Here is a 72089-nt window from a genome sequence, read left to right as displayed (position 1 = left end):
TTTTACCGCACTTTCTAAGGGAAACTGGTTCGTATACACGTTACGCATGGGGAAAACCATGAAAACGCCCATGCAGCCAGTCCGTTCGCGGGATTCGAACCTCGGACCGAACTACCAGTGTTCAGCGACTTTACCGCTCGGCCGCTGGTGGGCCATATTTTTCTGATATGACACTACACATTTGCCATCTGTATGTTCTGTTACTTTTAATTCAGCTGGGCAATATGCATTTATTTTATTGCTATCAAGGATTTTTAAGTGACGCAAACCTTTACTTTCTGATATAAAATTTCCTGAACAGTGGCATTACACCATGTATATTAAATATGCTTACTCCATAAGAAATTTTGACTTCGTATTATTTTCAATTTCTGCCTTCTATGCCAAAAAATCATCAAATGAATTAAATTCCAGCTCAGTATGATTCAAATCAATATCATGAACATTATTGAAATGAAATATTATTTCTCGCTTTTCAAAATTAGCATAACATACAGGACACACATAATTACCTGTTAGAAGTATGAATTTTATTTTGATGATATTTCCAATTTTTTAGGTCACTAAATTTCAGATAGCAGTCCTCACATTTGTAGCTTGGTGATCGACCACTTTTTATAGAATAAATAATGTAATATTATTAGAGTGTAATGTGTTGGTATGGCGTTTCAAACTGCATTTATTTTGGTACGTTTTTAAGCAATCAGAGCATACAAAATTATTCTCAGCCACACTAAAATTATTTGCACAATCAACCATACTATTAGAACTTAGTTTTCAGAGACTCAATTAATGTAGTATTATTGTAATGAAATTTATATGCATGGCGTTTCAAATTGTATCTATAGTTGAAAGTTTTAAGCAATCACAGCAAACAAAATTACTCTCAGCTATACTAAAATCATTTGCACAATGAACCATATCACTCCCAACACAATCAGAATTATCAGACATACCACAATTGGAATTATCGCACACAGTTATTCCTTCCTGATTTTGATTCGATTTAGAATCAAAAACACCTTCTGAGGAAACAGAAGTATTTGGCCCTGAAATGGGCAGTTTTTCTTGATTTTGTGCAGAAGATATAATAATCGAAGCAAAATAAAAAAAGAGAACTGTATCAGCGATCACACGCTACCACAGCAGTCAAAGAGCAGAGTAAATAACAGTAAATACGAGGCGCCTTCAGGAAAATGACGACATGCGCAGTAACCTGCGCAGATGTTCAGGGAGGAACCAGGAGGAAACTAGCGTCTGAGGGGCTAGACGCTTGTGGAAATAGTAGACAAAACAAACCGTCAACAATGACGAAACCCATCTCTCAGCACCACGTGTAGTTTCAGCGGAAGATTCATATATTCCATGAACGTTTATTAAAGATTTTAAAATATTTTATTTTGTAATAATCTGTTAAAGAATGATTTATATTTGTAGTGTTCCTAACTACAGAGGTAATTATCCAAATATTGAAAAAGTCCACTTGTTTTCACTTGCAGAAAAGCAATATCTTTTTATTTGTCTTCATCTCAAATCAAGTTCAATGGGCATAAAGTGGTTACATGCCATTCACCAGCAGAATTTAACCCCATCGAAACATTCTAAGGTATGTGGTATAAATTTTTTAAACTGTATGTATTTTTTTAATTCAAAAGGATATTCTAATTTGTGCATATAAAAAATATGTGTTTCTCGATTTTCTGATAATTAGATATTATTGTTGCATGCTTGGCATTGATTAAACTTCTATAATGTTATTTTTAATTCAATAAACAATACTACATGAATTGAAAAATAACACAGTAGTTAATCATTAATGCAAAAGCATTTAATTACGTGTGTAATGAAATGTATCGCGATATTAATTAAAGTATAACATTTAAGTTAAAAATAGGTGAGAACTTCATAAACCTTTCTAATGAATAACCATCAGAATGATAAGTATATATACTGGAAATCTAGTGTATCGCCTAGAAACATGCATTTCCATTAAAACTATTTGTAAGATTTTCTTGTGAATCTAGAGTGGTAGTCAGTATTGAATTTTTCATCCTTTTTAGGTTTGTGGGAAGTCACACACTGAAAGAGCAATCAAGGATTTTGATGAGAAAAAAAAGAACTTCTTAAGAAATTAATTTGATTCCTTCAAGGCTTCGAAAGGATGCAGTGCATTTACAACTGCTTGGCTGCCCAAAATATTTGTCAGGTAAATCTTCAACTTTTAGAGAAAGTACTGATAATAGGAGAGTTTGAATTGATAGAAACAATTTATTACTCCCATGTGCTGCAAGTCTAACCCCTAAGGAAATTTATGACTAGAAAAAATATTTTTACTCCCTTTCTTAATCATTCTCATCCATAAAATCTAAGAACATGCCTGATGTTTCAACTTTTTTTTTTTTTTTTTTAGATTTTTGGGCTAATCTTTGGAATATGGTAACAGGTACTTTGGCGACATTTTGGTAAGGCGATAAAGGTTACTAGCTGGGACTTTAGCAGTGTACATGGATAAAGTCAAGAGTGTGCACAATACCATTTTTGTGCAATTCTGGGATTTTTTTAAAGTGAAAATAGGTCGACGTGTACATGGGTACCGTGTATGTGCAATTCTTAAAAACGCGGGAAGCAGTTTGCGATTCTGCACTTTCTCCCAATTTCGCACCTAATCTTCGGCATGATTAAGCACTTGTTCCATAAAAGTTCTAGCATAAGTGTAATTCGGCTAGCAGATTGTTGGAAAAAAAAAATGTTGAGTAAAAAAAAAAAAATGCCGGTACTTTTCCGTTTTGCCGGCGCAAATCTCGCCAAGCAGATTTTATTAGCAACAACACATAATATACACATAAATAATGTTAACAAATGTTAGTTCCAAGAAATTTTTATTTTGAAGGCATAAACATTTTAATGTCATTTAAAATTTTGTAAAAAGACACTAATTTAAGAATTTACTATGCTTTCATGGTACTACATCCTGATTTGCCATTTCATATCACATGACCCCAAGTGCTCACGTAAACTACGCTACAAAAATCTAATTCTGTCAGTAATTATCTACATTAATTTCAGTGTAAATCTTAATCTGGATTACAAATTTAATGCAAGAATTATTTCAATTTGTACGAATAGCTTACTCATAAATTATGTGAAACCACATTGCTTTACTTGAATAGTGCATTCTCATTAGAATTGATGAATTTAATCCTCAACTTTGCCTTTTCTATATTTTCGGCTTCGGGTAAGCGGTGTGATTGCATCCTATATGACTTCATCACTGTGAATGGCCTTAGGGCATAAAATTGAACTATCTGGTAAAATTTCTATGTAACTGTATGCCAGTATTGAAAGAAACAATCAATCTGATATGAAATGGCTGCGATTTGTTTTGAAAATGAGGCGTAAAAGGTTACCAGCAAGGAAATTCTGTTTGGCGTCAGTTGTACCATTTTTGGCGACTTTATCGTTTGCGCCGGCAAAATGGAAAAGTACCAAAATGCTTTTACTTCGTGAAAAGAAAATGGCGTCCAAACAAAAACTAGCAGGTTGCTGTAGCAGGGTTGGTCGCCAAAAAATCGCCAAGTTACCATAATCCAAAGATTAACCATTTTCGTATTGAATATTTTTAAACCACTGAAAGACAACTGTTGATAATAATGATGGTGATAAACAGAGAAAAGTGTAAGTCATTGTATAAGAACTCAAATCTTATTTGTAGAAAGGAACACATGTGTTATTCATCACATATACAGTCAAAAGTCGTTAATCCGGACTCGTCGGGACTTCAGCGATTCCAGGTTATCGATTTTTCCGGATTATAGATCATCATTTCAAATCTTGTAAGATGGCATGCAGAAATTCTAAAATTAAAAATATGAAACCTTAATTTATGAAATAAAGAACAATTATACTCTAAAGAGTATCAAAATTTACAAAAAAAAAAAAAAAAAAAAAAAAAGCTTAATATTTATTTGTTTACTTTATTAAACATTTCTTTCAATGTAAGTTGTTTTAAGTTGCTTCGTTTTATGTGATAATACTTTCTCTTTAATTCTATAAACAGACACAATTTCTTTTTCAGTTACAAAGTCCCGCTGTTCAAGTCCCGTTAATTGTTGTGCCGAGATTACCGACTAACTTGTCAATCGAAATTTTTTCGTTTTCACAAACCTCTCTGTCACATTCTTCATGTCTTTATCCATTTTTTGCACCAATTCCACTTTTTGTTTGATGGACATCGAAACATACTTTCGTTTTGTACGATCCTTTGGGAGCTCCAGAATCTGAAATTCTATTTGACATAATCGAAAGTTCAAGTTTACTTTTATAAAATTGCTCTTACAGTCTGCAAAAAATAATAAGCCGGATCCAATTCGAAGATTAAGGAACAACGCAATCATCAACATTAACTGAAATAGATAATTAGATAATTTTAGATTATACCATCCGTTATACATAAAACGCACACGCGAAAACGTATTCTGTGCTTGCGCACACGCATATGCACAGTGGTAAATGGTCTTACGCGCACGCGTAAACGCCTATGCGCATGTGTCAACGCGGAGCATGCGCAGAAAGTTTTTGGCTTTGAGGTCCGGATTATAGATCATTCCGGATTATGGGTGTCCGAATTAACGACTTTTGACTGTATATGCTTTCTTCATTATTTTATATCCAATTACTCCCCATGCTTATGTATTTTTTAGAAGTTCATGAAACATCATTATCCCACATCCAAGAACAATTTAATACTAACCCCATTAAAGAGCAGTCTGATTCAAAAAGTAAATGACTTGAATTCAGAAGATTTTATTGACATTAATTTTGGGCATTACAAATATTAAATTTGGATGGAATACGTTCAAAACCATACGTAGATTATAAGGGAGGAAAAGTTATTGCTATGGCATATAACAGTGAAGGTGTTGCAAAATCAGCATATGCATTTATGATACAAAGTTGATTCACATCATTTAAAGTACCTATAGTGCCCATTAATAGAATCCAAGCTGAAGACCTTTTTACGGTTTTAAAGAAAACAGTAATTGGTTTACATACCAACTACTAGATGGTATATTAACACAGTTTAAAGTTGTGTGTGTATTAAGTGATAATAATGCTATAAGGAGAAAGGCAGTATCTTTTTATTTGTCTTCATCCCAGTTAAGTATTATTTATCAATTTTGGATGGGGAAGGTGCTTAACTGGGATATCAATGCTTAACAACAATAAAGGTGTTTTTTTTTTTTTATTCTGTTCATATTTAAAAGTATGAGAAAACTGGTTAACTAAATTGTGAATGAGCCTTTTATTACCTTGGTTTAGATGATTGATGTTATTGTTGCCCTTTCTGCTGTTGGTAAGGAGAACCAAGTTTCAAATTGTGCCAGTAGTGATGTTTTCACAAAACTGATTTATAACTGGGAAAATATTTTCATAACGCCTTTGAAAGGTCAGAGGTTAAATGACCCATTGTAAATGCCCATATTACATAATAATTCTGGCTAAAGTGCAGAATCGCCCACTTATTTGGCATTGTGTTTGGCACTTTTTACGAGATTGATAAATGCACCAATTGGTATCCAAGTCGATTTTGCCGTTCTGGAAGGCGAATTTCAGAGCATTTTCGTGCATGTCCAGTATGTATTTTTAATTGAGAATTTCTTTTGAGCATGAAATTTGGAACATTTTTGTGCATGCTCAGTATATATTTTAGAATTTCTGATTGGTGTAGACAATAATAGATGGTAGAGGTGCAGTTATTTTAAACAATAATTCAAGAACATTTCGAGAATTCGTTATTTTTCGTTCTTCGGCTGAGCAGATTGGATTACTCCTTTTCAGGTAAGTGAAAGTATTTTTATTTTTCAATGCTTTGTAACAATTTTAAGTGTTTGAAACTTACTGTGCTTTTGAAATGATTTTTAGTTTTTAAAATTATATTTTTGTAAGGACTGGATTTTCATATTTTAAAATTTTTTGGAATTGAAAGTACCGTATTTATGCGAATCTAATGCGCATCCCCATTTTAAAACTTTAAATAATTAAAAAATTGTTCGTCGGCGAATGTAATGCGCATCAATGATATGAGGAATTTATTGAATCTTATTTTATACAACAATGGATTTGTATATAAACTATCAATTAATGGTATGATAATTTTATTTAAATTTAGATACCATATTTTATACAACAATGGATTTATACATAAAGTAGCAGAACATAGAATTAACCTATTAGTGGGCTATTGTTGTGAAACAATCATTGTTAATTAGCACTGCCGTATATACGGTACCTATCGTAAAATATGAACATGAAATAAATCGTAACATTTCTATCTAGCTAACAGTTTCTACAATCAGTGATTAATAGTAAACGTCTTTATTCACTAATGTTTTCATCACTGGAATCCTCGCAGCTCTTTTCGTCAGAAGCAGATTCATTTCTTCTTTCCTCATCATCGTCATGGTCATCCTCGGTGTTCCAGAGCACGTCATTGTCACTGCCATTCAATGAATTTGAACAGCATTTCTTGAAAGATTTCACAATCATTGGTGCTTCGATGCTTTTCCAGGCAGCAGAAACCCAGTGTGCAACAATGTGCGGTGCAGCACGCTTAATTTTTCCTGTCGGGGTCAATACACGGTTTGGCTCACAAAATCTGAAAGTACCCCTTAAAAGGTTTATTTATACTAACGTCCAGGGGTTGTAACACAGATGTAATCCCTCCAGGAATGATAACAAGATCACTGCCTAGGCTGTGCATCTTCTTTTTTACGTCGTCGGTGAGATGACCACGAAATGCGTCCAGACAAAGCATTGATGGTGGATTAGAGAGCCCACCGGGACGGCGTTTGCATACATTTCGGAGCCAATCAAGCATTAATGATTCTGTCATCCACCCCTTCTCTTGGTTTCGAATCAGGACATCATCTGGAACAGCTTTTCATTCTTAGGGGTTTTAGGGCATGTTTTCCGTTTGAAGATTAAGAAAGGGGGAAGTTTGCACCCGTCTGCTGTTATTGCCAGCATCACTGTTACGCGTTGTTTTTCACATCCCGAAGTTTTGATGATAACTTCCTTAGTCCCCTTATATACGTAATGGTGCAGTTACGAGGCATATCAAACCAAATTGCCGTCTCGTCAGTGTTGCCAATTTACCCCATTGAAAAATTCTTTTCCTTCCGAAGTGTGATGACATACCCCTGAAATGTTAGTAGTTTTCCCTCAAAATCTGCAGGAAGCTTTTGGCATATTGTTGTACGGCATCTTAGAGATAAACCCATCCGCTTCATAAACCGAGCCACCCATCCACGGCTAGCCTTAAACTCTTGTTTCGGTATTCCAAGAACTTCAGCCTCCTCTTTTGCTTTATTTGTTATGGTGTCACTAGTCACAGGTTGTCCATTCTTCCTCCTTTCACGTGCAAATTCCAAAATTTTTTCTTCAATTTTAGGGTGTCTTCCTTTGCGAGGGCCAGTGAATTTCTTTCTACTAGCTTTAGTTGCAAACAGTGCCAATTTCTGTTGCCGCCATAAGCGAACATTGCTCTCAGCTACGTTGAACTCTGTCCCTGTCTTTCTATTGCCATTTTTTTTTCAGCATAAAGAATTACTTTACGTTTGAAAGTAGCGTCATATGACATTCTTCTCTGTTTGCCCTCCATTTCGTGACTGCGTACTCTGCAGTTTGTATCCTCTATGCAATAATGTGTCAACGATAAATGTAACGGTAAACGTAGTCGAGAAATTTGGTTGACGTCATCGGCAAACTTTGCACTCGAATCTAATGCGCACCCCAATTTTGAATACTACATTTGGCCAAAAACGATGCGCATTAGATTCGCGTAAATACGGTATTAATTTTTCAGTGTTTTGTAAGGATTTTATGTTCTTTAAACTTAATATGTTTTTGAAAGGATTTCCAGTTTTAAAAATTTTGCACTTATTTGTTTGGTGTTTTTTACAAGGGTAAGAAGAATGGGATTTTTGTCAATTTTTTTTTTACTTTTTAAGTGAAAATAGGTCAATGTATACATGGATAAAGTCAAGAAAGTGTGCAATGCCATTTTTGTGCAATTCTGGCATTTTTTTTTAACTGAAAATAGGTCGATGTGTACATGAATAAAGTCAAGGGAGTGTGCAATGCCAATTTTGTGCAATTCTGGGATTTTTTTTAAGTGAAAATAGGTCGATGCGTACATGGATACCGAGTTTATGCTATTCTTAAAAGCGCATCAAGCAGTGGGATATTCTGCACTTCCCCAATTTTTTTATAGGTGAATGAATGTATTTTAATTCTTCAGTGTTTTTAATGATTTTAAGTTTTTGAAGCTTACTATGTTTTCTTAACCATGTTTGTTTTTTAAAGTTATTAAGCTGTTTTTAAAGGATTTTCAGGTTTCAAAATTTTGCTTCAACTTTTATTTTATATTTATTTTAATTGCTCACCATTGTGAATGTCGTGCCTTGCGTAGTGTCTTCTGGAAGGGTTGCAAATCCAGGAGACAAGACGGGAGAGCGCGCTAAGTTGGCGATTTTGAAAAATGTGCCGAGCAGTGGACAATTCTGCACTTTCCCCATAATTCTTTGAAAAATAGATTTATACAATCGAAAGTCTTTAATCCGGACTCGTCGGGACTTCGGAGATTCCAGATTATCGATTTTTCTGGATTATAGGTCATCAGTTTAAATCTGGTAAGATGGCATCCAGAAATTATAAAATTAAAAATATTAAATCATGATTTATGAAATAAAGAGCAATTATGATTTAAAGGGTATCAATATTTACAAAAAAAAGCTTAATATTTATTTGTTTACTTTATTAAACATTTCTTTCAATGCGCGCATGCGTAAAGCATACATTACGCATAGTCGAAATTAGAAAATTGCAACCAGAAAACTATTTGATGTGTACTCGTGATATTTATAATGACGAGGAATTTGATTTAAATCATATCAAAGACGGAATAACTCGAGATGAAATAATACATTTATTGAATTATAAGCTGAATAAAATAAAAACATCTGCTTTGAAGATAAGGATAGTGCTGACAGATCAACTTCCAGTTCATTGTGCGCCGCGACGTCCCCCCCTCCCGCCTCAGAGCAGCATGAAATTGATAAACAGATTTCGGAATGGTTAGATAAACAAAGGATATGCCTTCATCCATTTTTAGCAGTAATTCCACTTTTTGTTTAATGGACTTCGAAACATACATTCGCTTTGTAGATCCTTTACATATTAGTAAATATATATCGGAAATTCTATTTGACATAATCAAAAGTTGAAGCTTACTTTTATAAAAATGCTCTAACAGTCTGCAAAAAATAATAAGCCGGATCCAATTCGAAGATTAAGGAACAACGCAATCTGCAACATTAACTGAAATAGATTAGATAATTTTAGCTTAGCTTATACCGTCCGTTGTACATTAAATGTGCATGCGTAAAAGTATTACGCGCGTGCGTTGACGCATGCGCAGAAAGTTTGTAGCTTTGAGGTCCAGATTATAGATCATTTCGGATTATGCGTGTCCGGATTAACGACTTTTAACTGTATTATGTTTAGATGTTTGGAAAGCTAACACTTCCACAACAGGGGTGCATATAAGCATTCTGTACCGTGCCACATTCATAGGAAAAAAAAACCCATCCTGGTGATTGGATATAACTTCTGATGGCATCGGTAAAAATATATTTACGGGTACCCCTTGGTGAAAATTGGCGGTACATGGATACCGAGTTTGTGGAATTCTTTGACATTATTCACGTACACATCAACCTATTTTCACTTAAAGAAACATCAAAGAATTGCACAAACTTGGCATTGCGCACTCCCTTTGTCCATGTACACATCGATCTATAGTCACTTAAAAAAGTCAAAGTAGCAGCCAACAAAAAATATAGGTTAGAGTAGAGAAAAGGGTGCCCCTTGTATTATAGCGAAGTTTTTTCATTTATCGTGAAGTTGTTATTTCATTTATGGTAGCCTGAGTAGTTGAGTGTTATGGTAATTATGAGTGCTATTATGATGTAATCGGTTGCATGATTGTGGTAAATTCGTAAGGGCTTGTGGCGTGTGTGTGTTGGTTAGGAAGTACATTGCTTGTTTTGTGGTTTAGACCGTAAAATGGCTGGATGTGGTAAGATTAATTTGAAGATTCTGTACAATTTGGAAAAAAAGGAGAAAAGAGCAACACTTGACTGGTGTGTAAATGAAGGTTTACTTAGTAGCCATTATTAGGTGTCCTGTTTGTAGGAAGGAAATACATACAGTTGAACGTCGCTGCAGAGGATATTTTTTACTCTTATTTTGTGAATTTATGTGGCGACACCAGTATACAGGTTCTAGTTCAGATAATTTTAGGAAGTTTTTGGATGCGGTTAAGTAATTTGTATGACTGAAGACTTGTTAATTCTTAAATAAGGTTAGTGGATATTTCCTTTGTGTAGTGCTAAGATGAATTTCCAGTTTTATCTTGTTTCATTGTTTGATTTAAAATGTAGTTTATTAAGATAATATATTTTTTTGTTGGCTGCTCCTTTGACTTAAGTGAATATAGTTCGATGTGTGTATGGATAAAGGGAGTGGTCAAAGCCTAGTTTGTGCATTCTCTAATTTTTTTTTTAAAGTGAAAATAGGTCGATGTGTACATGGATACCGAGTTTGTGCAATTCTTTGTCTTTTTATTTTGGCTTTGTGTAGCGCTGATTTTTAAGTCAAAGAATTGCACAAACTTGGTATACGTGTACCGCCAAAAATCACTAAGTTTCGCCAAGGAAATTTCCCTTTCTTCAGTCAAACAAAATTCCTAAGCAGCATCTAAAAACTTAATAAAATTGTGTGAACTAGAATACTGGCAAATACTGGCTGGAATTTTACTGGCAATGCCACATAAATTCACAAAAATAAGAGTTGAAAATATCCTCTAATGTTCTACCATACGCATTTTCTTCCTACAAACAGGACGCTTACAATGTCTTCTAAGTAAACCTTCATTTATACACCAGTCAATTAATGCTCTTTTTCCCTTTCATTTCAAATCGTACAAAAACTTCAAATTAATCTTATCACATTCAACTATTCTACCGTCTAAACCAGCGGTTCTCAACCTTTTGACTAAACGTACCATCTAAACAAAAACTGAAAACCTTTAGTACCACCACCACTCTTGAACAAAGCTCAGATCACATAAATTTATAAGTGTTAGAAAAAAAACTCAATCAAGATGTTGGAGATATAATTTTTTAATTTAATAGTTAAAAATACTTTGCTTCTTTGCATCCCACCTATTTTTCTCTTGCATACCACCGGTTGAAAACCCCTGGTCTAAACTACAAAACAAGCAATGTACTTCCTAACCAATACATACCACAAGCCCTTACAAATATTTTCATGTAATTCAAAATTTCCCGCAAATACGCAGCTGATTATGTCATAATAGGGTTTCCATAACATTCAACTACTTGGGTTACCATAAATAAAACAACAACTTTGTGATAATACAAGGCGCACCCTTCAATCAACTCTCCCCATGGCATCATTTCCTCTATGCTTGGGAATGCTGTGACTTTGCGTGGGCTCAAAAGTACACCTTTATACATTCATAGACATTTTGATAGCAACAGCGAACAAATAATATGATGTGTGTTGTATTTTTGTTCCCATGAGATTACACTTAGTATGGCATTGTAGTGTGGTGAATTTAATGTAAAAAATGTAGTGCTCTTTTTTTTTTCATAGAGAGCAAAATCATAATTTCTTCTAGTGTGCTAATGCCATAAATTTGTATTATTAGGTGCAGAGGGCTTTAATAGATATATTCTTAATTGAACCCTTTCAGTCCTAATGGGCACATAAATCCCAGAGATTAGATTTAATACTCTAGTGGGTAAAAAAAACCTGCTTTTAAACTGGTTTTTACGTTTGCAGTGTTTTTAAGGAATTAGGGAACAAATATCACTAAAGAAACTGGGCAACACTTTTAGACTGCAGATGGCACACTAATGTTTTTGAGCACGGTGATTACTCAAGTTTTGATTTGTCTATTTTTTAAAAATTTTATACACTGCTGGCCACTGTAAATGCAACACCCTGAAGGAAGCATACAAGTAACATGAAATTTACAACATGTATTAGCGGAAGTGTTATATGCAAATGATTAGAATTTCAGCGCAGACGCACATCACACGCGCCTGTGGCGCCACTTCAAAGCTCTATTTAAGGCTTGGAGATTTCGACGATTTCAAGTTCGGCAGTTGTGTTTTTCTTGTGATTTAAAAAAAAAAAAAAAAGATCAATTATGCCTTGTAGTAAACAGCGATCATCGTTTGATCAAGTATCCGATTTCGACAGAGGAAGGATAGTGGCCTACAGAGAGTGCGGATTATCCTTCAGGGAAATCGGCAATCGTGTTGGACGAAACCAAACAACTGTAATGCGGATATGTGGTTGTTGGATGCAGGAGGGTACGACAGACCGACGTGTTTCATCACATCCACCTCAGTGCACCACTTCACGTGATGACAGGAACATTGTGCGCATGGCAGTGACGGAACACTCGGTCACATCATGAACTATAGGACAGCACATTCAGTCTGTAACTCATCGTCCAGTGTACTATTCGGCGCCGTTTACAGCAGAGTGGTCTGTCCGCAAGACATCCATTGCTTCATCTATCCTTGACGCAGAACCACAGATGTCTCCGCTGCCAACGGTGCGATGAAAGAAGGATGTGAATGGCAGAAAGGAATAAAATTGTCTTTACCGACGAGTCGCGCTTCTGTCTGCAAAACCACGATGGTCGGATTCGAGTCTGGAGACATGGTCGAGAGAGGATGCTGAACAGCTGGGCTGTGCACCATCACACTGGACCTGCACCGGGTATTATGGTATGGGGCAGTATTGGATATCACTCCAGCACTCCTCTAGTACGCATTGCCGGCACTTTAAACAGCCAGCGCTACATCTCCGGGGTGTTGGAGCCAGTTGTCCTTCCTTACCTTCAGGGCTTGCCCACAGCCATATTTCAACAGGTTAATGCGCGACCACATGTGGCACGCATTGTCCAAGGGTTCTTCGTCAATCGCCAGATTGAATTGCTTCCCTGGCCGACTCGCTGTCCGGATCTTTTGCCGATAGAAAACATGTGTTCCATGGTTGCTGAACGATTGACCCAGATTATATCCCAAGCTGCCACACCAGTTCAACTTTGGCAACTTGTGGAAGCTGCTTAATCTGCTGTACTCCAAGAACACATCCAAAGTCTCTTTGAATCAATGCCGAGACGTGTGGCAGCGGTGATCTCCAACAATGGCAGCTACTCTGGCTACTGATTTTGGAAGAAACCACACTTCACAGAAGTCTATAAATTTAATCATTTGATACTTGGTCAACATGTTATGTACTAAATAAATTTTGTTGTGATATCTCTTGTCTTTCTTGGTGTTGCAATTTGGGTGGACAGCAGTGTAGTAAGTACAATTGTATTTAAGACAAACTTAGTATTAAATAGTTCTATTGTTCTTATTAAGTAGTAATTTAACATTTTTAATGTCAGATTTAAGAAATTTTGAATAAATGCTTTTTGTAGGATATATTGTCCCAATCTTATTTACCAGTGGGTTAATATGTCCCACCAGTGATCAAATTACTACATGCTGATATATTATGTTTCTGTTTATATGAAACATATATGAAATTTTCTGTTGTATATAAATTAGTGCATGCGACAGAGTTTATGTTTTGTATTATTCATATTATATATTACCGTAAATTTTAGTTTTGTTTTCTGAGAAAGGGTAATATCTTAGACAATTGGAACAATTAGTTCCAGTTTACAATATGATTGGGACATATTGTCCCAGGAGATTTCCAGGAAACGGAAAAAGTTAAGAACTTTAAACTCGTATTACACTTCTTTTAGTATGTCATTATAGTTAAATAATTTACATGTTATTGAGACTTTTAAACTGTACATATGCTACTAATAATAGCTGTTTTAAATTTATTTGCTTGTACTAATGTGTATGATTATTGTTTGATGAGAAATAAGAGCATTATTATTACTGAACCTCATAATTTGATAAATTGCGTCCCAAATATACATTGCTGTTCAGTTTGCTGAAAATTTACATAATTTTTTATAAATAATGATTAAAGGAAATTGTGTGCATTGTTTTTAAAATGTTTAAATATTAAGCTATGCAGATTATATATTTTATAAATGAAAGCCATTTTTATGTTGTGTTTTTTGCAAATAAAATTTGATCTAATTATTATTAATTGTGTGTAAAAACTAGAATGTATTAAATAAAATATTATTAAAATTGTGTGTATTGTTATTAAAATTTTTTAATATCAAGCAGCATAGATTATAAATTAAAGATATATTATGTGATTCTGAAACATTCAAAAATTTTAAATGTAATTTTGTAGTAACATTTTTTGGTATTTTTCCGTTTTGCTGGACAGGCGATAAAATCATCCATAATGGTACAACTGATACCAAACGGAATATTCTCGCTGGTAACTTTTTACGCCTCATTTTCAAAATAATTCGCAGCCATTTCTTATCATATTGATTGCTTCTTTCAATACTGGCATGCAATTACATAGAATTTTTACCAGATAGTTTAATTTTATGCCCTAAGGCGGTAATTCAGTCAATTAGGATGCAATCACACCGCTCACCCAAAGGTGAGAATATAGAAAAGGCAAAGTTAAGGGTTAAATTCATCAATTTAAATGAGAATGCACTGGCGAAGTAAAGCACTGTTGTTTTACATAATTTCTGAGTAAGCTATTCATACGAATTGAAATAATTCTTGCATTTAAACATGTGTTCCAAATTAAGATTTAACTAGAAATTAATGTAGATAATTACTGAGAGAATTAGATTTTTGTAGTGTAATTTACGTGAGATGAGATCACTTGGGGTCACGTGATATGAACCAGTAAATCAAGATGTTGAACAATGAAAGCATAGTAAATTCTTAATTTGATGTCTTTTTACAAATTTATTGTGTTTATTTATTGGCTTTTTATAAAATTTTAAATGATATTAAAATGAAAAAAAAATAAATAAAAAATTCTTAGAATTAACATTTGTTATTATTTTTTATGTTATACTGTATGTTATGCTGTCGCCAATAAAGTCTGCTTGGAGAGATTTGCGCTGGTGAAGCGGAAAAGTACCCTTTTTTTTAGTGTATGATAAGATTAATTTGCGGGGGTGTGTGTGTGGAATAATTGATTATTTTTTAATTAACCTAATTGTGAACTCATCTTGAGTCAAATATTCATTCATGTCAAAACTGAATTAATTATGTTACACTTACATCTAGTTACTACAGTCAAAAGTCGTTAATTCGGACACTCATAATCCGGAATTATCTATAATCCGGACCTCAAAGCTACAAACTTTCTGCGCATAGGCGTTTACACGTGCACGTAAGACCTTTACGGCTGCGAATATGCATGTGCACATGCGCATAAAGACGGAGTACATCGAGATGAAATACTACATTCAGTAAGGAATTATAAGCCAAATTAAATTAAAAACATCTTCCCTGAAGATAAGGATAGTGCTGACAGATCAACTTCCAGTTCATTGCGTGCTGCGACATCCCCCCCCCCCCCCCGTCGCAGAGCAGCGTGAAATTGATAAACAGATTTCGGAATGGTTAGATAAACAAAGGATATGCCTTCATCCATTTTTTGCAGTAATTCCACTTTTTGTTTAATGGACTTTGAAACATACTTTCACTTTGTAGATCCTATACATATTAGTAAATATATATCGGAAATTCTATTTGACATAATCGAAAGTTCAAGCTTACTTTTATAAAAATGCTTTAACAGTCTGCAAAAAATAATAAGCCGGATCCAATTTCAAGATTAAGGAACAACACAATCTGCAACATTAACTGAATTAGATAATTTTAGCTTAGCTTATACCATCCGTTATACATTAAACGCGCATGCGTAAACGTATTTTGCGCATGCGCACATGCGTATTCGCAGCCATAAAAGTCTTACGCGCATGCGTCAATAAGATGCATGCGCAGAAAGTTTGTAGCTTTGAGGTCCGTATTATAGATCATTCCGGATTATGGGTGTCCGAATTAACGACTTTTGACTGTATAAATATAACTACCTAAGATATTTTATACCAGTAGATGATTTTGTGTAGGGAATATTATGAAGATTATTTCTGTAAAAAAAATATTTGCCTTCAACAATCATTTTGTTTATAATAATCTCATATTTTAAGCAAAATTTTCGACCGGGTATTTTTGCTGAAAATATTTAACGAAAGAATCGCCATCTTTATGAGTGATCTATTTTTAGTGAAGGTCACCGTTTATCAGAATATTACATCAGTCAGATGTTTATATTTGTGTTGGGAAGGAAGGGAAAACAGGTGTTGCGTTGACGCAACGTCAGCAAGAAACGGGTAGTCAATCTCCTTTTTCACTCATTCCTTTCGATGTTCTGATTCATGTTCTGGTTGTTTAAAAATGCCTAGAACGAGGTATCTTACATTAGAAGAAGCCCTTCAAAGATTTTTTTGATGAAGAAACAGATTATGATAATGTTAATAATGACCAGAATGAAACTGATGTTGTTGTTCCCCCAGAAATTGCAGAGGCTAGTGACGAAGAAGAAAGGAATGGCAGTGTTTTAAATAATGATAATGATATTTTACCAAATGATACTGCTGGGGAAGTTGAAATTCACGTAAGAAGTAAGTTTCAGCCTTCTAAAAAAATTTATAGTCATACTAAAAAGTTTAAAAATCAGAAGACTGAAATCTTGAAGTGGATAAAAAAGGAACTGTTAGTTATGTCTCAGGAAGAACATGAAGAAAGAGATGGAAGAGAAATTATAAAAGACAAAACACAAGGTAAAACTAGTGCACAGATTTTCGATTTTCTTTTTGTTTTAGACATTTACTCTCTTCTCGTTGAACAGACAAATATATATGAGAAGATTTATTGGAATATTATTGCTTACAGGATATTCTTTACCTCAAGAAGAAATGCATTGGTCTTTTGATAAGGACATTTCTGTTCCTGTTGTACAAAAATTGATATCACGTTTGCAGTACAGGAATATGAAGCAGAATTTGCATTTGACAATAGTCAAATAGACAATACTGATAAATTATATGACATGAGACCGTATCTAAACTTACTAAATATCACCACTTTTTACTACTGGAAATATAAAGTCTCTTTTAGATTTCAGACGCGAGAATGCATTATTCCTTTTGCAAACTCCTACTGAAAGTGTAGAATTAGCCAGAAATAGATCAGCAACAGGAAGACCTAGTAAATTCAGCATTCAGAAACCATTGCATGGAGATGCTAGACATTTTATCGTAAAGTCCAATGATAACAAAAGACTTTGTTGTAAAGAATACTATAGCCAGACTGTTTATAGATGCAAAGTATGTAATGTAGCTTTACATCATGATTGTCATCAAGCTTTTCATGCTTGAATCTTTCAAATGAAATAAACTGCATTTGTAAAAGAAATACAATGTATGTTTTAATATTAAATTAATTACAAGTAAAGTGATTTGTAGATTTATAAAGCGTTGTACAGCTAAAAAGTAATCCTGCGCTCCACTCAAAAGAAACATCACATGAGTACAATCCTACTTGCTAAATATCCATAGTCTTATTCTGCTGACGTTGCACGAACGCAACGCTCATTTTTTCCACAGGTAAGAGCATTTTTTTCATTTTCAATGTAAATTTATGTTATAAATGCTTAATTTAATATTTGTTATTATTTTCATGAGAAAAGAAACATTCCTTGTAGTTTTGGCGGTTAATGGGTTAATATCTGCTTTTGTGACATCACATTGTGATGTTTATGTAATGCAATGTTGATGTAAAGTCACATTAGGACATTGATGTGAAGTTACACTGTATGTTGATGCATAACATTCACATGCACTGCGACATTCGAGTAATGCCACATTGAGATTTTAATATAACGCCATGCAGTGACATGAATGTAACATAATAAAGTGCTAAACCATAATAAATGTAATATCACTGAAGTCACTCAACACAGGATAAAATTCAATAGATGTCACTCAACACAGGATAAAATTCTAAATAATTAGTGTGATATCTCAGTACTCCTGTTTTAGAGAAGAGATAACTACGACAATGTTTTAGTGATCTAGTTAGAAATTATACTCTTCAAAGTAATTATTTGAATTGTATCTCACCCTATCAAGGTTATATAACTGTAATCCATTCATGTTTATTACATATCTGTAGAAACTACAGTAAATGCAGTACAGTAGAAGTCCAAAAATCCACCTAGCCTGGGACCAGAGGTTGTGCGGATTTTAGGATTTTGCGGATTTCAAGGCAGAAAAGATAAATCATAATATTCAGACTCAAAGTGCAAAATAAATAAGGCGTGTTAGATTCATTTAATTAAATCATTATATACATTATTGCAATAACGTATTATAAGCATTAAGTTATTATTACATATATAAATTGATTATATTATTCATTTTATTATATGTACACAGCATCGAGGTTTGCCGATTTCACCTAATGCAAAGATTTCCGGTGTTAAAATTTCTGTAAACTGTTGCTGTAAAATTTCAACAGCTTTTCTTTATTTTTCCGTATATCATACACAATCGTGTCACAATTCCATACGATTCTGCTATAAACCGAGGAGTAGCACCTGCCTCCATCTTTTGCAGAATTTGCACTTTTTGTATTACTGTCAATGCAACATGTTTATGTTTTTCAATGTTGCAAGCAGCAAAATAATGAGTGCATTTCTTATCTGTAATTGTATTGAAAAGGGCTGAAATTTAAAATATTCTTAATTTATCAACAAAATTTCCGGATTAAAAAAAATGGCAGCACTAAATTATCTCGTGAAATAACAAAGCTCAGAAAATACGTGAATCATGAACTTGAAAGAAGAGTTGAGTGAATCATCTGCTTTTTCACCTCGATGCAGATTAGAGGGAAAAAAACTTTTATCATTATGTCAATAATTTGGTATTTCCATTATGACTCATTATTATTTGGTAAGTATTTTTCTTCGATATTTTGTACTCAATGTTGTGGTTTCCGGAACCTATAAACTGAATGCAAAAGTGATCAGTTCATTTTCTAAGCATATTGCATATCAAATATGTTTTAGTATTATCTGTCCAGAAGCTACATGATTTTGCTTTCATTCTTTAGAATTTAATATTTAAAACACTTCATATTTTTCCATAATTTCTAAATTGTGTTAAAAATGAGTTCTTACTATAGCTTATTAAAAACTTAACCATATTTCTTAATTTAACACCTTTATTTATAATAAATATATTTCTTATAATAATAACTATTTCTTAATTTAATACCCCCTCTTTCTAAACAGAAATATTTCAAAAAGAAAATTCTATTTGGCTTGGAATATTTTTTTCATTGTTTATCTTTTAATATTGTTTTCTCTTCTCCATTTCTGTCATCCTTTTCTACCAGAAAGAGCTAAATTATTTTGATAAGTAGATGAAAGAAAAACCGTTTTATATTTATAGGACATTTACCTATTTGAATACTTTATTATATAAAAATATTTCATTTTTTATTAAAAGCTTTTGTATATCAACACAATCATAGTTCGCAAATTAGTTAAGTACAACCTTAGTTTTCAAATTAGCAATTTGTTGCTGTAATACTAAACGAATAGTTATGGGTACACAAATCAGTAGGTCAAAAACATCGAAACTAAATTACAGAAAATATTTAGTTATGTTAGTTGTACAAAACATGCATTTTCTTTCACCATTATTTCTCCATTGAAAAACTACATTTTTGTGAGATTTTTAAGCTATAAATTGAAAATAACTCTCTTACATTGCAGAGCTTCAGTGTATTTAAATAATTGTATTAAGTAAAAATGTTGTATAATTTCTTTCATTAGATGATTAATATGAATCGCTTACTTTAAATAGTTCTGCATTTCCTAATTACATTTTTTGGTTCTCTTAACAATTAGAGTTTAAATTTAATACTATTTTACACAGTTTATTATGCTAAAGCATTTCAAATTTGCATGAATTAATAATTATTGATACCAAAGGCAAATTACAGAAAATCTGTATTACTCACTTCTGAGAATATACACTATATTATAACCTTCGTAGCAGTACTTAAATAATGTTAGTAGCTCATAAAGTAAACTGAATGAAACTCAGTTATTAATGTGGTAAACTTCATAAATTCCTTAATTTAATCAACACATACGGGATTAACACATATTGTATACTGGCATGAATGATAGCGTTAATAATTAATTTATAATAATTGAAGTAAAATTTTAAAATTATTATTAAGAATGAAGTGATTAGCATCGAAAAAAATACCAGAGATGCATGAACTTTATAGAAGCACAAGAAAAGTCAATAAATATTCTTTGCTGTCTATAAATTTCGGCAAACATAGAATGAAATCAGAATTATGTTATAACTTCGACATATGGAATTATTTTTATATGATTTTACAAAACAAAGATGAGGATTTGGAAAATATGTTTTGAGGCAACATGAGATACACGCATTCTTGCTATCCTTCTCGTTTAACATAAACATGATTCAGTTTATTGATTTGATTTAAATAATATGAAGATATTATATTTTACAATGTATACATTTAAAAAGCTGTTAATTGTTATTATTTTGTTAAATGAATTTATAACACAGAGCAGTACTGCTTTTGGAAGAGTCAGGCACTTGCCAGCAATGGGGCACAAATGAGGATTTGGAAGGTAATAAAAATATTTAGAAGAAGCAGTTTTGAGATTAGTTTCAAATATTAAAATCTGATGGCATGACTCTGATGCTGTACTTTCTTTAAAGTTTTCATTTGATTTTCTGTATTAAAATCGGAAAGGATTTCAAACTCTTAAGTGTCAAATAGGCATCAATACGAATTTTAGTATTAATCATATTGTTTTATTAGTATACTGGAATTAAAGAAACATTTCCCTTAGTATACTTTTAAATGAAAAAGATTATATGATTTCTTTATATTCATTTTTTTAATTTACTTTTAGCACAATAAATATCAAAACAGATTCTTTCATTTTAGAATCAATGCAACTAAAAATTAATTTGTTGTTTACTTTATTTTAAATGGAAATTGGCAGTATTTATGAAAATAAAAGTAATTCCACTACTTAATTTTGTAGGAATAAATTTACAACTTTTGTTAAAATTAAAAATTAACGAAAATATGAAACTCCTATTACATTAAAAGAAATATTTGTTTGTCCTACATTAATAGGCAGTGCAGTTATACAGAATTTTCAGATCCTTCAATTGACTCTCCAGGAATTGCTTTCTGCTATAAACAGATTTCCAAAGGAAATTTATTTGTATTTTAAATGCTGCAAAACACTGAAGTCTGTCCTAATGAAAAGAATCCCATGGAGTTACATTTTCCTTTAAAATCGGTTTTCTTCCTCTGGGTGGTGGCAAAGACTAAGGTGACCAGACTTCCCGATTTAGGCGGGACAGACCGGATTTCAGACTTTGTGTCCTGAGTTCCCTCGCTTATCACGCCGGGACACCTATTTGATCCGCTTTTCTGCAAAACAGACTCTTAACGTCAATTAACTTGAATTTTCTTTTAAATGCATTGCAACAGAATGGTGTGACAAAAAATGTTGGTCGTTTCTGCACAGACAACTCTAACACGAATTTCGGGGGATTAAAAAGAAGAGGTAGAAACAGCGTTTTTGCAATATTACAAGATGCCGTCGGGAGGAAATTGCTAAATATTGGTTGTGCTGCTCATATCGTCCACAACACAATCCAAACAGCAGGAGATTGCTTGCAAATTGATGTGGAAGCAGTTATTATGAAACATTATTATTACAGTCAAAAGTCGTTAATTCGGACACCCATAATCCGGAATGATCTATAATCCGGACCTCAAAGCTACAAACTTTCTGCGCATGCATCGCATTGACACATGCACGTAAGACCTTTATGGCTGCGAATATGCATGTGCAAAATACGTTTACGAATGCGTGTTTAATGTGTAACGGACGGTATAAGCTAAGCTAAAATTATCTAATTCAGTTAATGTTGCAGATTGCGTTGTTCCTTAATCTTCGAATTGGATCCGGCTTATTATTTTTTGCAGACTGTTAGAGCATTTTTATAAAAGTAAGCTTGAACTTTCGATTATGTCAAATAGAATTTCCGATATATATTTACTAATATGTAAAGATCTACAAAACGAAAGTATGTTTCGAAGTCCATTAAACAAAAAGTGGAATTACTGCAAAATATGGATGAAGGCATATCCTTTGTTTATCTAACCATTCCGAAATCTGTTTATCAATTTCACGCTGCTCTGCGGTGGGGGGGGATGTCGCGGCACGCAATGAACTGGAAGTTGATCTGTCAGCACTCTTCTTATCTTCAGGGCAGATGTTTTTATTTTATTTGGCTTATAATTCCTTACTAAATGTAGTATTTCATCTCGATGTACTTCGTCTTTGATATGATTTAAATCAAATTCCTCGTCATTATAATTCGCTTCCGATAGCGAAGAAAGTGACACAGAGTTTATTGAAAACGAAACAATTTCAATTGACAAATTAGTCGGTATTCTCGACACAGCAATTATAGGACTTGAACAGCGGAACTTTGTAACTGAACAAGAAATTATGTCTGTTTATAGAATTAAAGAGAAAGTATTATCACATAAAAAACGAAGCAACTTAAACAACAACTTACAAATAAAGAAATGTTTAATAAAATAAACAAATAAATATTAAGTTTTTTTTTTTGGTAAATTTTGATACCCTTTAGATCATAACTGTTCTTTATTTCATAAAGTATGGTTTCATACTTTTAATTTTATAATTTCTGCATGCCATATTACCAGATTTAAACTGAAAATCGATAATCCGGAATCGCCGAAGTCCCGACGAGTCCGGATTAACGACTTTTGACTGTATTTCTATATCTACTCTGTTTGTGTTGAGTCATTCAAAGAATTTTGCGACTTTGTCTGTGTAGAGTACCAGCGCATTTGGGTAAACTAGATGGTTATCACTCATGCCTGCAGTAGAGAGAGTTTCAAAATTGTTTTCTGCACTGAAATCCTATTTCTTGTAGGAATGGAAGTGCCCAACCCTATTCCGAAACTTTTTTGAGAATCCCTGTGCTGAATTGTGGCTCTATTTCGTATATAATATCGCTGTGGTGTTTCAAGCAGCAATTCTGCACATAGAAGCGCAGACTGTAACAGCATTGGAAGTATCTTCTGAACTGGATGATTTAACACATAAATGCCCTGAGCAAAGCACAAAAAACCTTTTTGCCAAATGAAGTACGTATGCTGATTACCCAATTAGAAGAGGAAGGATTGGCGAGAAAAAATGTCATTATAAGAACCAATTGTAAATTTTTACGACAACTGTAATGGATATCTGAAAAAGAGGGCTGATCAATTCGAAGATCCAAGTGCATTTAAGAAGCCAACGTCGTGGAAAAAAGTACAAGAGAGCGTGCAACTTTTTGGGTGAAAGATTCGATTGACATCGATGATAACTAGTTATTTGACAAAGTAAGCTATATTAGGCGATTTACTTTACCGCAAAAGATTGCAGATTGGAATTGTCAGAAAACTAGTCTGGACTGTCAATGGGTTAAAATTTTTCGCCATTTCAAAGATAAAAACGGGCCATGTGCGCAAATCCAGAAAATTATGGAGTTTTATTGTGTCTTCCAGGGACAAATGCTGCCAGTGAATGAGTTTTCTCGTGTATGAATATCATATGGACAACTGAAAAGACGCAGTTAAAACTGTAAACACTACAAGCAATGTTAATGGTGACATGCAATTTTGAGTTTGACAGATCCTGTAGTTCCTGTGATGAAGTCTATGAAAGACTTCTACAAGAGCCAAAACTTCTTAGAAGTATTCATTCGTCAATGAAATAAGTTTACGGAGCAACTTCACAGGATGATCCTTCTAGGTCAGCGGCTGATGAGGAACGCCCATCGTCCGTGTTGAATTAATACACTTGCCGCGTCATGTGCTGGATGGTAACTTTCAAGCAGTAAGGTAGGTAGGAAGTTACAAACTTTTATTTGATTGCTTTTTTTTTTTTTTTTTTAATTCTTTGTTCACTCTTACTGAAAGCGCATGAGTTGTCTCAGTCCAGATCCCAAAATCCATGATTGTTGACTTAATAATTGATTCATTCTGAGATATGGATAAATTCTATTTTTTTCTTTCAATAGTAGGGTCTGTTTAACACACACGCTAATTCGCAAATGATGGGTAATTCTTTACAGGACAATGTGACTTCACTAAAAATTTTGCACTCTGTATTTTCCCCTTCAAAGGGGGCTTCGCCCTCTCCCACTACCCAAATTTGGATCCTAGCGTCCCGCTTTGCCCTCCGGAAAATCTGGTCACCTTACAAAGACTTTTTTAATGAATCAATGTTTTATGCTATGCAAATTTTCAAGTTATCACAATGAAATTTTTAAATTTCTTTGTGAAAGATTCCTTTCTTAATTTTTTAAGCTTTTTAAATATAATTCCGGAAATTAATATCTTTTCATTGTCTGTTTCAGCAAGTGATACATTAAAGCAAAACTAGATGTGATTAAGTTAGGTAATTAAACTAGATGTAATTTTTAAATTTCTAATAACAAAATAAGGAATCGTGTTTGCAGAAGTGAAATACATTAATTTAAAATGCAATTATTGTTTCAAATAAAGTTTATCTATTTAAAATGTGTCTTAAATAGACATTTCTATTTATATTAATTTTTGTTACATATATTAAATTTTCTCTAATGGATAAAATTCTGTTAAAATACAGTTTGAAATTTAGTTTCATTTATAAAAGGAAGTAACTTGTACTTTTGGAGAGAACATTTTGACTTCCTTCATATATAAGTAATGATGAAATGTAATTAATTTCCTTATTTTTTATTTTGTTATTGTTTAAATAATTTATGTATCTATTTAAAAAATTAATACTATAATTATACTCTCTCAAGTACGAAATGCTTTTACGTAGTTGGTTTTCATGTTTTTCTTAATAGTAAAGTGAATACGAGCTGATTTCCCTTACAAAGTCCTCTGGAAAGGCAGCCCTGTATGTTTTGTCATGTTTAATTAATCTAACCTACAAAATATTTTTCTTTAACTAAATCTCTTAATAAGGAAATTGGGTTACTTTAATAACACAACTTAAATATATTACAGTCAAAAGTCGTTAATCCGAACTCGTCGGGACTTCGGCGATTCCGGATTATCGATTTTTCCGGATTATAGATCATCAGTTTAAATCTCGTAAGATAGCATGCAGAAATTCTAAAATTAAAAATATGAAACCGTAATTTATGAAAAAGAGAACAATTATGATCTAAAGGGTATCAAAATTTGCAAAAAGAAAAAGCTTAATATTTATTTGTTTACTTTATTAAACATTTCTTTCAATGTAAGTTGTTTAAGTTTTGCTTCGTTTCATGTGATAATACTTTCTCTTTAATTCTATTAAACAGACATAATTTCTTGTTCAGTTACAAAGTTCCGCTGTTCAAGTCCTATAATTGCTGTGTCGAGAACACCGACTAATTTGTCAATCGAAATTTTTTCGTTTTCAATAACCTCTGTCACTTTTCTTCGCTATCGGAAGCGAATTATAATGACGAGGAACTTGTTTTAAATCATATCAAAGACGGAGCATATCGAGATGAAATACTACATTTGGTAAAGAAATTATAAGCCAAATAAAATAAAAACATCTGCGCTGAAGATAAGGATAGTGTTGACAGATCAACTTCCAATTCATTACGTCGCGGCGTTCCCCCCGCCGAGCAGCGTGAAATTGATAAACAGATTTCGGATTTCAAAACATACTTTCGCTTTAGATCCTTTACATATTAACAAATATATATCGGAAATTTTATTTGATATAATCGAAAGTTTAAGCTTACTTTTATAAAATTGCTCTTACAGTCTGCAAAAAATAATAAACCGGATCCAATTCGAAAATTAAGGAACAACGCAATCATCAACATTAACTGAAATAGATAATTAGATAATTTTAGCTTATACGTCCATTATACATAAAACGCGCACGCGAAAACGTATTCTGCACTTGCGCACACTCATATGCGCAGTTGTAAAAGGTCTTACGCGCACGCGAAAAAGACTCTGCGCATGTGTCAAGGCGGCGCATGCGCAGAAAGTTTTTAGTTTTGAGGTCCGGATTATAGATCATTCCGAATTATGGGTGTCCGAATTAACGACTTTTGACTGTATATATAAAAGCGTGGAGGGGGGGAATCCAATATAATACATTTTAAAAATAATCTCGGAAATTTGCATAGAAACACGTTAAAAGTTCAGTATTGTAAGGTAATATGTCATTTATAAAAGTTCAAGAATTAAAATAACTTATTATATATAACTAGAACCTGATTATGGAAGTATGGCATCATTTGTAATGTGATGTTAAGTACCACACATTAATTAATTAATTATTTTGTGAAATTAATTTTAAAATATAGCAGAGTGATGAAAGTGCTAAAATAAGGTGCATAAAATAAATTCCTTTTTCACATTATCTTTTAATATTAAAAAGAACAAAAAATGAATTATATCTACCAATTAAAACTGACCCCCTAAATTAAAATTTCTAAACAGTGAGACAAAAATGAGAGCAAACTTTTGATGATGCCCTTGCTTCTGCACTCTTTCTAATACAAATAAAAGTTAATCGATTATCAGCTCATTATTTCATTTTGTTCACAGTATTAAAATTACTGGTACTTACGTACTGTCGCAAACCATCTTAGTAGAATTAGCCTAATTTTCAGAAAGTACCAAACTGTAGCAATCATGCGCATAGCCATTCTTCCGGCAGCTATTCGCGTAATAATCGTTTCAGTCAAGCAACGCCGCCGGTTTCGTATGCGTTCTATTTTGTTGTCTTCTAAGTTCCAACAGTTTTTATACACAAGTCGAGATATTTTTTTCTCTTAAACTTGGTTTTAAAATATGAGTTTGTGGAATTCGCCAGCAGTGAAAGAAACTACGGTAAAATTTCGGCCGTAATACAGAATTTTGCTGAAATTTTTTTAACGGGAACAAAGAGAAAATTCGCTTTCTAGATAGCCGCTGTTGACGAAGATTGCCCGAAGCCGAGTTTCCGCAATTCTCTGATTATTTTTTTAATGAAACGAGATTGCTGTGTACTTCAGAAGAATAACGAAAAAAGGTACAGAAAGATTCGAAGAAGAATGTGTCCCCTCCCAAATGTATTACATAATGCTTATTTAATAATTCAAATTTGTAGTTTAAATTACTAAAGTATGTTTTAGTTTCCTATTTTGATGCTGTTTACCAAGCTTACTATGGATATCGATAGTTTGGGATTCTAAAAAAGAAGGCGTGGCTCACCAGCGGCCGAGCAATAAAGTCGCTGAACACTGGTAGTTCGGTCCGAGGTTCGAATCCCGCGAACGGGCTGGCTGCATGGGCGTTTTCGTGGCTTTCCTCATGTGTAACGTGTATACGAGCCAGTTTCCCTTAGAAAGTCCTCCACGAAGGCATCCCTACCCTTAGGCAGATAGCCTTCAAGGCTTTGCCATAATCACACACACACTAAAAAAGAAGGCGCGAAAACCACCATCTGCTAAGTAACCTTTGCATTATCATCCTTAAAAAACTCTTAAACTTGCACTAAGAGGGTTGCGATAGTACGTAAGTACCAAATTATGCTTTTATTATTATATATTAATTATTAATTGTATCATTTACATCAGTAAACACTGCTTACCTGAAAATTTAGCAGTGACGATATGTTCGAGTACCAGAAGGAACAGGACTAAAGAAATGATCACAAAAATCCTCCAGACAAAAAACTCTATATTACCACTGGTCAGCCTCTCTTGATAACACTAAATACGGTAGAACCTGTATGCATTCATCACAGAATATTCTACGATTTCTTAGTATTACACAAAATAAAAACACGCTATAAACTATCGGTATTTTTAATTTAAAAAATAAAAAAGAGTATCTAAAATCGCGAGCTATTAACATAAAAAATAATTTACTTCCTAAGGTTTATTGAAACATTTAACAATGAATCCGGGGGGGGGGGTAAGGTCAGAGCGCAGGAATACCTCCCATTAAAGAAGAATTATGTGGGCAAGGTATGGAGAACATAGTAATTTCTTGCGGTCACATTAAATGTTTGCTGTGACATGTACGTGACACCCGTGCGACTTTAATATTCAAATCGCAGTGTGACTTCTTTGATGTTGAACCGTGGTCACTGCTCTAATGTGATGAAAATGTAACATCGGGATGTCGCAGCAACTGAGTGTGCTTATATGGGTCAGTACTGCTGAAGGAAATGCGCTTAATTAACAGACTGTTCATATCGGTAATGTGTGTGTGTGGGAGGGGTCTAGCTTTGTTAACCAGGGAAAAAGTCACATTTCTGACTTATTTAGCTGTAGTGCGTTTTTTTTTTTTTTTTTTTCGTTTTTTTGCTTTTTTGTTTCAGTGGTGACGGTTCTTCTCAGCTTATATTTTCCATTGCGAGTTTCATATGCAGAATCACCTACGTGAAATAGTATGAGCCGAACACGGCGCGATTTGCTCAGCGTTATGCCACTTCGTCCCATCCTTGGACGAATAATATAAAAACTTCCTAAGCGCATTTTAGTTTTATTTGCTCCTTAGAAATTCTGCTTGAACACATGGAATATTTTATATATTTCTTTTCACTGTGAAAATCCAACTTTTAAAGGAATTAAAACATATATATATTGTTGTTTTTAGCGTCTTACCAACGTAAAAGAAACATTGACGAATACCTGCGAACGTAGAAAACCTAATTAATCATCTTTGAAGAGATACTCTCCTTCTTATCCGTTTCAAGGAGCTTAATGCATTAATTATTTGTTTTTAGTTGGTGTTACAACAGTTAATCAGACACTTTTATCCAGAAATTACTATGAAAATAATTTTGGTTTCCAGATTATATGCTGCAACATTTTAAAAATTTTCTAACAGTTGGGAACAAATTTATATAAAAGGGCATTTTTCAATTATTCTAGTAGTTCAGTTTTATTAAGAACTACTTCTTATGAAAAATTGATGTTATGGATTTATTATACCTTAAGAAATATGACCTCTTTCTTCTTATTACTTTACCCCTTGAGATTTTATTCTATACTTTAATAATGCAATACTTTATCGATTATGACACATTCTTTAAAACGATATCTATTTGGCGCTATTATTTTTTAAATTATTTTCTTTTCTTGTTTTCGAATCAGAATTGTGTATTTATCTGGCAACTCAAGTTGCCAAATTCAAATTTTTACCAGTCAGCGCCATCCTTTGCCGTTTTTGTGCTCGTTTCTGCCATCTGCCGCTTGCTAGGAAAGCGCGGGATATTGTTAGATCAGCATCACTGTTTGTACGGCGTTTGCCATTTTCCTTCTGAAGGACTTTTTATCGGTAAGATTTAATTTTAAGTGAATAAAATAGTACATCATTAGTTGATTATTTATAATTTTTTACTGTTAATTTGTGTAGCGTAGTTAATATTTGATGAATTTTACAAAATTCTTGTTTATACAGTTTGATTAATTCTGAGCGTTTCTTCCTTGGACGCTAAGCCGTAAGGAATTTTTGTAAATGTTAAATATATATAAAAATACTTACCCTTTATGTATGTAAAAATAGATTAGTTCCATCTCTTTCATCTACTATTTTTTATTTATGAGGAATTGTTAATTATTATTTTAATAAAAATTTGTGTATTTTTGTCTTCGTATGTAAAATGGCTAAATTGAATAAGGATCGGACAGTTCGCGTTCATGGCATAAATATTTCTGTCAAATAATTTTTTAGTCATTATTATATTGATGATAGGCAAAGCATTTTACTGCATTATTTTTAATAAACTTTTCTGCGTAAGTTTTGTTCGTAATTCGTTGCTTGAATTTTTTTCCATTGCTTAGTGAAGTTGATCTTAGGTTTTAACTGCTTATGCGAGTTTTAGTTTGTAACTATATTTATTGTTGTTATTATTGTATCCTGATCTTTTTTATTGTTTATTGTGGCTGCAGAAAATTGCTCAAAATTACGAATTACTGAATTCTTCATGTAATTGAAATATGATGTACTTCACTTTTTTTAGCGTTTATGGCCTAATGGAGTTCAGATTAATGCGTAATGAATAATTATTAAACATTTATAAATACTAATAACTTTTTCCTAATGCTATTTACCTTTTTGACGATCTTATTACATTGTAAGTAATTTTAAGTTAAAAGGAAAGAAAAAAGTCCCATGCTGTGCAAAAGCTATTATATTAATTAATGAGTAAAAATTATTTCTTTAATATAGGTATTTATGCTATTGAAAGCTTTCCTATCACAAAGCAGTTTATGAAATGTTACACAAAGTTATCTTAATTAATAATAGTAGTATTGCACATTATAATAAGTTTCTTTTGCTGTTTGGTATTTGCTAATTTAATTCAATTAATACATGTGCATCATCTCTTTGTTGTATTACATTTCACAGCTATACTTTTTCAGATTGAAAGTTTATAGGATTGCTGTGTCTAATTAATTGAATAGCAACATTTTGCTAATTTCATTTGTTTACTGCATTTTATTAATACCTTTTCTGTTAAAACTATGTTCTAGACATTTTTGTTTCTTCCAAAATCTAATTTAATAACATTTGTGAACATTATACATTTTCTATGTATGAATTCTTAATCCTTACAGTACTTAATTGCAATCATATATTATAATAAAATTTAGATTATTAATCTTGTAGCTGCTTTAACATAGCACATCAGAATGGCATGTGTAATTTTAAGTCCAAAGCTAGAAATGATTAGTATTAGAGATGTTGAAACTAGGCATCCTGCATCATCTGCCTATATAATCTTAAAATATTAAAAAGAGATGTTCTTTATTCAAGAATTAAATAAAAGAGCTGCAAATAAATTCCTTGAGTGGTTAATATTCCAATACTTTCTTGTTAAAATGGCTTCTGTCATCCAAATGTGCAGTCTTCCCCAAATGGTCTGTAGGCATGGTTGTGGATATCAGATTAATCCTGCACAAAAGGTAAAGGAAGACTAGAAATGAGTTCAATATTAGCTTATGATGTTTTCAGAAGATGCTTTTATATCATAGACTAATTAAAAGTATTGATTTTTTTTAAATGGTGTCTTTAAATAGTTCTGGTTAAAAAATATTTTAGGCTTTCTGCATTAATTCTGTATTGTTAATCATTTGCTTGCTGTTTTATTTGGGGGATATGAAATAGTTAAGGTATAAAATATATTCAACCTGAATGTGTGAAATTAAACATAAAATTACAAATCTGGTATATTTTCTAAGATTTCTTTTGACTCTTGTTTTAGCTTGATGTTTTATGAGAGTAATTTTTTCTGTCTTTCCACAAGAAACAAGCTTAACAATTCTTAACCCAAAATCTTTATGATTCTTGAAATGGGATTTTGCATTAGTTCTCTATAAATGCCGAATTACTTTTCATATGGATGCTACCAAATGTTATTGCCTTGCATAATTTTTAAAGAAATTAAATAATGAAGAATCTGTGGATGTATGTATATATGTTGCACTGTGAAAAAAACAACAGTACCTAAAGCCATCAGATTTTGAATAATGTCCTCCATTCAAACATGTTAAATTGCCTATCAAATTGTTGCCACCAAATATTATTGCCCTGTTATTTTTTAAGAAATTAAATAATAAAGAATCTTGTATGTATCTCTCCCAATGTGAAAAAACAACAACCCAAAGCCATCACATTTTGAATAATGTCCTCCACCTGAATTTTGAATTTGTGTTATTATTATTTTGTTTTATAAAGCTTTTTAAAAGAACTTTATTAAACCCAACAATTTTAAAGTGGTTGTTTTCAACACTGTACAGAATGAAACATTTTCTCTCCAGTGCATGAATGAGACTGTCTATTGAAAATTCTAAAGGTATCGTATTTCTAAATATTTTGTGTTTTTGCTGTTGAACTGAATTTTATGTGTCACAAGTATGAAAAACGAGAAATTTAATGAATATAGCTAACACACAAAATGCTAATAATAAGCCATTTTACTAAGAAAACTGAACATTGTTATTTTAAACTTATTAATATTGAGAAAAGACTCAAAAAAAAAAAGGGTGGGGTAATATATGCAATGAAAAAAGTACAAAAATGTATGCCAGTAGTTTTAATGCTGCATTGGGAATTTTAAGCATGTGCTGCTTTTAAAATTTCTGTGATATTGCTATTGAATAATACATGACTAAGTGTGAAGAAAACAGTGCTTTAATAATAGTGCTTAAAAGGGGGGTTGGCAGGAGTTGAGTGCAACAGCAGACTGGTAGTTGTGAGCTCAGCAAGAGCATAAAAACCTTAACAAACCCTTTTGGGTGATAGGTAAAATTTGAAACTTTCTTTCTTTCTTTCTTTTTTTTTTTTTAAATTAGGAAGCACTTCCGCAGAGAACCCGGTAAATGTAAACATCGCCAACTTTGGCGATAATAGTTCAAACCTGGTAACCTAGCGAATTCATCCTATTCGCTTATGCGAAGGTTGTCGTTGTTCGCCTTTGGAGATTTATATTATTTTTCTCTTATTTATTATTATTTTTTCTGAATTTTTTAACAACGAATAGATAGAAATATTTTCGCGTAATTAAAGAAGTTTTCGTCGAAAGATGCCGGTTCTCGGGTCGTCAGTTCGGGATCAAAGGAAGAAATTATGGCGGGAGGGGTGAATGCTAATTTGTAACATGGCTGTTTACGTTATGTTCTTAATTATTAACAGCTGTAAGCACGCAGATCCATGAGGTTTCCAACCCCTATAATAATTTTAAAATGTATAAAGTTCTAGTTTTATTAAAAGTGCTACTGAAGAAAATTTGATTACTGTTGAAGGTTATTTGTATTGTGAAATATATTATGAAAAAGGATAGGTATTTGTTTCAACGTAAAATGCTTTAAGCTGTATGCAAGTAACTTGGAAAAAAAAAAAAAAACTTAAAACTATGTAAAATGGATATATTAAAGGTCATGCATTCATTAATTTATACATCAATCAACAGGCAAAGTACTTAATAGTGAAAAAAAGACATTTGTAATAGAAATATTAGTATTCTATATGAATTAGAGAAAATACATATAAGTATATTGTAAACGTAAGTATGAGAAAACTAATTGTTATTTTTTAAATGAATTTTTACTTCCCGTTATGTTTAATACATTGTTTTCTGTGCTAACTTGAATTTAATAGAAATTTATTTTCGTATATCACGTTTAACCTGTTGGTTTTATATCTACATACTTATTATCTGTGAATTTTTACTACCATTGTCTGCTAACTTGAATTTACATCACTAAAAACCACGTTTACAAAATATCATGTTTACGGCTCGGCTCAGCTTGGCGAGTAAAACTGCAACGGCGCCAAAGGGTTCTTTCCCGAAACGCCAACGCGTTCTCTGCGGATGAAAACCCATTATTTTATTTATTTTTTTAATGAAGATCAAGTTAAAAGAGTTAGCTTTATTTTAAAATTAACTAGACTGAGTTGTCAGTGCCTTCAGTTAACATGACTGAATTCAGAAAAATTAATCAGAGTTTCTGTGGGAATTTTTTAAAAATTTATTATTGGATCTTTGACAAACATATGCATTATGAGGTTGACAAAAAAGAATAAAAGTTAGTTTATGACTCAGTAATGACATAGAAAATCAATCTCATTTAAAATGAAGAATTCAAGCTTTATGAATTCATGGATTTTTTTTAAGATTACAGACTCACTTATTTCTCAGGGGTGCAAGTTATCATAATGTATGAGTCATTTCAAAATCAAAATAGTTAAATGTGTTAGAATTTAGACTGCAGATCCTTTATCTGAAGGCCTACCAGCAGCCAAGCGGTAAAAACGCTGAACACTGGTAGTCCGGTCCAAGGTTCGAAACCCGCGAACGGGCTGGCTGCATGGGCATTTTCATGGTTTTCCCCATGTGTAACGTGTATACGAACCAGTTTCCCTTAGAAAGTCCTCCACAAAGGCATCTCTCCCCTTGGACAGATAGCCCTGTTGTGCTTTGCCATAATCTCAATAATATCTGAACATTCTGCACGTTACTAGAAGCCACTAGGTACAAGAAAAGCTGTTGGGGGAAAATCTTCCCCCCCCCCAATTCAGTTTTGCTTATTTTAGTGTTTGCTTTTAATTTAAGCTTCCATTTAATTTCACAGATAAAAAAGAGAAAGAAAAAAACTAATGCTCATGGATATGGTAGTGTTTCCTTTGTTCACATTTTGGTGCAAAACATGCATTTAAAGACAAGTTGATTTACAGTTAGCCACAAAAGTCTGCATACAGACTAAATTTTAAATTAAAAAAAAACACTTAAAGCATAGAAAAATGTATTTTAATCATTGTAATTTATTTTATTAGCTAAAATTGTAAGCTTAAATAAAAAGTAAATAATATCAGTGTTATACTTTTTACATTTTTTCAAAAATATATTTTGTCAAAAAAACTCAGAAATTCCCTCCAATAGGTCTGTGTACACTTTTAAAAAAAGTGTTTTACATTACTTCAAAACTTTGTAGAAATTTCTTTATTCGTCAAAACAGCATGCAGACGTCAGGGTATTGACTGAACTAGTTTTTCAGTGTCATCCGACGTAAATTTCGCCCAATCTTCCTGCAATTTACTAATTAGCTCATTTCGTGACGTAATATTGTGTTTTCGAATTCGTTTCTCCAATTTTGCCCACAAATGTTCGATTGAATTGAGGTCTGGTGACTATGGAGGTCTGGTGTATGGAGAAGAGATATTCCTTCACAATTTTAGCTGTGTGTTTCGGGTCGTTGTCTTGTTAGAAAATAGAGGTGTTAGAAAGGTTTAAATTTTGGGCCGTGTCTTGTAGATGTTTCTTCAGAATAAGATAAACATACTTATTCATGACTTTATCAATAATGTGAAAATTTCCAACTCCTTTCGATGACATACACCCCCATACCATCACACCGCCAACTCCATGTTTGACAGTTGGATTTAAATTTCTCAGACTCAGTTCTGTTCCTGGTTTTCTCCATACAATAGGGTGGCCATTAACTTTAAATATTGTAAATTTACTTTCATCTGACCAAATTACATTGTTCCAAAGTCCTGTGAAGAGTTTAAATATGTTTTGGCAAAAGCAATTCTTTTCTTTCTATTTGTCTCGGAAATGTATGGCTTAGACCTAGGTTTGCGTCCATGATAATCGGCCTTTCGCAGCACTTTTCGTACAGTTTCAGGAAAACTTTCCATGTTGCTAGTTAAAAAAAATGTCTTTTGCAATGCTTGCAGCATAGTTTAGGATTTTGTTTAATTCGTAAAAGAATTTTTCTTTCTTCTCTCTGTGTTAGCTTCTTTGGCCTCCCACATCTTGGTTTTACAGCAAGACTACCTGCATCAAGATAGTTTTGAATAACTCTTTGCACACTAGAAAATGGTTTTACCAATATAACGAAGAGTTTTATCTTCATCTCTCAATTTGATAATTAGTTGTCTTGTAACTAAAGAATTTCTTTATTGGTTGTCATTTTCGTCAAAGAAAGTAGAAATAACAACTTTCAATCAACGTGAAATTTGCTTCGGAAGTCAATGACCTTAAAAGTGTAACCTTCTTTGCGTTCTCAAGTTTGAAGTTTAAAAGTTAGATAAGAAATCCCTGCCTCCTTCGCGTTGTACGCAAACTTTATTGGCTTTGATTTCTGGCCACTTATCTTTTAAAAATTAGCGTGCATAAATTATTAGATATAAAAATATTACATTTAAATAATTTCAAAGTCCCTTATTGAAACTAAATATTTAAAAAATAAAACTTTAAGAAACTACCCTTTTCGCATCTTAAAATTTGGATTTGATATTACTTTTCTTGATGTACGCAGACTTTATTGACTAACTGTATGTTCAGTTACCTAACACTTTTCTTTTGACTGGTTTGTTAGAGCATCACATAAGGTTTAAAAAGATCTTAGCAGAAATTTTAGGTGACCAAATGATACAATATGTAATTCTACACAACTTTTGTAAGTTTTTGGCTGCACTTTTCTTTAATATTGAATTTTTTCATGTTTCATTCTCTTGTATTAATATAAATTTAAGACTTTTTTCCAGTTCATATGTCTTCATATTTGTAAAACAAGCAAGCATCCAGCAAGTAAAAATTAATGTATATTTTGGATTTGTAATGACGTTTGGTAAATGTTCTTAAAAGTCAAAATTCTTCGTAGCTTTTTTTATTTTTTCCTCCAATGTAGGATCTTAGTATAGGCCTTTCCTAAAAGCAGTCTTCCTATTCATACTTAGGCCCACCAGCAGCCGAGCGGTAAAGTCACTGAACACTGGTAGTTCGGTCTGAGGTTCGAATCCCGCGAACGGGCTGGCTGCATGAGCGTTTTTGTGGTTTTCCCCATGTGTAACGTGTATACGAGTCAGTTTCCCTTAGAAAGTCCTCCACAAAGGCATCCCTTCCCTTAGGCAGATAGCCCTCGTGTGCTTTGCTGTAATTAAATACACCACCACACACCACTTATTCATACTTACCTTTAGTTGCATTAGCATTTAAAAATTCAATATGAGTGATTAATTGAGTTTGAAATTATTTTAGTCATTTGGAAAATTATTAGATTATTATAATATAGATATGAAAGACTAATTACTTCTAAGTGCAAATGTTCGGTTTACAAGAATGAGGGGAAGTTTATGGAGTATCAGACATTTTCATAGGCCAGTTTCAAATTTATTTGGCTCTTATATTGTGTGTTACAGGAAGTATAGAATGAGTACCAAGTCCTTTATCTTGCATTTTGATAGTGTGTTAAAATTGTTTGCAAGTCATGATCTACTGGTCAGGAAACATATTAGACATAATTAAATTAATTAATGTTTCTTGCATTTGGAATTTTAATCTGTTTGCTTTTTTACAATATTGCTAACAAGCCACCAGTTTTGAAAATAGGCAAGAAACAGACTTTTCTCTACAGCATCTACTGTAATCATTAAGTAAACAAGGGAAAAAAGTGCATTTTAATATTTACTGCCCTGTATGGTGTTAGTAGTTTCCATGCTGTGGATTAAAATCTGTGGAGGCTTGGTTGAGCTGTATGCATCTTCCCCTCCCCCAAATCCACAAACTTGTATGCCATGTGCAATGTTTCTGGACAAATACAAGGGTAAGTTGAAAAATAAATTTCCCTTATTGACTGTGGTCAGAGTTGTGTATGAAAGTCAAAAAATAGAATGAGACATTAAAGATATGACATACCTTTATTTTTCCACATAGGTACCAAGTACATTGAGACATTTGTCACATCGCTTGATAAGCTTCAAAAAGCCCTCCAGGAAAAAATCAGGGCTTTGCATATGGAAGAAGCATTGAACGGTTTGTTTCTGGCGTGAAATGGTGGACCCACGTTTCATCTCCCGTCACAATCCGAAACAGAAAGTCATTGCCATCTTCATGGTAATGCACGAGGTGTTCCAGGCTGACCCCCCATGCGTTGTTCCTTGTGTGTCAAAGGAAGAAGTGAGAGCGGTTATCTGCTATGACTGGGCACGTGGAGTATCAGGAACAGAAATTCATAACTGCCTCGTGGAAGTCTATGGGCCAGGTGTGGTGCAGAGATGGTGTTGCACATTCAGTGATGGACATCAGTAAGTGGAGGATATACCGAGAGCTGGGCGGACGCATACGGCCACTACAGATGCAAATGTCAGGAAGGTGGATGACATGATTAGAGCGAATCGGCGTATCACCATCGATGAAGTAGCGGAAGAACTTGGAATCTCACATGAGCGAGCTCAAAACATTATCCACGACATTCTTCGATACAGAAAAGTGTCAGCACGATGGGTGCCCCGACAATTGACCTCGACACACAAGGAACAATGCATGGGGGTCAGCCTGGAACATCTTGTGCGTTACCATGAAGATGGCAATGACTTTCTGTTTCGGATTGTGACGGGGGATGAAACGTGGGTCCACCATTTCACGCCAGAAACAAGCCGTTCAACGCTTCTTCCATATGCAAAGCCCAGATTTTTTCCTGGAGGGCTTTTCGAAGCTTATCAAGCGATATGACAAATGTCTCATGTACTTGGTACCTATGTGGAAAAATAAAGGTATGTCATATCTTTAATGTCTCATTCTATTTTTTGACTTTCATACACAACTCTGACCACAGTCGACAGCGGAAACTTATTTTTCAACTTACCCTCGTACATTCAGTTGCAGGTGCCAGTGAGCTTTTAAAATATATGCATATACAGGTTGCTGAAATTAAAGTGGCACTACAGTCGGTTTGAGAAATGGTTTATTGATATTAATATACAAAAGAAAATAGTATACAAAAGAAAGAAGTAATACAGACATAACACATAAGCTAGACAGAGTCACCTTGTAGGTTGAAACAAGTGTCCCAGCTGTCAATGAGACGATGGATACCTTGGGCGAAGAAGCTCCGGGGTTGGTTGTGGTACCAATTTTCAATGGCAGCTTGGACCTCATTATCATCTGCAAATCACCATCCCTTCAGAGATTTCTTGAGTGGCGAGGTGTTGAGGCTGTAAGGTGGATGTTCGAGGAACCTCCCAGCGGAATTTTCATAACAATGTTTGGCACACCACAGCCATGTGAGGATGAATATTATCACACAAGAGGATAACTCCACGTGACAGCATGCTACTTCGGTGGTTCCCGCTATTCTGTTCAGTTGCTGGAGTGTGGCACAGTATATGGCAGCAGTGACAGTTATGCCTGTAAGTAGCCATTCCAACAGCAGTGGGCCTTTGATGTCAAAGAAGCACTTTAACATGACTTTACCAGCTCTAGTGGTCATGCGAGCCTTCTTCAGCGGTGGGGATGAAGAGGTCGTCATTCCATGCTCGTGCTTGTGTTGGTTGGATGAAAGTGATGGCACCATGTTCCATCAGCGGCATCCTTGAAAGGAATTGGTTCCACATTTCAGGGTACTGCATAAGGTGTTGCATGGAGGCAGATATACAGTATGAAATAGTTTGCTCCTCTGTCAAATGTTTTGCCACCCATTGCACGCAAACTTTGTGCTATCACCTTTCACACAGTATAGGGTGCACACTTTCTATGCTCGTAGACATTCCCTCCGCTATTTCTCGAGTGGTGATTTACCAATTCATTTTCGTGAGATGGTCCATATCTGCAACTGCTTCCTGAGTGATCAGCACATGTGCTTGACCAGGTCGTGCCTGTCGTCAGTACTGCTTCTTCCACTACATAAATAACTACACCATCAGAATTACCAATCTGCTTTTCATACACATTTTGCATTCGGCAATAATTTACAGAAGCACTCGCATTTTTTGCTGTTAAAAGTTGCACAACCAGGCTTTGACGCTGTTTGAAGGCATCCATGATGCGAATGATGCCTTTTAAATGTGCTCCTACGCTATTACATACACATCTGACAGCATTTGACGATATAACATGCACAAACTTGTATGTCATTGAACGACACTTATACAATCTGGTTAGTTCATTATATGATTATATCCCAGCACTGAACGACCCTTATACAATCAGTATAGCTCTTCTAAATTTTTCTATCTCAAAATAAACATCTTTTTTGCTGCTTTGAGTATAATATTAAGTTATACATTTGCCGTATTTGACGGCATATAAGATGCACCCTTATTTAGACGGCCACATACAAGGAAATAAAGTTTCAATAGCGTGGTTTCTTTTAGTTCTCACGTTTCGTAAAAGCCAAATAAACAATTATTGAATGCAATTACCTTCACGTGTAAGATGCAGGTAACTTTGAGACCAAATTTAGGGAAAAAAGTGCGTCTTATATGCCGTCAAATACAGTAATTAAAAACTCAGTGGCTCAACAGCCCTAAATGGCCACAGTGTGCAGTGCCCCAACATCTGCTTTCTTGACCTTGGGCAAGTTAACTCAGGGTTTAGTCCCCAAGTAAACTTGGTACTCATTTTATTGAACCACTCAACGGATGAAAGGCTGAGTCAACCTTTCCCATCCTGAGGATCGAACCCCGGACCTATGATATGATACAAGGCTCTAGCCACTGTGCCAACAGGCCTTATTATACATTTGTTAATATTTAATATTATGTTTTGCATCTTATTATAATTTTGAATTACAAATGACTAGTTTTTTGTATCTAATCCAGGGGTGTTTGTGCTGAACTTCGATACGCGGAAATTCCGGGGATCGTCGTTCAAAAGGAAGTAGGAATAATAATGAATTATTTATTTTGATCTGGGTAATTTTGTTTGCTTTGAAAGCAGAAAACGCAAGGTCAGTGTGTGTGGTGAAAACTTTTCCTTTCTTTCTCCAAAGGCAGTGATAATGCGTGAAAAGGGGAAAACTTTTTTTTTTTTGTTCTTTCCTTATTACGAGTTATGACTCATTCCCCCGGTTCTCGGACATTCTCTTCTGGATTCTTTTCGGCAAGTAGGTGCAGCAGAAAAAAAAAGGGAGAGACTTTCTTCGACCAGATGTGCGATCACATGACTCTGGGTTCAAAGGTCTTATCTCTCCTGGCGTGGCGCCAATAAGTAGAGAAGGGGGATTTTTCCGCTGTATTAGCTATTTGTCATTGATCGCTTCTCAACTTTTTTCCTCCGCTGTGTAAAATTTTCGTTTCATTTATTGAAATATTTTTTTATTTATGTACGCAAAAGAATTTCACTATGAAATTTCTCAATATAAATAGTGATATTATACAATTAGAAGAAAGTGTCTGGAATGCATTTATGTGGAATTGGATTGAACGGAGAGATGGTAATGGGAATACCATCGGCACATGGTGCAAGAAAATAAATGTTGCTAGACAAACTTTTTTTTTTTTTTTAACTCACTGCTGAAGTATGGTGGGGAAGGATTCAAGGCTTTCACAAATCATTCTAAAACTGTGACACACATAAAATATTCAAAGTGCATTAGACATTCAATGACTTAAAGTAATTATGCTAATTCAAAAAATACTGATGACTTCTGGAGACTGATGCTCGGCCATTGGATATAGTGACAAGAAAAGCACCTAAAGAGGTATTAATAACTTCGTTTATCGCCGAGAATTCTCTTTTTTTCAATGTAGCTCCCAATTTAATTGAACTCTGCAAACAGTTGAGCCGCGATCAGACGGCACTGAACTCGTTGGAAATGTCCAGGACTACTGCATGTTATAAGATGAAATATGGGCTTGCAAAAATTATTTAGGAAAATATTAAAACTTTAATGGAGACTCCATTTTCTCTAAATTTGGATGAAAGTACTAGCAATGCTCAAGAAAGTATACTGGCAATATTAGTGCAGTTTTATGACAACAATGAAAATGAAGTTGTAGTTCATCATTTTGCATCTCTTAAAGATGGAATCTTGCAATTCAGAAGCTGTTTTTAAAGCAGTTGTTAATACTATTGAAGATAATAATATTCCATGGGCAATTTTAATTAGTGTATTAATGGACTTGTGTAACACCATGCGTGGAAAAAAAAAAAGGTGTTGAAACCAGACTACGATCAAACAAAGCACCCCACTTATTAGATATTGTTGGTGACACATGTCACACAGCTAATAACTGTGCAAAAAAATTTGCTTCATGTTTTGATAGATACTTAAAGGATTTGTTTGATGACATCTATTTTGATATGAATGAAAAGCTGCAGTAAAAGAGAAAATTTTTTCAAAATCTGTGAATCCCTTGCCATTAAAAAACTTGAGCCCTTGAAGAGACCAGACCATAGGTGGGTGTACATTTTATGTGTTTTAGAAAGAATCAAAGATCTGTGGGATGCTCTTATTGCATTTTATTTCCATTCATTGGATAAAACTGAAAAAGGGGATTATTTTATGTTGAAACTGTATACAATAAAAGAAATATTTCTGCAGCTCAGAAAAAAATTGTATTATTGCTTGCATTCCCAACAACTCACAAAGGATGCTTTAGCTCGGAAAAAAAGAATACTAAATGGGTTATTTGTTATGCAAAACAAAACTTTATTGCATATGGCATTATATTCAGCAGTATTACCAGAGTTCAACACATATATTAAATTATTTGAAACAAAAAAACCAATGCTTCATTTAATACATTCCAGTATTCATAAATTGATGGCAAAATTTTTCTCTTTTCTTATAAAGCCAGAAAATATAGAGTGCACATCTTATAATGATTTATTAAAGGTTGATGTCACAAATCCAGAATTCCATCTACCTAGCAAAGTAATATTTACTGGTGCAGAAGCTTCCACTCTCCTGAAGAAATTATCAAAAAATCATCCAATAGCAAAAGAATTCCAAATTTCTCTGATGAAAGCTTATACTAACACAGCACAGCATATGAAACAGAAATTACCCCTTAAAAATTCATATCTAATTAGTTTTACAGCATTAGATCCAGAGCTAAGAGGTAAAACCAGTACAATATTAGCTTTTGAAAAATTATCATCTTTTATGTCCCATATTTTTAGTGATAATGAAAAGTCAAAAGTAGAAGCTGAAATAAGGTTATACCAGAGTGATATTGATATCACGAAAGAAATGCGCTACACATCTGATGAAAGTGGAAATCAAGTCAAGTGTACAATTTATAAATATTGGTCTAAAGTTTTTAATTTAAAAGATGATTAAAACGTATTTCGGATGAGTCACCTATAAAAGTCTCTGAAAAACCTTCTACATTAGCAGAAAAACAAACTGCTTCTACCTCTGCATGTGCAGTTCTCGAGGAAATTTCTTCAACTGTAAATGAGGAAAATAAAAGTCAACCTTCCTGCAATTATAAAGTTCACCACAAAAGAAAGACAAGCCCACAAACATCAGAAAATAAAAAAAAGCAGCAGAAATTAAATAATTTTTTTTAAAGAATTAATTCAGGTAATTTAAAATATTTACATAAAATGTAGTAGTTTATATGTTGGAAAATTTATGGTTATTAATTTTGCAAAAAAAGTAATTCATTGAACTTTTATAATTAGGTCATTCAATACTTCATAATTGTAATTTTTCATTTCTCCCCCCCCCCCCTTCTCGAAACTCCAAAATGTCGGTAGTAAGTCCGTAAAAGTTTCAGGGGATTTTTTGGGGTCCCACAAACACCCCTGCTAATCGTGTAATCTTATGTTATACTTTGGGGGGGGTGCATCAGTCCAAAACATTATATAAGATTTTAAAGTGTTTTTTTAGCTTGTTCCGTTAGAGAAATATTTTCATAGTAATAAAAAATGAATTATCTATAATTGTTATTTGTAAGTTTCTTTTCGTTACTTTGTGTTTCATTTTAGTAAAATTCAAGTAGACATGTCTGACTCAGAAGCAGGTGGTGACTCTTCAAAACGATCACGTGGCCGTCCAAAGAAGTCAGCGGAACCACGTAGTGAAAGCAAGGTAATTTTTATGTTGTATTTTACATTTTATTATATATTGTGTTTTATAAAATATAAATTATATTAATTATGCAAGATATTAGAAAGCAAAATTTTTTTAACTGCTAAAATATGAGGGGATGGTCCCCATGGCTGCCTGTAGAATAAAGTTTGGGGATTTCAGAGGTAAGAATCCTCCCATTATATTTTAGCAGTTAATGGTATTTTATATTTGTATGAATTTTTATATTTATATTATGCATCTGTCTTGTAATTTTTACATGTCTATTTCATAGCTCTTGTTAATGAAGCATGATTTTTATAGGATCGTGGTGCTGATGAACCGAAAGCAAAAAGAGGACGTGGACGACCAAAGGGTTCTGCCAAAAAGCCAAAGAAGGTAAGTAAATTGTAAATAACAAAAGAAATCTCATTTGAAGAATGCTGTGTGTGATTCTTTTACGAATATATATATATTTTTTCTTTTTTGTGTGTGTGATATTTGGAACATGCAATGTAACTCTAAAATTTAATTATTGATTTTTTATTTTTTTTATTTATTTATTTATTTATTTATTTATTTTTTTGTTATTATTATTAGGTTAGCAGCGGTGGTTCTGGTGCTGCTGGAAAGCGTGGCCGTGGAAGGCCCAAGAAAAGTGTAAGTATCTCTAAAAATAGATCAAAAATATGGCAGCATATTAGATTACATTGTGTGATAATGACTATTACTGGGCTAAATGAAATAATGTTTTGTATAGTCAGATCAGAATGGTTCTTAAAACCAACTGGATTTAATAGTTTTGCGTCTTACTGCTGCTAGTTTGAACACTTCTAATCCTTACTGAAATTGTTACATCAGTGCAAGTCCTTTCAACTGATTTTATGTTTACCATATGTAGCCATTTCCTCCATTTTCCGATACTCAGCAGAAATGTTGCTGCATTAAAAATCAAATTTTTCCAATCTCGTCGCATGATCATTTCAGAAAATGCTCAGCTAACAGCCATAACATTCAGATGCACAATGGGTGACTGCAAATGCCCATGTTGCTACTGTATGTTAAGTGCCCTTGTGATTTATTGTGTGTGTGCTTGGCATATGGATTATTTGAAATAGGGGGGAAAATCAATTTTCAAACACTATACAGTAACAACAATATACAGTAAATGTTGGCATATTTCTGACTCATCCAACAATATACAGTAAATGTTGGCATATTTCTGACTCATCCCATATGTTAAAAGACATTAATGAGGTTTTTGATGTACTATGTGTTGTGAAATTATGTAGTTCTGAATTAATATATGATATTTCAGAGTAAAAAGAAAACAGAAGGAATGTTTAATATCATTTAGCTATTTGAATAGTATGTTTATGTTGCTACAAATCTATATATAAAAAGGATCATGTTTCAGATTTTCTGAAGAATGCAGTAATATTTAATTAGAAATCTTTAAAAGCTATAAATGTTCGAATTTCCTAAATTTTTAATGAGAATATATGTAAGTACTGAATACAGAGCTGTCACATTCCTGTCCATAATTGTTAGAAAATCCCTTTTTCCATCTCCCCAATAAATCTCATAGATTTTAATTTATCTGAAATAATCTATTTTCTTAAATGGGTTTCTATAACTTTTACTTGACATATTTTTTTTTAACTTGTGTTCTGAAAATGTACCCAACATTTTAATAGATAAATATTAGTATGTAATTTTTAAATTGTGTATTAAAGTTTATCTTCATTATATATATGTACTTAACCATACGTTATTAATTTTATTTTTATTCCATTTCAAAGCATTTTGATAATTTGAAGGCTTCCCCCCCCCCAGCTTCTCATTTTAAAATTTATAGAAAATTGCAAAATCAAATGAATCGGAGTTCTTACATTTCGCAAATGCTTTCAATACAAGCAATAATGCGTCTGCTTAAATTCATTCTAAAATTTTTATTCTTCTGAGACAAAAAATTCATCTTCGCCATTAACTATGTCGATTTTGTACTCAGATGCGCTCGTATTTAGGAGAAACTTACACATGTTTATTGTGATTTCCGGTATATTTTCTCTTCCCAAATAATATTTTTTCCGACGTTTTATTATTTAAAAATTTTCAAAAACAAATACAGAAAGCATGAATTTAAGTTGAAAAGGGCAAAAAGAATAGTGAAACACAAAATGAACAAAGCACATTGTAAATATGAAAATTGAACACGCAATTCTCCACCACACAGCTTAGTAAACAAGCCATATGCCTTTCAGTAGAATCATATTCTGACTAAGTAAGTAATAGAAATATCTGAACATGCAAGTGATAACTGAGTAAAAAAAAATGAATCTTTAATCTTTTTAAATTTCAAAACATTCATAAATTGTGTATTTTTGGAATCCGCCTGTCTGTATCTTTAGCCCAAAACAAACTTTTTATGTCCTATGTCTCCTTAATCTAACATGCTTTACCAAAAATCTGTATTTGAATATATTAAATGAGCTTAAGATAATTTACCAGTTTAGAATCTTCTGAAGTCGTTGCAAGTTGCCATGAAATTCTTAGTTTGGTGATAAAGCAATTTTATCACACATCTTGAGGAAACATAAAAAAGGTACAAGTACAATCAACCTGCTACAAATATTGGTGAAACCAGATAAAGTAAAGTTTTATTCAAACTGGGTTTAGCAGAGTGATTTCAATTTTCTTTTTATCCTTTTCCATTTACAGTTTTCTTAAAGAATGTGTGACCTTTGTGCAGTTTTTTGGCATACAGCTAGGTTTTTTATGTTAAGTTAAAAATTTTATTAAATGATATTTCTATTTCAGGAAGGAAAAGAATCAAAGAATTCATCAGACCATGGTGGATCTGGTGGCAGTGATAAAGACGATTAAGTTCGCCTGGCCAAAACATGGTAAATTTATTAATTTCTCAGTGAGGAAAATAAGTAAAATTTTTATTCGTCTAGAATGCTCGTAAAATATGAATGGTGATAATACGATCGTATTTCAACAGCTTCCATCTGTAATGTTTATTATAGATGGAAGCTCCAGCTTTTTTTTATATTTTTACATTGTATTTGCAGTGATGATTTTAACTAGAATTTAGCTGTTATTTTTAATTCTAAACATGACTGTGGTTTAACTTCATTGCATGATGTTGCAGATTTGGCAGAAGGCACCACAGTTATCACTGATGAATGAAGAGTGAAGCTGTCCTAAATAGTCATTATTTATCATTAATACTTGCACCAGTCAGTAGCCTGATAAAGTAAAATAGGGTTCGTACGATCCTTATGAGTTCTTAAAAATCCTTAGATTTTTTTTTTTTTTTTTTGAATTGATTTTTGGTCCTTAAAAGTCCTTAACTTTGGCCGAAATCACCAGAAGGTCCTTAATTTTAAGCATCTGAAATTTCTGTCTGTTTTTACGACTGCCATTTTGAGTGTGAATTAACATTTTGGAGGAATATTTTCGGAAATTCACTGATGTATATATGGTTATCTTTTGAAAGGGTTCATGAATTATAATTTGTGTCTATTTCTAATATAAATGATGGGATACTCAACTTTCTACGCAAAAAGTGAAACGTAAGCATTTTGAAATTAATTTTTTCTAATAAAGAGCTCTTAAACAACTTTTCGCTTTTGGGGATGTGAATTCTTTTATTAAACTGTTCTAAATTTGGTGATTTTAAGATCAGTTTCTATAGAAAACTTTTAATTCTGAGATCTGATAATTCTTCGATGATTTTTTTTAAACATCATAAAATAGATTAATTTCATTATAATAATGGTAATATATTGAAATTATATTTTAAAAATAAAACATTTTTATTTTTCGCTGTCATAATAAAGTTTCATTTTGGCAACTTATACAATATTTTGAATCTGAAAAATAAACAAGGTACAATGCTATAAAGCACAATTTATGAAACGGCTCTTAGCAAAAGCAAAATGAGTTAATAATTAATTTAAAATGTCTTAATTGTCTCAGAATATGCATGAGGTTTCTTTATAAAATTAATTTTACACTTTTTCCCTCTTTCCTCACCCTCCCCAAAAAAATATTTCTGGCTTTTTGCTGTTACGGTATTGGTAGGGATAATTTTTCTTTAGAATTTTAGACATTGCAGCTCGGAAAGTCTAGAAGGATTAAGGCAAGATTTATAGACCCATGATTCTAGAAGATTCGAGACATGTGACAAAATGAAAAACGTTTCCGTAGTGGATGTATTTTACAGAAAGTTTGCAATGAATTTCTTACTTTTTGGAGAACGTCTGGGAGAAAAATGAAAACATAATGTTTGAATGTTTTACTTCTGATAGTAGAATCTTAACATTGTTATCTTCCATTTATTATCTCTACTTTTCACTAGACACAAGCATGGAAAATATCAAAAATGCTTAAAGATTCATCTAATATGTCTTAATGCATACACATAGCTGGCACTTAGGCATTTTCCCACCTGATGCTGTAGATCCTAAATTCTGCTGCCTAGTGCCTTTCTAAATTCTGCTTCTAGTGCCTGCTCGAAATTCTAAAAGTTTTGCTATTTCTAGATTTTTTCAGTGTGTCACTAAATTCTAAAAATTCTGCCACATCAGCTCTGTAACCGGACTTTATCATGTATTTAATATTTCTTCTGAATGTTCATATTACTAAAATAAAATTAGCCGCTTTTTCTGAACTTTCTAAATGCATTTAGTGTTTGTTAGAATAACAGAAATCCTTAATTAAATCCAAAAATTCTAAAATGAAAAGGAAACATGTTGAAGAAAGAAACTAAGTACATAAAGAACATTATTCTTCAAAGATATATGTAGTTATGATTATGTATGTAAATTACCCAATTGTTTATGATTTCAGCCTTTACTATAATTTCCCATTTCTATTTCCTGTTATATAGAGTTACTGAGCCAGATTAAATTTAAATTAAATTGTATAATCTTTGACCACTAATCCACATTATTAGTTTGAATTTGACTGTTCTTGTTTAATTATGTCACCATGAGCTGTAATTGATTTTGTTAGCATCAGAACATGCCTTTATGTTCTAAGTTCTTTTTAAATAAGAGGTTTAGTTAAACCTTTGTCTGATATTGTAGTTACTTTCAGACATAGCAATAATATGCTTCACGTCTGTGGGGGTTTTGGACTATATAACTTTTACCAAATCAAGTAAACCCTCATAGGTACATTGTGGAGAGTTTGACAAGTTAGGAGATAAAGCACGCAGAAACTAGCAAGAGCATTGGTTTGTACATTGAGACAAATCTTTAATTGTTAGAAAAGATGTTTAAAGAGAAGGAAATCGAAATAAACTACCCAAAATGTCCGGGAAGGCTTCCAATTAAAATGACGGATAAATATTTTGTTTAGTGTTGTTACAAAACATAAATGTTTTGTAGCTTTTAATGTGTAATTATCCTAATATCATTTAAGAATCAGTGTCATAAATTACATATATTTTAAACTGTGAAATTTTATTAGATTTTGATTTTAATTGGGCTTTTTTTAACAAATATTGTTAAAAAATAAAATTTAATAGTAGTCATGTAAATCCATAATGACTAAGGTTATCAAACTACCTAATTTAATTATTTATAAATAATTGCATACCCTTAAAATTATCTCTACATATTAAAGCGAGTTATTGCCTTTCAATAATAGTCATTGTGGTTACAAGATAAAATACAAAAATGTAAAAATTCAAGTAAAATTTATTCTTTGCATCTACTGAGACTTAAAATAATACAAAACGTCATATCACCTCTGGTGCTTTAATGCCTTATTGGAACCTTAAAGTATATTAACTGGGTTACAACCCCTCAAACTCTACACGAAGCTATGACACTAACTGCATCAAACAGAGCCTAACTAACTTTCAACACTTGCCAACCGTGCCTACACCAGGCCTTTCAGGTTTGTTCTAATCAGCAAGTAGCAGCAGTGACAACATTGCCTTTTGTTTATGAATCATGTTGATTATGATCTTACTTCTCATTTTAACCTATGCTGTTTGACATAAAATCTACCTGCTACTAAACCTCTAGACTGACCAAGTATGTGATAAAATTAGACATAAAAAAATCAATATAAAGCTAACTGTTAGTAAAACTTAAATGCCACTTATCTTCTTTCAAATATGACCAACTATTATAAGTGTAAATTATTTAATGCTACTTGATAAATTGCATAAAGTTTATTTTATTCTCAAACTTATCAATAATTATGTTCATTAATACATGTTTAGTAATAATGCATAATACCTAGGGATCTATTTTATTTTTAGGATGGTGTTACAAAAGTGAAATTCAGGCATAGATAATATTTTTAATTTAATTTATTCAGTTTCCTTTTGCTCATAGGTCCTTAATTTTTTTCATTTATGGTCCTAAAAGTACTTAATTTTCTGTGTGCAGAAATGTGTACGAACCCTGTAAAAGGATTGTTGTACCTATTGCTTGATAGCAAATTATGCAGCAGAGAAAACCATCTAAATGCAATCATGCAATGTTCTTTCAAATTTTTAGTATAAGCAGTTTTGTAATAGTTTGTACACTCCAGAACATTCCAGCAGCAATTCTTAATAGTTATAAAATCTTTTAAATTCCTTGCAATTGCAGCTAAATACAGATAAGAGATAGAATATTATGAATATTCATGAAATGAGAGAACGTTTAATAATTGGATATTTAAATAATAATACTAAGCATATATCCCTCCACTAAGCATACCAAGATGAAAACCTAAAAGTAAGTTGGTGGGTAATTGTGCATGCATAGTTGGTTTCAAAAAATATTAAAGTAAATATTACTCAGTAATTAGAAATATTTTGATCTGTTTGCATTTAATTCATGTATTTTTTTGGCCTTTCTGTTTATAACCAGCAGTTGTTTTAATCACTAGCAGAAATTTAAGTCCTAATAATGTTAACATTAATTTGAATAAAGGTGCTATTTTACATGCCACTATTAACCATGTTTTGAATTAAAAACCAGTAAAATTGTTTTGAATTTTGTTTTTAATCACAGATATCCAGCTTCCCATTTATTGCTCTTTCAGAGTGTGATTGAAAAGTAGGCAGTTTATTGCTAGTGGTTTCTTCAGAATCTTGACTAATCAAATCTTTAAAACATGTTACTATAAATTTTAAGTAAGGATGTAATCATTTATATATGAATAAGATAGCAGTAGGAAAATTGTTATATGTCATGTTTTAATAGTTATAAAAAATGATTCAGTTTTAATATTTAGTCCAAAGGAACTTTGTACCTGAAGGATTATTGTTTTCGTTTTGCGTTGAATCACTATAAATGTCCCTTTCACTTTTCAAACTGTTGCCACGAAATGTTAAGAGTCCTGCATTATATTTGAAGAAATTAAATAATGGAAAAGCTGCATCAATAGGTGTATATTTCTCTCATTGTGATAGAACAATGATACATAGAGCCATCAAGCTTTCCTACAAATATGGGCATGTCGAAGAAAAATTTGGAATTTGTTTTATTATCGATTGCATATTTTGTAAACCTTTAATGAATTTTTTAGTAACAACTTCAACGATTTAAAATTGAACCGTGGCAACACTCTACGGAGGGGGACCTTTTTATCTCCAGCACGCGAAACTGTGTATCTGAAACTCTAAAGATAGGCTCATTTTAAAATTATTTTGCAACATTGTTGTTGAACTGAATTTTATGGTTTCAATTCAACGTGATATTTAATAAATAAATGTAACACACAAAATGTTTAAAAAACGCCCCTTTGGACGTAATTTAAAATCTGAAACCTTTGAGATTTTTTTTATAAAGTGATTGTCCTTATACTGTTGATTTAATGTTTTATTTGTCAATTTTTCTCCCAAATTTTCAAAGATTTTAATGTTTTTCTTTGTTTTTTAGGTCTGCGAGAAATCTTCCATTAAACTGGATGAATTGCTGCCAGATATTCTTCATGTTTGATAAAGCAGTTGACTGATGATTTATTGTATTTTTCATATCAGCTGAAGAGTACAGCAGTTTTCTCGCAGATCATTTTAAATGTAACAGTACAAGTCTTAATAACATGGTTTTATTTTGTAATCATTGTCATTCTTGTAATTTGTCTGCTGCAGTGGCCCTTCTACGTTTGTAAGGTGTCTGCATATCATCATTTGTAAACTCATCCCTGTTTGAAAAACCACTTCTCATATTAACAACATAGTTTTGAATTAATTAAGCTTTCGAACTTTTTTTTTAGTGTGCATGCATTTGTCATTGTAGTTGTTACTCATGCTTGCAGTTGTGTTAGTGTTTGCCTGCTAGTTTTTAAGTGTACATTAAGCTTTTGTCTAAATGGATTTAAAAGATGAACATGAACAAAACTTCTGTAAAGAAAAGGATTTTAGGAAAAGGGCTTTGTTGCAGACAAGCCATTCATTTTTTTTAGTATTAGCTCTGTGTTGTGTGCATTTTGTCACTTTAGCCATTGTGAAGTAAAAATGGAATTTGTCAATAAAGCATTTTTCTTTTATTTTGTTTCTAATGCAGTTTTGTTGATGTCAAATAAACCACAATATGTAGTAAAATAAGCACACAATAAAACACTATGCAATATGCAAGTAATATTTATTTATCAGAAAAATTCCGCATTATATTTCTAGTTTCCTCTAATGTCACTTTTAAGTTAATAAAACATTTTTGTGATAAAAGTATTCTATTATTTAAAATAACTTTTTTTTTTCCTTAGTGAGGTGGGTGAACCCGATAAGATATTATTTATGTTTGACTGTGTTTCTGAGTAACATTCATGACTCCATAAGCAGTAAAAATGCAGTCCCCCCCCTGCTTCCCATGATGAGGTTTATAACCACTAAATCCACATTCTATTTATTGGATAGGAATTTACAGGAAAGCAGTCATCAATAACGCATGATACAAATTATATTTGTTTTTTTCTTACTGTCATTTGTGATACCCTTGTTCAAACAATGGTTTCAACTTCTCATTTATGGTTAATTAATAAATTGTTTCTGTATTTGTATGTATTCATATAAGGTTATGGGTCTGCTTAGAAAAAGATCCAGCACCCAAGCAAATCACGAGGAATGTCTTCGAACCTTGACTGAGGTCAGAATGATGAACTGTTAGTGATGACAGTAAGCAAGCAAATCTTATTAAGTTTTTGCAATTTTGAAACAGCATTCTCCTCGCCAAAGTTTTACAATAAATGCAGATATTATGCTTTTTAAATTGGTTAAATTTAATTATTCAACTTTTAGCTTTAGAATAATTTTACTAAATTTAAGAAATAATTTGTTTATACAAGCTCTAGTTCATTTTTTAAAATGAAAATAAGCTGCAAATCGTGTTTAATTTCCAAGAATTTCAACATTGAATGAAAGAGAGCATAAGATTGATTCAAACATGTGCTTTTATATAACTGATAAGCTGTTGTGTTAAGTAGTAAATGATTATAATCTTCAGTTTCCAAACATGTCTCATTTAAAGTATTCCTTTTGATTTTGTTATCTGCTCTAATAACATTATCTAGTGAGCCATATACAAGTGTTCAGTAAGATTTTTAGTGACTAAATGATGCAACATACAGAACTCGTGTGATCCTTAACACGTTCTACGCCCCACGCGGCGTGATGGGCAATTTTTTTTTATCGCCAGAAGCAAAATAATACAAATGTGAAACGGGAAGTCTTCAAAAACGGTCTGGCAGGGAACGTGTTAAAAGTCCTCTCTCTTTTTCTTTTTTTTTTTTTTTAAATCCTTAACACGTTGACTGCAATGTGCATTTTACATGGTTTACCCATGACTCCAACTAGAAATTTTTATTATGTGATGTATATTATCTACAGAAGATAATGTAATTTATGTAATCGTGTTCTTTGGTTGTATTTTTTCATTTTTATTTTTTGATGAATATTTTGGAAAACCCCCGCGAAGCACTAAGTGGCAAGGGAACACTGTATATGATAAATTACCCTGTTTACATTATCAACACGACACATATTAGTTCACACAGCAACACAAACTAAGTAAATGTTGATTCTTTTAATATCTTGCATACATTACTTTTAAAAAAGATCTGTTCTGCTATACTGTATGAAAATTTTGGTTGTTTTGTCTGCGTGTGCAAATGTATGTTTCTCACATTGTGATAGAACAACAATACCTAGAGCCATCAAATTTTGAATAACTTAATCCTACTGCATCTGAAAGCCTGAATTTGGATTTTGTTTATTATTTATTTCATATTTTGCAAAACTTCAACGAACTTTTAATTAATTAACTCGAGGATTTCAAAGCAAGAAATGGCAATGTTGTACAAAAAAAAAAAACATTTCTACCTCCATCGCAAAAGACCGCGTATCAGAAATTCTAAAGATATGCTGAATTTAAAATAATTTTGTGATATTGCTCTTAAACTGAATTTTATGGTTTAAGTGCAAAGAACATGATATTTAATAAATATAGGTAACACACAAAAATGTTAAAAAAAAACCTCTTTGGACGTAATTTAAAATCTGAATAGTTTCCTCCCCCCTAATTTCAAGCTACCACGAGGAAAAAAGAAGCATTGTGAACACTAAATATATGAGTGCAAATAAATTTTAATCGGTAAACATTTTCTTATCTCGTCTTTATTTAGTCCTTGCAAATCATTTCCGATTAAATCAGCACACACTAATTGCAACAATAATGCAATGCGTACACATTAAATATTGAAATTCTAAGCAGCTTTCAAAAACTTATGAACAATTTTCAACACTCGCGTAGTACCAGTACTTTTGTTCCTCTTCCCACGTATTAGTTATCTTCCTCATTCATGTTATCCTTCCAAAGGAGATCATCTGTTCCATCCAAAGCATTTGATATATCTGTTACTTTACAACTTTTCATAATCGCATTGTCGAATATGCTTATCTACGCACACTTTTCTGAGATGCATGCCCTTCTCAGATGTCCAGCTGCTGTGGTCCCCCCTTCCACTTGAAGTCGACCTATTATGGTAACTCTGTTTTAATGCCATTTGAAATGGCTTGTTTTTACAAACATCCAGTAGCTGAAGAATGGATATTAGACCTGGAATCATAGCAAGATCAGTTTTTGAGGTTTCAACATTTCGTTTCACTATCTGCGAGATGCCCTTTGAAGCTGTCCAACACGAGAAAAGAAGGTAGCTGCAACAGAGCTCCAGGTTGTATATACCATTCACTCTGTAGCCAGTCCTGAACTAAAGTGTCATCCATCCACCCCTTCTCTTAAACTTGTACCACAATTCCTGGTTGCAGTTTTTCTCTCAGAATTGTTTTTGGCTTAAAAAGCATCTATGGCAGAAGTTTTTTGCCATCGGCTCTAACTGCTAACATAAGAAACAGCTGCTCTTTGTTTTTCATATCCGCATGTGCGTATTGGTACAGATCCTTGCACCCCATTCATTTATGGTGTAATTGTCTGAAGCATCAAAATAAACTGGCATCTGATCAGCTATTGCAATTTGTGATGCTAAATAATGAAGTGCTGAAAGGACAACAACTTATCATCATAGTCACTGGCAACGAAAATCCATTTCGTATCATCATTCGCTATAATCAGCTTTCGTCTTGAATTGCGATGTAGGAATGTCTTCTCGTACCGCAGCGAGCACTCTTATTTGGCACACATCCTGTGTTACTGCGTACCCTTGAGCGTGCATATCAGAAACATATGCAACTACTTTTTTCTACATTTCGAACCATGAAACACTTTTTTTCGTTGCCGTCAGTTGAACACGCTGTTTGCTCCAATTGCAGACACACTATTCGTCCACAGTATGTACTCTTGCTGCTGCTCTTTTTCCATTTCCTGTGCAAATTCTATGACTTTCAGTGTAAAAGCTGCTGTATTTTCCCATTTCAAGCACGCTACTTCCTAACTACCATAAATTCCAAATGATACTATGAAAAGAGAAAGCTTGAAATATGCGAATGGTCAAAGGAAAAAAATTTAATTACAGAACAGTATTTCCTGGAAGCCAATGCGGTGAAAACCTGTTTAGACTGCCTTCATTTATTGCGTCTGCTGAGTGGTACCAAAGTTATGATTGAATAACAGCTGCATCAGAATGCAAGGAAAGTCTGCTTTGCATCCTGTCGCCAATGAAGGCAAAACAAATGCATATTGTTTCTTTTAAGATATTTATTGACTGAAGGGGAAAAGGCAATGTTAAAAAACATATATATTAAGTAAGAAATTCTTTAGTTTGAGTTGTGGAAATTGTGTAAATCACTTTTTTTAATATAAATTTAATCTGTAAAGTTGGGGTGCGGACATTACACAAGTGTATACAGTCAAAAATTTTTAATCGGGACTTCGGCGATTCCGGATCATAGATCATCGGTTTAAATCTGGTAAGATGGCATGCAGAAATTATAAAATTAAAAATATGAAATAAAGAGCAATTATGATCTAAAGGGAATCAAAATTTACAAAAAAAAAAAGCTTAATATTTATTTGCCTACTTTATTAAACATTTCTTTCAACGCGCGAATACATTACACATAGTCGAAATTAGAAAATTGCTACCAGAAAACTTTTTGATGTGTACTTGTGATATTTATAATGACGAGGAATTTGATTTAAATCATATCAAAGAGATCAACTTCCAGTTCATAGTGCGACGCCCCTCTGCAGAGCAGCGTGAAATTGATAAACAGATTTCGGAATGGTTAGAGAAACAAAGGATATGCCTTTATCCATTTTTTGCAGCAATTCCACTTTTTGTTTGATGGACATCGAAACTTACCTTCGCTTTGTAGATCCTTTAGCAGCTCCAGCATCGGAAATTCTATTTGACATAATCGAAAGTTCAAGCTTACTTTTATAAAATTGCTCTAACAGTCTGCAAAAAGTAAAGCAGGATCCAATTTGAAGATTAAGGAACAACGCAATCTGCAACATTAACTGAAATAGATAATTTTAGCTTAGCTTATACCGTCCGTTATACATTAAACATAGCATGCGCACGTGTAAAAGTATTAAAAGCATACGCATGTGCAGAAAGTTTAACTTTGAGGTCCGAATTAACGACTTTTGACTGTACAATAGTACTGTACCTACATGTATTCTTCTCTATGAAACTTTGACAAACGAATCAGTGAAGTTTAAGAACATTTGACAGAACATAAAAAATAAGATATAACATTTTTTTACAGTTTGAAGAAAAATATTTGAAACCATGTTATTGCAACAGGATGGTAGACTGCATGCTTCTTGTAACATTTCTTTACTGATTGCAATGTCGGAAAACCACGCACTGTTGGTGAACAAGTGTCGTTTCACCTTTTGCATCAGTTTTAAACATTTGACAAGTATTGGGAAATTTCTTTTACAAATCTTACATAAGCTAAACACAAAGCTTCTCTTCCTGCCAAAATTCACTTGTCAAGCTGAATGGAGAATTCAGATATTTTTAAGAAGTCAAAGAATTTTGTATGCATTCAGCCATTTTTCAATCTTCCTCTGTATTCCTACTAGCTAATGAGATTCTTATAATATCAAAAGCTATTTTATAAAACGACATGACATGTATTACAGATGGTAGAATAAGTTGTTTGCCAATAGTGCATGGTTTTTCCAAGTCTGCAGTCAGTAAAGAAATGCTATTAGATGGGTAGCCAACATTTCTGGCAAGAGTGCCACTATCTTGAAAAAAAAATTGTGTGCCTTTTCTAACTTTTTCACTTTGAAATTATGGAAAAGTGAAAGTGTTGTTTATAAGCTGATTATGGGATTTTTAATGCACTTAGCACATTTTTTAATGTCCGAGTAGTGGACATTTAAAAAAAGTATAATAAATAATACAAACTAAGGTGGTTCTATTTCTAATAAAAAATTTTAAAGTTTTAGACAGTCAGGTTATGTATAAAATAAAAATGAATAATTAGATTCTAAGTAACCATTAACCAGCCAGTACTTAATGTGGTTTTTGAATACATAGTTTTTTTTTACCTAGTCATCTGTGGTAGGATTAGTTTCTAAAAATATTAATAAAATTAGGTGTTTCAGATGAAAATCACTTAATCTTGAACTATATTTTGATTTTGTTGTGTTCATAATTTAAAGCATTTGTTCACAAACATATGTTGATACAACCTTGCAATAATTGTGAAATGGAGTATCACTACAGTGAAATAAACCGAAGCTAAAATTTGAAGAGTTAATTGTATTTATTCTAATGTGTGTACCTATTGACGGAGCTGATACAGATATTCTTATTTTTTCAAATCTTTTAACTTTTCAATTAGTCTGCCATTGTTAAAATCACTGTCACGGGTTGTCACTTTCCTGTTATAAGAAGTATGCAATGATTGCGTTTTCAAATATATATATATATATTAATTTGCAGCAATAATTAGTCATTTATTTGCTTGCAATTAAATTTCATTATTTAAAATTTAACTTTTATTTATAACATTATTTAAAATTTAATTTTCTTTTTACGGATAGAATGTTTGTTAAATATTATAAGGTATTTCTCCCTCTTTCTTAGCGTGTCTTCATGGTGTAGTGGTTCTGCACGCTGAGCCGGTATTCCAGAGGTCTGTGGTTCGATTCCCGGCGAAGGCGGTTGCTAATTTTTCAAAAATCCTAATGTCTCTACAGTGGCACCCAAGCTAAAAGGGTTGTGGATGATGACTCTCCACACCCAGGATTTGGTGATTGAATCCCTAAAAACACCAGTCACCCTTTAGAAAGGGGCGTATATAAGGTATTTCTCCCTCTTTCCTATCATGTTGTAGTGGTTCTGCACGCATGGCCGGTATTCCAGAGCCCCATGGTTGGTTTCCCGGCGAAGACATTGTTAATTTTTCATCTTCCCTGCTTCCAAAAAAATGCTAATGTCTCTACAGTATACAATATACAGGGATTTTTATAGCTTGGAGGGGTGGTGGAGCATACTAAAACATGCATTTTTTTATAGAAATGTAGGGTCTAAAGTGATGGGTTAAGGCAGGAACTCGGAAAGGATATTTTTAGCAAGAATCTGATTGGACATCAAGATCGTATTCGTTCGCCGTCGTGAAAAACAAACGTGTGACGCTGTTTTCATGTTGTCAAAGCTAGTTAGCGCATGCACAGACTTTCAGCCTCATAACATCAACGATTGAGGAGGTGGAACAGCAAGTTTAATAAGACGAAGGGGTAGCTTAGACATACTGCTCTTTTCTCCCATGCAAGAGATGGCGGGTTCGAATCCCGCTCGTGGAGTTATTTTTTAAAATCGTACAATTATGTAAAAGGTATTCATTAAATTACTATACTAAAATAAAATAATTAAAAATAATGGATTAAATAATTAATGATGTGCTATAAAGTTAAAAATAATAGATAATAATTAAAAAGTTAAAATAATGATGTAAAAAATAATTAATATTAATCAAGTGTTAAATAATTAAAATTGGTGTCATTCTAAACACGTGGTTCAAGAGCTCGTTGCGACAAAAATAAAGACTGTAAAATAGGGTCGTTGCCACACAATAGAAACGAAACTTTGATGATGTCATTCTGTCTACGTCATCCCATCCATCTACGTTGTTTCTGGTTGTCATGTGATCCAAGATGGCGGAGACCACGCCCCTTTCCTGTGACGTCCCTTCTGCCACCCGAGTATCTCTGGTTACTACTGACACCATATTGAGTCAGATCGTAACGGGAGACGAAATGTGGGATTCACATGTCAGACCCGAATTGAAGCAAAAGAGCATCGAGTGAAGACACACACAGATCATGGCATCCATGCTTTGATGTAAGCATAGTCTTTTGTTGGTCAAGTTCATGCAATGCAGAACCACCATAAATGCGGTAACCTATGGCCAAATCCTGCGAAAGCTACGCAGAGCGATTCAAAACAAAAGACATGTCATGTTGACAGAGGGAATTTGCTACTCCATGACAATGGAAGGCCAGCTCAGACCTGAGCTTTATTGGACTCTTTTTGGCTGGGAAGTTTTAGATCCCCCTCATACAGCACAGACATACACAACCCAGACCCTGCGACAAGCGATTTTCATCTTTTCTTCTGTCTCAAACGTTATCTCAGCAGCAACACTACAACGGTGATGAAGACGTGAAAACGACCGTGACCTCTTCGTTATCTCGGTAGGCGGCAAGTTTCTATGAAGAGGGTATTCAAAATTCGCTGCTGAGGTACAGAGATAGTACGTGCTTTTTATCGATCCTGCTATTGTGGTGATTTTCGTATATGCGTTCTATTTTGTGCCCAGCATTATCGGACTACATTGTCTGCAGTTTGGATTTATTCGGCTGATGTATATGCTTTTCTACTGTGATAAGTGATTTTTATTATTTCTAATCACGTATTTAGGCAATATTATGAAAAGCGAGGGTATTACCCCACTCAATGAAATAGAATCCACTGTTCGTAACCTCGTGCCAAGCCTATCTGATGCTGCTATGCTGATTTGATTATGGATAAAAACTGGAATTATTTACCACTAAAGGACACATACAACTATGATGACTTTGTTAGTGCTTTAAGAAATATGGAAAAAATCAAGGCTAACATCGCCTCGAATGAAATGACGTGCGCGAAGATTATGGCTTCGAAGCATGTGGAGTCAGCAAAGCACAGCTTTCTTGAAATATTTTAACTGAATATCGCTATCGCCAAAGGACTGCTCGACATATTACAAGGTAAGTGTAATTCCTTCGATGAATCCAACCCTAGATCTAAATACAAAACTTTAAGTGATATCGAAAATGAAAATGTTATGATAAATGTTAGTAATGACGTGTTTGCAATACTGTAAAAGTTTCTGATGTAAATGTTACTAAAGTTACGTATGCTAAATCAAAACGGCCGTCCAAGAAAAATGTTAAACGCTGACTAAAAGAATCTATGGATACCGAAGGGTTCATTTCGCCGAAACTAGTCGCCCGCCTGATCAAAATTGTGAAGCGCAATATAGATACTACTAGTAACAAATTTGAAAAACTATCGGTTAACAATAGTGTATGGACACTGATGTCAATGTAAATAATTATGTTGAAGTAATTGAGATGATTGCACCTAAAGTTAAGCCAAATCATGGCAAAACCCATAATTAAATATTCTGACTTCTTGAAAAAAAATGCATGTTGATAATAAAGAGTTGAATTTTGCTGGCTGGGTGTCAAGGCAATTTCTTAATAATTTTCCCCCAAATTGAGGATGATCATCGTGCCATATCTAGATATATTGACGAAAAAAAAGTATGATTATTTGATCACAAACAAATACGATAAATCCATAAAGGTCATAATCAGAGGACTCTCGATCGACTGCCCAGTTGATGAAATTAAAGAAGAGCTTGTTAACCTTAGTTCCCATGTTAGAAAAGTTACACAGATGCACAGGCTGAAAACCCGGGCACCCGTGCTGTTATTTCAATTAAAACTTGAGAATGAAACAGGGAGTGATAAAATCTATGAACTAAAGTGTTTTATGTTGTTTTGTGTGGAAATATCTAAATATAAAGTGAGTGGAGGTGTTGTGCAGTGTCACAACTGCCAACACTTCCACCACAGCTCTGACCAATGCAAACTGAGTCCAAGATGTGTTAAATGTGCCGTCCCACATAGGACCGATAAATGTGAACCCAAAAGACTAGAAATAGTCAAGTGTTGTAACTGCGGAGAAACAAGCCAAAGAAATTCTTCAGATCTAGGAAATACAGTACGATGTGCAAATATTCTTCCTGTTCGAAGCTTATTTTTGGAATGACATAGCATATAAAGTGTAAATTTACTAAAAAGAGATATAATGAAGATCAGGTATTCTGCAAAATCAGTGTGGTAGTGCTGTTGAAGTTAAATCTTCCAAACGTGTAACAAAATTATTAAATCAAATAATATAACTATTTAGCAAAAATTTTGTTTCCAAGACTTTACGAATCCTTATAAAAGATAAATAAGAAAATATTTGAAAATTCAATGATCTGCAGAGGCAGTAATATGCAAAGTATTCAAAAGGTTATGAATAAGGTACTTCACAAAAAATTGTTTATGAAAACATAACATCACAGTCATCCGCAGTAACAATAGTTAAAGGCTCTTAGGTTTGTAATGAACTACTAAATTCGGTCTGTTTTCATCAGAAACACAGTAAGAAGTTTTCTGTACTTATAAAAATATTACTTAAATTCTCTAGTTTTGTGACTTCCCTCAGACATTGGTAGGACTATCGGTTGTCTGAGCAATACGAAATAACCATGTGTTTAATACAAGGAGGTTAGAATAGGAGGAGGGAAGGTTCAACTCACACGGTGAAGCTTGGCGGCCATGTTACTGTTATCGCTGTGACTTGTGAAAGGAAATCTGTAATTGCAACATTTTTTTCTTTTCTTTTTGAAGCATGTCAGCTTGTGTTGCAGATAGATTTTTGAAAAAGATTTCTGGGATTACTTCTCACATGTAAGTATTGATTTCCTTTTTTTTATGTAATTTGATAAATATGTTTAAAAATATCACAATGTCAAGTTGTTTTCTTTCCAGTTGTAGAGTAGACTTTAAGGTACCCCTTGTATTATGGCGAAGTTGTTGTTTGATTTATCGCCAAGTTGTTGTTTCATTTATGGTAGCCTGAGTAGTTGAATGTTATGAAAACCCTATTGTGACGTAATCGGGTGCATGATTCTGGGAAATTTTGAATTATGGGATGTTTTGTAAACGTTTTTGTGACGTGTGTTAAAACCGTTTAGATGGATTTGAATGGGTTTGTAGGAAGAAAGGTTCAGTTGGTCACTATGTGAAGCATTCAATCAGAAAGAGTACCTGGTTTGAAAAAAGTCATTTGAGTATGATTGATATTTTGATTTTTATGTGGCTCTGGGTGTACGAAGCTCTGGGTGTTCAATGCCATTTTTGTGCAATTCGAGGATTTTTTTGTTAAGTGAAAATAGGTCGACGTGTACATGGATAAAGTCAAAGGATTGCGCAATGCCATTTTTGTGCAATTCGTTTTTTTTTTTTTTTTTTAAGTGAAAATAAGTCGATGTGTACATGAATACCGAGTTTGTGCAATTGTTTGTCTTGTTATTTTGGCTTTGTGTAGCGGCCAAAATAACAAGACAAATTTTGCGATAAACAAGCGATTTTTGAGATCGCCGCTTCGCAAGCCAAAATAACGAGTCAAAGAATTGCACAAAATCGGTATCCACGTGCCACCAAAAATCGCCAAGTTTCGCTAAGGGGTACCCTAAACTATACTTTTACTCTTTCCTGATTTGGAAAAAAAAAAAAAAAAAGAAGACTACATTATAATCCAAATATGTTAAATACATTTTAATTTTTCTGTTTATAGCTGGTATTATCTTCGTTCCTTAACATAAAATGATATATGCTAGGATTTAAATTGTATAATTTGAACGTTTTAGGTAATTCATTTTATAATTTTCATGGAAAGTAAGAAACCAATTGTTACTATTTTTATGAATTGTAAAGGTGTTAAATAAAGTAATACTTTTCTTTATATATTAATTATTATTCATTTTTAAGTTTCATGAACTGTTAGAAACATAATTTGTGCATTTGATAAAAATATTGTTTTGTTGTTAAAAATTGTTTGCATAAACTTACAAATTTCTGGGCAGTATAGCGATAAAAGTAAATAAAATATTAACACAGTTGATCATGTGGAAAGACGTATCCAAGAATTTATATAGGTATATTTTCTGTAATTCAGCTTAATTCAAGGCAATTTCTATGAGATTCATAAATATGAAACACGGATGGTACAACTCTGATATACGCCCTAATTTCACCAAATGTGGCGATATGTGTTCTGCGCTGGTTTTTGGCACGATTGCGTGTTCTATGGCAACCCTGTTGACGTTGAACAATCTTTAGCTGTAGCTCGTTGATTCACGTCTGTGTCTGAGAAGATGGGAGAGAAAGATAAAGAAGTTGTTGAATTGAAGTTCGGCAAAACGAAATATCATTGTGGCCATCCTGTTGAGGGGTAGTGGGTATTTGGAGGTGTGGAAAGAGGGTCTGGGAGATTATTTTTAATGGCTGTGCATGATAGAAGTAGGGATTTGTGATTTTATTTATTTGTGAACCATAGTATGAATTTTCTGGAGTGTGTCTGGCTGTCATGTAAATACAATAGTGATTACGTGGCGGCATGTTAAAGGCGGTATGAAATTTATATTTCTGCTGCTCGAAAAAGCATTAATTCATGGTAAGTGCATTTTATTTTATTTTTGTTCTTATTTTATAGAATGTTATGTTCATTGGTTATTTAGTATGAGTTTCTGTCGTTATTGTTGTTTTTGAAACAAAACGCTGTGTACATGGTATTATTTGAAATTTATTGTTATGTTATTTTACTAAAGCAAGGTGTGCGTAGATCGTAGATTCGTTCCTTGCCTAAATTGTGCAATTCGTAGATGTTTTTTTAAGTTTAAACAGGATGCTGTGTACACGGTATTCTTTGAAATTTATTGTTATGTTAATTTATTAAAGCAAGGTGTGCGTAGTTCGTAAATTCGTTCCTTGCCTACATTGTGCAATTCGTAGATGTTTTTTTAAGTTTAAACAGGATGCTGTGTACATGGTATTCTTTGAAATTTATTGTTGTTATGTTAATTTATTAAAGCGAGGTGGGCGTAGTTTGTAAATTCGTTTGTTGCCTACATTGTGCCATTCGTAGACGTTTTTTTAAGTTAAAACATGTCGCTGTGTACATGGATTCTTGTCAAATATTTTTGGTTAGAAACTTTACGTTTTTGCTATCTAAATTTTTTGTTTTTCTTTCGGATTTTTAGCTTAAATCGTGTGTTCAAAACGTAGTTTTTGCATGTGCGAAAACCGTGTTTTTGGAGACATTTTAGGCTTAAATTTCGAAATATAGACAAAAAATTTAGATAGTAATATGGCAGCAAATTTGGCGATTTGAGGGCGCATATTAGAGTAGTTCCACACGGATAAACTGATATCATTAAATTCACATCAATCTGTTTCATTTTATTAATATTTATTTTCTTGTTGTTGGCTCTGACAAGAATATATTTAAAACTTTCATTTAAAAAAATTGCAACCTGTGACTATTTATTAGATAATTACTGCTTATCTATGTGAATTTCTGTTTTAGTGTATTGCAGCTTAAATCTGAAGTATTTAAGCATACTAAAATAAAATAACTTTCTTTTCTATCTCTTAAACTATGTATATGAAATAATTCTTTAATAAATTATGATAATATTGTGAATAAATCAGAAATATCACTTCTTAAAGAAAAAATTGGAAAAGTACACCCAACAGGTTGCTAATAAAACGTAAACAAATCCTTGAAATATGCAGAAACATCATTTTTAAGGGATTTAAAGTTATACACATGCATTTAGATTTCGAACTATTTCTTAATAATTTTCTGTTTATAGTAAATTATGGATATCATCTTTATTATTTTTTAAAAAAAGTTTAACAATAGCAAAGGATTTCATTATAAATTGAACATATTTTTACTGGAAATTACATACACTGAACAGCTTAGAGACATGTACGTAAACATGCCGTAATGCAATGTTTTGAAGTTACAAACATGGACGCCGCCTGTTCGGTGAATTCCATGATACTGGAGGAAATTGCGAACCCCCCCCCTCCTTGGTTTAATAGGTTACTTCAACGCCATGAAGGAAAATACATTTGAGAAAAAAATATGGACATTTTCAAGAAAATTGTTCTCTTCTGTTCTTTGGGTATTATAATTGTAAATAAAATGCAAAAATTAAATAAATACATAGATAAATCTCAGAAAAATATAAATTAACATGAAATGTTTTCTTAAAGTCTATGTAAATGGAAAGCAGTGATCGTAATACATTTTTTAAAAAAGCATAGTTCGTATACGGTGCATCAAAATTTTGCTACCGATCTATGAATTCATGGAAACAGCGAAAAATGTCATTTATCACATTCGCTTACTTACGGTATATTTTCTTGTCATTTTAATCATTTTGCTTTTGAGTTGTATAATTTCCGAAGTGGTAATATTTTTGAATCTGAAGCTTCAAACCACGAAATTACTCTAATTTATCAAATTGTGCTTAAATGTAGAATACAGCCGTCAAAACGGGAGATTTTAGTATACGTAAATGTACTACAGACAAAATAAAATTAACAATACTTCATTATTTTCCATGCTCTGTTCATGAAACTAGTCAAGGTTCTTATTCCTGACTTATCACATTCGCAACATTTTCAGAAAATATATTCATTTCTTGTTCATGTTTTGCATACTCAGATACTAATTTTGTGGGAAATATGATATTTTCTTATTCCATTTTATATTTCACTGTTACAATGTGGCTTGGGAAAATTTTTTTCCATGGCTATGGCGTACCTCTCCTATATTTCTGCGATTGTTCTAATAAACCACATTACTAACAATTGAAAATCTCTAGTTATACATAAATTATCTTGAATGTTTGCTTGATCTAAAATAAAAAAATGCAACCCATGTGCAAAAATAGAGCAAGTTTATCTTAAAAAGTTCTCCTCGAACACATCTTTTTTCTTGTTCCTTACATGCTTTTCTGTATTTATCACTCGAGTTCATTGTGTACCTAGCTTTTATCTAATTTTTGATGTATTCCTGTTTGAATACTTGCATTTGATTTTGTTTAATTAATTTTAAAGTACATATATAATCAATGCGTGGGGAAAAAAGGAACTGTGGCACCGAGTACTTCAAAGCATTCCATACTGCATCTTTTCTTAAGAATACAGCCGGTTACAAGAGAAATGTATTTTATTTACTTATTATATGTCATGCTCATTATAAACAAAAACATGTGTGCAGGATTGTGTGGCTCCAATGTTTAATTAAAATAATGTTTTTTTAAAAGTGTGGTCTTTCTTATGATAAGTCATATTAAACTGCGTTAAAATTTTTAAAGTTGATGACTATAGTAGATCATTATATTGAGTTTTTGTCATTATTACCTATTATGTATGATTATTTGTGTGTAATTTTATTTGCTATCTATGAGAAGTTAAATGTCAAAAAAGCTGTAAGAGTTCATTATTAAGCAATGTCAGTTTGAAATTTCTATCTTAAAATGACTGTGTTAAATCTTTTAAGTTAATTTCTATGTTGGATCATTATTTGGAACCCTACTCAATATTTCATACAATGTATCATAACTAAGTAAGAGTTATTTGTCAGGTAGGATAAATTAAATTTCGTTCTCAAAATACTGTAAGAATTCAATGCTAAAAAAATTATTGTCATTGTGAAATATGGGTATCTTTCAGTTAAGTTACATTGAATACGTTAAAATGCTATGCAAAAAAATAATGATCGTACTTTGTGGTTGAAAAAAATATTCCAAGTTAACAAATTTTTATATTCCAAGTTGGAATAAAGGCGAGAAAGTTTCATTTCCATGGCTGAATATTAATTCCATGTGTATTATAGACTTTGAGTTCTCCTTCACAAATGTGACTATAATTCAAATTAAAAATAATACTTTGCAATGTCGATATTCTCCTGTAGTTAAAAAATAATTCGATCTCCTGTACCTTGTTAAGAGAGTAAGGCTGTGATAAGTTCAAATATAGTAGTGTTTATGAAGTTCTGGCGGTAAATGGTAAAATCATATTAAGAATCCGAGTGACGTTTTCACATGAAGGAAAATCAATTTCAGTGTATGTTTGGTGATTTAAGTAGGATGTATGCAAGAAAATCCAAGGTATTTTTGTAAAATATTTCAAAGAATTAAGAAAATAGGTCTTGCAATAACGAAATTTGTGTAAGTCTGTATTTAATTTTATGGGGAAAAGGAATCAGAAATACAGTATGAATATGTTTTATAAGTTAAATATAAGGGGAAATATTGGTTCAGTCCATAAATTCGTGGGCATTTTTTGGTAAATTTTTAAATAATATAAAAAAACACAATTTGACATTTTAATCAATTATATATTTTCCTCCATTATCTACAATGTCTCGCCATCTTACAGGCAGCTTTTTTATGCCATTGCTGTAGAAAGGCTCTGGTTTTGATGCAAAAAAGCTTGTAAGTTCAATGTGTACACCCTGTTTAGAATTTAATTTTTTTCCCAGTAAAAAATCTTGTAAGGCACGAAATAAGTGAAAATTACTTGGGCCAATATGTGAGGAGTAAGCAGAATGTGGTAAAAGCTTCCAATTAAATTCACTAATTTTTTGCAGCGTTGTTCGAGCCGTATGCGGTCTAGTGTTATCATGATAAAACAACATTTCTTAATATTCACCAATCATGGGCGTTTTTTGATCAATTTTGAGTTTAGAGGGCAAAGTTGTTCACTATAAACACCTGAATTAATCATTTGATTTGGTTCTAACAGTTCAAAACGTTGTGAACGGGTTTCATTAATGCTTCTTTTTCCAAATTTAAATTTTTTAAACCATTTCTGGGCAGTCCTTACACTAATAGTGTGTTCACCATGTACACTTTAATTTTTATCGCTGCAAATCTGGAAGATTCACCACACGAAAATAAAAAATGTAGCACAGCACATTTGTACTGATTATCTATATTCATCTTCTATAGGTACTAATATTCGATATTTACGAAAGTTGGTGATGAACTGAATAATATGTCAGTCAAACGATGACAACTTTCAACAGGTTCAAAATTGTATTATTTTAGTAAATGCACCATAGTGAATTCCACGCATACTCTTAATGCACACGAACTTATGGAGTGACAGGATACATAAATGGAAAGTGTAAAAATTACATTTGTCAGACATAGTTTGGTGAATCCGTTGAATAAAGGTGAGACGTGTAAAAGAGAATCAGCAAAGTTTTGTATAGTTGGTAATACAGTTATAAATAATTAGTACAATACATTAGAAGAGAAAGTTATGAGTATTTCCAACTTAGTAGTATAAAAAGTAAGAAATGTAGTATTCCAGTTAAACTACATAATGAACATTGTGCGTATTGGTTTAAAGTTACAGAAAATATTATCTGTTCAGAGTAAAGTTATTAAACTCGAGCTTAAAACTATGTAAACTCGAGCTTAAAATTTCGCAGACAGAGAAATGTAAGTAAGTTTACTTTTGGAGAAATGGAAATGTAACATCATGTTGTATTTAAAACAAGGGGGGAAAGTTAAAGGCAAAATAAAAAAGTAACAAGAAAAAAAAATTTAAAGCAAGGACAAAAAATTAAAATTTACTTTTGGAAGTAAAATCAATAAGGGAAAAATAAAAACAAAAAACTGCATTTATGTAAACAAAAAAACTGTAAAAAATAAACTTATGAAAATAAATATTACTTTTGTAAAAAAAATTAACTTAAAATGTAGTAACAACTTTTTTAAAATAAAAAATGATAAGGAAAAATTAAATTTGTAAAAATAAATATTACTTTTGTAAAAAGCAAAAATAATTTTAAACAAAAAAAAAAATAAATAAAATAAAGTAGAAATACGAAAAGGAATAAATTTGGAAAAAAAAAATTTGCAAAGTAAAAAAAGTGAAAAGGAAAAATTAAATTCGTATAAATAAATATTACTTTTGTAAAACCAAAAAGAAAGTTATATATATATATATATATCAAGCAAAGTAGTAATTACAATTTTGAAAAACTAATTTTGGTCTAGAAAACATCTTGCGCAATATGCTGCAAAATAAGTAAAATATATAAATTGTAGTAAGCTCGCCTAAAAGTCACCAAGAGCTGCTGCTCCAAAAGGTTCAACACGTTTTACAAAATTAACACATATGAAAATCAAACCATTAAACATGTAAAACATTAAAAAAACAGAATTCGACGTTCAAATAAATTAAATTTCCCTTGAAAAGCCAGTTTGGAAGTCGAGTTGGGCTAATTTACCATTTTCCGCTTACTTTTTTTTATCTGATTTTGTTTTTTTAATGTTTTACATGTTTAATGGTTTGATTTTCATATGTGTTAATTTTGTAAAATGTGTTGAACTTTTTGGAGCAGCAGCTCTTGGTGACTTTTAGGCGAGCTTACTACAATATATGTGTATATATATATATATAAGAAAAATTAAAGTAAAAATAACGAAAAGGAATAAATTTGAAAAAAAAAAAAAGAAAGAAAATGTAAATTCACTTTTGTAGAAATAAACATCAACTTGCCAAAGTTAAATATAAAATTTATGTTTGGAAAAGGAAAAAAAAAAAAAAAGAGGAATGAAAAATTAATAAATTTAGTAAGAATGAAAAGAAAAAAGAAAACAATTAAAAATATCCTAATAATAAATTAAACTGTGGGAAAATCTTACATTTAAAACATCAAAAAACAGAGAAGCCAAAAGAAAGGTTCGGAGAACAGCCTTAACGCGAAAACGGAGAGAAACAGCATATATATTATGGTAGACCACGTTATGGTTGTCATCCGATGACGAAAGGATTATCCGTAGCAGCAGATCGGGATACGTATTTGGAAAATATTATTATGTTTGTTAGAAATATGTATGCGATAAATTTGTGTGCTGTTACACATGGTAATGCTCTCAAGTCTTAATTGTTCAAAATTCGACAAAATGCAATTTCATTTTTTAACTGCAGTATAAATATAAAAATTTCATTAAACCTGCTAGAAGGATACATATTTTGTAGTATTTAAACACATATTTAGTTACATGCATTATGTAATGGAAAGAGTAATTTGCATTAAACATTTCCTCATCTTAACAGTATTTTATATATATATAATGCATTATAAACTGACAAGTCTCAATAAATTTTAATAAATTAATATTTCCTGGTGTCATAAAATAATGCTGTATGCAGTTAATAAAAGTGGATTTAAATGCTATAAGAATAAACTAAAAATAGTTTGTTTCATTTTTGATTTTAATTATCATAAATATAAATCATCTCCAACTTACAGAATGTGATAGTGAAAATTTTGCAGTATTTCCTTCATGATTTATTTAATTTAATTAAGTAAACTGAAGTCCTTGGTAATTGTTTATGATTACAGCAAGATATTTGAGAATTATTATAAATGAATTGTACAAATAGATAATGCAAACTTCATGCATTACAATTGACTGTGGATCTTGTTTACGAAACAGACTAATCAAGGATCAAGGAAGTGCAATTTACGGAGTTCATAGGCAATTACGCCTTTACCTCCACATCTTCAAAGGAAATTTAATCGTCCGAAAGAGGGTATTGTCAAATAAGGTAAAAATTTTGATAAGCCGAATGACTTGGAGTAAGTGCCTTCACACTGAGTCAAAAAAAGGCAAAAAACTCAGAAGGTCTTAATTTTGCGCCGAAAAAGGGCCAGAATAATTTAGATAGGGGCAGCCAGAAAATTTTGACTAGAAAAATAAAAGGTGAAGTTTCCTTGAACCTTGATAATCATTTTCTTTGCATACGTCAGATGAAGGACACGCAGGGGAATTCCGATGCGCGCTCTTCGAGGTGGGGGGGGGGGAGGGGGAACCTGTTTACAGGTCGAAAAAGTGGTTCTGTCAGTGATCAGCTGGGAGGGAGAAGTTTCATTTTTTGACCGCTAATTCATTGCGGTTTTTAAGAGCCAAAAAGGACGCTGTTAAGCGCCTAAGAAAGTTCCTTCTTAAAGGAAGAGAGAAGTTAAAGTTAAAAGAATCTTTTTCAGTTTTTAAGAGATCTTTTCCAGTTTTATTGTAGTTGAAAGATTAGAGTGTGTTAAATCAGTCCTATTTGACTGTGATGTTTCTTGTTAAAGAAACGTTAAGGAGGTTCCTCGAGTTAATGCCGTGTGCATTAAAGAACTTTAGAGGCGGGGGGGTTAAGGAACGAGAGGTAGTTATTAACGTGGTTATCAGTGTGCTCATATCTAGCCCGTTTAAATGGCAGAGCCGAATATTCCCTATTAAGTACCGCTCTGGGTCTTTTTCGGGAAGAAGCAACTGCAGGATCGTATACGGGTAGCATATGAAGCACAGGATTAGCGACACGTTGAATATTTTTGAAAAATTTTTCCGAAAGTCGCTGTCTATAGCGATTAATGGGCATAATTTTGAAGTCGTTATGAATCTCTTCGTTCCGTACAAACCACGGAGCTTTTAGAATTTGCCGAAGCATTTTAGATTGAAAAATTTGGACATGTTTTCTGTTAGTAAGTGCGCATGGGCCCCATACGGGACACGCATACGTAAGAACCGGCCTAATCATTGATTTGTAGAGCAAGATTTTGTTATCAGTTGACAGGTCGCTATGACTAGCTAAGAGGGCGCGTAGGGCGGTTTTGACAGCTGTCGCACCCGCTATGATTTTGCGGATGTGAGGCTGCCAAGTTAATTTTGAGTCTAGTAAAACACCTAGATATTTGTAAGAAGAGACCCAGGGAATGGGTTCACCGAAGAGCATTAAGTTGGGTAAATTTGGGATATTTCTTCGGATGAACATGGTGGCAGCACATTTTGCGACATTAATTTTGATTTTATACAGACCGAGCCAGAGTTCTAAGGTCGAAAGGTAACTCTGCAATTCTGAGATTACCTGGAGGGTGTTGGAGTGTTGAGAAATGATGGCTGTATCGTCTGCGTATAATGCAAGATCGATATTTG

The 72089-nt window shown here is 32.7% G+C and overlaps 2 long non-coding RNA genes across 3 annotated transcripts; both read left to right on the top strand.

Annotated features, from left to right (window-relative positions):
• The first annotated feature begins 1263 nt into the window (after positions 1 to 1263).
• On the top strand, positions 1264 to 18433 carry LOC118179971 (uncharacterized). Its single transcript, XR_004756556.2, has 3 exons — positions 1264 to 1606; positions 2061 to 2206; positions 18297 to 18433. It is a non-coding gene; the product is annotated as an uncharacterized LOC118179971 (long non-coding RNA).
• Positions 18434 to 29403: 10970 nt separating this feature from the next.
• Positions 29404 to 52036, top strand: LOC118179970 (uncharacterized). Of its 2 annotated transcripts, none has more exons than XR_015042705.1 (6): positions 29404 to 29558; positions 43447 to 43549; positions 43853 to 43927; positions 44129 to 44188; positions 46349 to 46434; positions 51427 to 52036. It is a non-coding gene; the product is annotated as an uncharacterized LOC118179970 (long non-coding RNA). The 2 variants fall into 2 exon arrangements; XR_015042706.1 differs by lacking the exon at positions 29404 to 29558 and adding an exon at positions 32018 to 32079.
• Positions 52037 to 72089: the final 20053 nt, after the last annotated feature.

The sequence above is a fragment of the Stegodyphus dumicola genome, chromosome 8 (genome assembly GCF_044657685.1).
Source record: "Stegodyphus dumicola isolate Sdum_Otavi_A_Nest chromosome 8, ASM4465768v1".
NCBI classification, from domain to species: domain Eukaryota; kingdom Metazoa; phylum Arthropoda; class Arachnida; order Araneae; family Eresidae; genus Stegodyphus; species Stegodyphus dumicola.
The sequence above is the reverse complement of the archived record's forward strand: the minus strand, read 5'-3'. Positions and strand labels throughout refer to the sequence as shown.